Source organism: Pomacea canaliculata, linkage group LG12, assembly GCF_003073045.1.
Source record: "Pomacea canaliculata isolate SZHN2017 linkage group LG12, ASM307304v1, whole genome shotgun sequence".
In the NCBI taxonomy this organism is placed as follows: Eukaryota; Metazoa; Mollusca; class Gastropoda; order Architaenioglossa; family Ampullariidae; genus Pomacea; species Pomacea canaliculata.
The window spans coordinates 3,548,915-3,621,003 of NC_037601.1; the positions used below are offsets into that span (position 1 = coordinate 3,548,915).

A 72,089-nucleotide genomic window follows, 5' to 3' on the forward strand; every position below is an offset into this window, starting at 1 on the left:
ACAATTGATAACTGATGCAGCCCATTGTCCTACAAAAGCCAACTATTGGAGGCTCTGTAATTGAATTTTCACATGCTATTGATGACGATAGTCCAGTCAGGGCTTCCTGCAGAAGGGGTCAGACTGCCCTACAAGTGTCCAAAATCACCCTTAATGGGGATTTCAAAGCATGCGGAAATGAAAAAAGCTTCCAGCTGGTAAAAAATTTTTTTTGGGTTTATGAATTTTTGTTAGTGCGAATAATTATGATATAGATGGAGTGGTGATTTGAGAAGCGCAGTGCCAGGCAGGCGCTGAACTCGAACACAATCGCAAAAGTGTTAACATACTGTAGCTAAACTACAGTTTGACCAAATAAACACGGATAATTATGCATGGCTGGCAATGAAGTTATAAATTTCAAAATGGCTCTTAAAGGAAAATAAGATTAACGCACTCAGGTTATATATGAACATAATGCTGTTTACAATTTTATTTTCCTTCCTGCAATGCATACCAACACAATAGATTATATGCAGACAAATATACTGTTGTAAATGCAATATCTTTAAACACTTGGAACTTTTTTATTTAAATTCAAGCATATTAAGTGTAAACATATTATGTAACCAGAAGTTCTTCTCCGTCCTTCAGAAATAAACAAAGAAAGTTCTTTTCTAGTCTTCAGAAATGAAAATGCGCAGATGGCATTGCCAATCAACAATCACTGGTTTTGGTGTTTGGGTTAAAAGGATCAAATCTTTTCTTTATGGTCACGCTCTGTCGAGAGTATTTGTCATCTGGCGAGAATCGAGCAGGATGAGCCGAGTTGGGCTGGCAGCCTGTTGGGTCAGTTTTCTGGAAAAGAAAATTCTCTGTGTAGATCTTGGCATCTTGCACACGATACCACTCTTTTACATAACAAATCATTATTATGTCTGACTTCTGCAGAGTACCTATACTAGAATTCTCTGGTTATAGTTAAGCTACCCTAAGTCTTGTCAGCTATTTCTATATATCACTCACATACTATGAACCCGTCCAGGCAAAAGGACTCTGAACTCCACATGTCAGCACAAGGAACAAGCAGCTTGATTCAAATCATTTAGCAGACAAAGGTGTTCTCTAGAAATCAAGCTGTGTGTATCTTGTTAAACTTCAAACTTTTGTTTATGGTGTCATACCATTGCCGTAGTGAATATATCCCAACATACATGATCGAGTTAATCAGATAAAAGTAAAAGCATTGTATATTTTATCCCTATTTATAACACTTTACAAATTAAATGAGCTGCCACTCATTCTTTCTCTGGTCCAATAATTTCCCTGGCACTTTTACGCTTTAGTTCTATGACTAAAAACTCATAGCTTTCGAATATACTATGTGTAAATTAAAATTAATTTCTTTCACCACTTTATTTTTTTTTTATTCTTTCAATTTCCTGACGATGTTTACAGTCCATGTGTACGCTTAACTGACCGTAATGTCCGCTGTCATTTGCGTCCTGTCATTATACTGGGTTTTGAATATAATCTTATAATATTAAACAAGCTAAAATAGCAATCACTGAGGCAAAACAGTAAATATTCAAAACAAACCTTTAAGTGTAAATGCGGTTTCCGGCTCGTCGAGGAAATAAATTAAATACATGCTTCAAAATTTGTGAGATTCCCAGCACAAAACAAACGACAGGCGTTTGTGGACGGAAGCAAGTGCACATTGATGTCGCAATAAGCTCCTGCACATTACAATGAAATAAGACCAGATAGATTTATAGCATCTAACAATATGATGATGACGTACATAATATTTATGTTTTTAATAATCTTATTTGTTTATGTCTTTATAACAGGATTATTTGCGACTTCCGTATAATTTTTTCGAGCAGGTCGGTGAACGGTCAGTTTTAGGTCTGTTTCACAACTTTCGGTCTTCAAAATGCTTTAGTTTTTTTTAAGAATATACAGATAATATTACTTTCCATCAGCAATAACTTTCTTATTTTTGTAAACAATTAGTTGACAATTATTCTTATTAGCATTTTTACAAAGTAGGTTGTTAAAGCAGGAAATATACCATTTCAGCGTGTCATGTTTATTGTTTGTATATCAACGTTTCAGTGTCACCTGTCCATATTATATGATGCTGTCAGCGGGTTTCGCACGCTAGAGATAGTCTAGGTCAGGTAGTTAAACCCACCGCTGCTTATTAACACGCTAGCTCACAAAAGACAGTGCAGGTAACCTAATTATTTCAGCAGGCATTTTAAGAAAGAACGGTAGTAGAGTTTAGAAGTGCGTACTTTTTCAAAAAAAAAAATCGGGGCATGATAGTATGGTGTTGCATCAGATGGAATATTTGTGTTTATTGTGTAGTCGGTAAGAACCGTGATTTCTTCTGAGCAAGCTGTTCCTTGTAACTGTAGTTTGTCACGTTTGTAGTGACAATCAGAACACAAGAATATAAAGCTCAAAAATGAGAGATTTAGGAGACTTGAACTGTTGACAGACTTTAATGTACAATACAGGAGAAAAAGTTATGTTTATATTATTAAACCATAAGGACTGTTTAGTACAAATCATCACTGAAAATTTTTGCTTGTTTCTGTTAAGCCTATTTTTTGTGTGTGTGTTGAGCTTTTTCAGGCACAGACATTACAATAATAGTATGTATGCCAAACAGTTTTGAACTTTTTAAGACCCATGCAGAATATTTGTGTGAAACTGAAATAAAATGGAAAACTTATAAATTGCTTTGAACTGAAATTATGTTGCAGTTTAATAGACAGCTGAGTTAAATCAGAGATCATAATCCATCATGGCGGCTGCTATGACTGGAAATGAATTCGAAAGAATTCATTAATTTTTTCAAGGAGAAGGAGCATATCTATGTTCATTCTTCACTACCATTCCTTTGGATGATCAACTCTCCTTTTTGCAAATGCTGGAATGAACAGGTAAGTCTCTAAATAGTTTGTCATCATCACCATAGATGTTTCATTGACTAGTTGCATTTTTTTTAAAACTTCAATATGCAAAAACAGTAATTAAATAGTGAGTGTTGCTTTTTTTCTTCAAAAAGTAGTATCTATGGTTATCATGCATTTGTGATGCTTGTTAAGATTCATGTAAATTTCATCGTCACAAGATCCACAATTTTTTTTTATCATTAAATAGGATGGGTGTTAGAAGACTTGACTGTAAATGTTTTCTTGCTATATATAATTTTGGTTTTAAAATATCATGTTGTGTATATTTTCTTGTCCAACAGTTCAAATGCCTGTTTTCTGGGTTCAGTAGATCTAACAGTGATATGGCAAAGTATGTGCGAGTTGTAAACACTCAGAAATGTATTCGTGCTGGAGGTAAGCACAATGATCTAGAGATGATTTGGAAAAGATGTCTATCATCAACTTTTTTGAGATGCTGGGCAATTGGTCTTTTGGAAATTATATAAGGTAGGTAACAAAGTTTGATTTTCTGCTGGATAGAAAAAAAAAATTAATGACTTGTTTTAAAATATTTTTTAAAGAAAAAGCAGGTAAAACATATCAGAACATTTAATGCTAAGAGATGCCCTAAAAGAAAAGAGAGAGATAATAAAAATAATGAAGATTTATGATGTGCACTTTACAGTAGGTGCAAATGTTTACACAAGACAAAAAACAAATACTGATAGATTCAGACACACAAAGTGCACATATTCGTCCATACACAAACATATCTGCAAATATATAGATTTATCACAGCTATAAATATGAGACAAAAGCATGCAGAACACCAGTATCATTAGGCACCATTAAAGAAAATATTAGAAAAAAGTTTAGTCTAAATCATCAGGGCCAGCATTTGCTCATAGCAAGAGAAATGTTTTCCTTTACTTGCTGCACTCAAGATTTAAAACATGGCTATCTTGGTTTTTTTTTTAAATAACAGAAGGAGATGTGCACTTGGGCATGGGAATTGCTTACAGAGCGACTGAAGCTTGAACCAGATCGGTGTATGTCAGCTACTTTGGTGGAAGTGCTGCTGCAGGTTGGAGCCGACAATGAGATCGCGAGACATCTGGATAGTCTTGGGTCAGCAACATTGCTTAAGACTTACTGTATACAGTGTCACAGAGTCTGCTAGAAAACATAATTGAAAATATTTTAGGGCTGGTGTAAGGGGATGAGCCTGTGGATTTTATGCTATTTTTATTTGTTTCCCTCCTTTCCCTGTTTATTTATTGCCAAAGTTTGCCAGTCAAGTATAAAGATATTGTGCATCAAAGTAAATTCACAGTCTGACTCTTCAATGCTTATTTTCAGATTGCCGCAGAGCGAGTGATGCCATTTAGCATGAAGGACATTACTTCTGGAAATGGGAGAAACGGCCTTTGTGGACCCTGCTCTTGAAATCCATTATGACCGCATTGGAGGAGTGATGCAGGAAACTTTGTCACATGGATATCAGATGTGTTGGAGATCTGGAATTTGGTGTTCTATCCGTTCAACAGTAAATGTTAAGCAGTCACATTTCATATTCTGTATGTTTGTTTAAATAAAATGTTTTAGTTTTGTTATAGCTTTTTTTGTGCAGGAGGCTCTGTATGTCTGTAATAAGGCTTTGTGGTTTAATAATTATGTTCAATTTGCCTAGCAGCTTGATGGGACAGCATCCACTCATTTTTCATTTTCTCTTGGATTTGTTGTGGCTTGTAGATGCTGTACGTGAGCTGCACTTTTTCTGATGTCATCAGCATTGCGTTTGACTGTTTGCTGCTCCTATTTGGGTTTTTCTGTGGGGGGGGGGTGGGGGTACTTTATTTGTGCTTATTTTGTGCAGAGAACTGATGGATCGTTGCGACTCTTTCTGCCAAGAAACATGTTGATTGTGGTATGGGACTTGAGCGTCTTGGTGTCAGTCATCCAGCGTAAGCGATCTAACTATGAAGCAGATTCTTTAACAAGCTATCTTTGATGCATCCAAAAGGTAAGGATTTTTTTTTTAATTGGTAGAAAATGGTATACGTCTTCTCACTCATATTTTGACATTTTACCACTTGAGAGCAAAGTCATTCTTCTGAGAAACAGATATACATCTTCACATCAAGCACGGAGTTCGCGATTCCAGACTCCAAGGGTACATCAAATGGTCTCTGAAAACAGATCTGTTCAAAAGTTCTATCCCTGATTACTATTCTTAACTCCTGGCAATACTGTTGTCATGTTACCATCGTGTAACGATTTTTTTTTCTCCATCTTAAAACTGTTTGTAGTATTGTATTTTCACACTCATTGTTTTTTTCTATATTGCTTTACATTCTACTCTTGTACTCATCTATCTTTATGTTATTAAATACAGTGTGCTTTAGTACTCATGCGTTGGTGTTAATCTTTTGTTTATCATTCTAGTCACTGCGCAGAAGAGTGGATCTATCTTGGTTGTGAATGCTGCACGTTATAGTTCATTATTTAATTAAATTGTGAACAATTTTTAGCCAGAATAGAAAAAAGGAAAGTTTGTTGAGCCATTATTGCATTAAAGACTGGACTTAAACTAGATGCAAAAAAAGAAATAGACATAAAAAGGGGATGGAAAAATGGCTGACAAGATCAAGCGTTTTCGCGTATTGTTTCTTATATAGGAACCGTTTGATGCGAATGGCGGATTGTTTCATGAGATATGCCTGTGGTTATGTCAATGGCTATAGCTTTGGACTGCTGCTTTTACCTGTGGCTTTAGTGTTGCTGTGAGGAAGGGAATTGTATTTTTATACAGCATAAAGTAATTTAATTCAAATGTTTTATACCTTGACTTACATATTGCACGCTAAAAAAATTTCCAATTGTTAAGTTCTTACTATAGCATATAAAGTTTGAACTGCATTACTGACAGAAAGGCAAAGCCTAGAGTGTGGCTTGTGTTCTGTCAGATTCATGGAAACTTTCTGTTATTCTCATTTGTTTAAGGGATGTAGAGAAAAAAGTTAGAGAAATCCATTCTGGAAAGTTGTGCAGTGTAAAACTAGATCACGAAGACACTGTAGAAGTAGAGAGAATAGTAAAATGCTGTTGTGTAACATTTGGTTAGACTATCTTTGGATGGAATCTGTTTCTTTCCTGTTAACCCGAGTTTCATGAGTTATACGTTGTAAATTTCTATCTCTGTTAAGTCAGTGTAGTTATCATGTCTGTTATCATGGTGGTAACAAATGGATTTTGTCAGTGTAATTTTCATGTTTAAATTCTGTGATCTCAGTGGTGTGTTGTCTCATGTGGTCATACATGACATTATTCATCCAGTCATAATTTTGGTTTTGGTTGTGAACATTTCATAAAAAACTATCCAAATATTAATTAGAGAAAGAGTAGAACCTAGATTTCTGTAAGTGGATGAGCTAGAAAATCTTTGGATACCCCCACAGATGTTCAGAGGGAAATTTTAAAGCACTGTCAAAAGGAATAGGTCAATGGGGGAGATGCAATACGCTTAAGAGTGGGGGTGGGAATATGCAACATTTTTTTAATGAATTACAAGAAAATTTCTTACCATTATGTGAAATGCTGGTCAATCGGGAAGAATATTTACTTTAAAGTCATTGATATGTCAGTTATGAAAAAACCAGTCTGTAGCTGAACAACAAGCATGCTGCCAAAAATGACCATAATTTTGTTATAAGTATCTGACGATGTGCAGACTTCATAGATCTGTTACTTGATGCAGACTCACAACTTCAGTGATTTTTTAAAACTGAATAGCCATCTATGGAAGAAAAGTTATGGTTTTAAGCATTTGTTTAGTTTCACGGAAATAGATTAAGATGTGGAGAGAAGCATAGAATAATAAAGAAATATTTTGTTTAATTCATGAGAGCTGTTATAATAACGTGTAGGCTACAGACTGCCGCAATACAAGGTCGAGTGGGAAAGGAGGATGTGGACGGCGTTGACATGGCTTACAGAGTGATAGTGATCATGCCAGGACTTTGACTGTAGCATTAGCAGATGGAGGCCGCCCAGATAACACTGGCAGAGGGTATGGATAGGCTTTTGGTGTGTTGGAGGTTTTTAACTTAAAATGTGCAAATGAGATGCAAGCTTTATAGGAATCAGCTTTCAAGTTAGAAAGTGGCTTACAGACCTTAAAACATTTGGCTGAATTTTTGATAGGGAAAATGAAACTTTTGTAAATACTGCTTACACATGAATGTGTGCATGCATGTATAACACAGATATACCAAGATCTGCGAAAGCAGATGAGACCTGGAGCAACAGTGGCATTTGTCAGCCAGGATGGTCTGACTTTGTATAATCTTTGCAAATGACAGAATGTCTGATCAGTCTTTTATCAAATATCATATAGGTATGTGCTGAGAAGAATTCTTCGTCGTGCAGTCCGGTATGCTACGAGAAAAACTCAGTGCGAAGCCAGGAATGTTGCATCTCTTGTGGACATTGTTATTGAACTCCTGGTAAGATCTGCCTATTGATGGTGGTCATTATTGTTATATTTTTGTGATGTGTTGCACTTTATGTTGTTTGCAAATATATATTTAGTAATTAGTTTCTTGGCTGTGATGCTAATAGGTACTAGTTTTTTGTTTGGGGTTTTGAGGCAATTGAGGGATTTAAAATAATTGTGACTATGCAGATGATAATGAGGAGAAACTGTTTTGTCTGTGGTTAGTGCATGTGACTGTGGAGCAAATGATGATTCAGGAGAAATTTGTTTTGAGGTTGGTGCATTTGACTGTGGAGTAGAAAGTCACTGGTTTGAGGGTCACAAGGGCAGTGAAACTCTTGCTGTCTACCCAGTGGTGGCTGCCTGATTTTTCAAGGAAAACAATAATGGAAAAGAGGGTTTGGGTTCTGATCACATTTAGTGTCACAGGCATGCAGTTCACTGCCTCTGTGGCTTGTAGACTGGAATCCTTACTGTTTATCATGAATACTCATAATTTGTTGATGTATTCCTATTGTTTGTAGGGTGATGCATTCCCAGAAGTCAGAAAAGATCCTGAAACGGTAAGCATGATTGCTTTATTTGTGATTGGGGCTGAGCTGGGCCAGTGTGCTGGTCACAAGTTACTTTCTACAGTCAATTCTGATCCCTATGTGTTTCGCCATTTTGATTGTTCACAAGGTTTAGGAAGATTAAGTCCTAGTGCAGGTGATCTCTATAGCCTTCAGGCAGTCAGTTAGTGCCTGTCACCAATATCGGTGAGAAATGGTTGGTCCTGGGTTCAGTTCTCATCTTAGGCATTTTGTTATGTAATGGCTTCTTTGCTATGATATAGCCTTAGTTGCTGGCTTATTTAAACTCCATTCCTTCTTCCCTTTGCCCCTTCCCCGGAGTCTTCACCTCTCTACTTATGCAAAGAGAAATGTCATAGTGAAAGTATCATGGAGAATTACAGAGAACCTTCGTTTACTATGGGCAGATGTTTGCACTATTTCATTTGATGCATTGCAAACTTTTATTATCAGTGCTTAGGATGATGATGCTAGCTAGTTTATATGTGTCGATATGTTCATTGTGTGTCTATCACATTCCTTCTTTCTAATCTTTATTCTGGTTTTACTTAACAGGTTAAAGAGATCATCAACGAGGAGGAGGCACAGTTTTTGAAGACACTCTCACGAGGCCATAGGTTGCTGGAACGCAGCATAAACAAACTTGGAAGCTCAACTGTTCTTCCAGGTAATCAGTTGTTTTAATATCTCCTGTCTGTGTGCGTGTTTGTGTCTTGTATCAACAATACATCATATATTACTAACCTAGCCCAGATATCTTAACCTCTGTTTTAAACGACATAAAACTGTCAGTAGCTAAACGAAGAAAGATGTGTCCATATTGTTACTGTCACTTTTTTTGGATGTAATTGTTTGTGCCAATTTATATGATGATGTACCTCTTAAATTGTAATATTTTATCCTAAAATTGTGTGAGCTGTGTTCACTTCCCACATTATTGAGGCCACATGGCCTAAGCAATAAATTTTGTTTGTTCGTTCATTCTGTGTCTTGTATTAATGTTGACTTGAACAAGCCACTAATCATCCCTACCTGTCATCATTAGAGGAAAAGTAACTTTGCTTGCTGCCTACTTTCATGCTGTTGCCTATTTTCTCATCAACAAAAGTGTCTGCGTAAGCATTGCATTGTGTATTATTTTCTTTTTGCAACACAGGTGATATAGCGTGGCGCTTGTATGACACTTATGGCTTTCCTGTTGATCTGACACTTCTAATGTCTGAAGAAAAGGGGCTGAGCATTGACATGGAGGCATTTGAAAAGGCCAAGCTTCACTCTCTGGTAGGATTGTTAAACACCAATGATCTCTTTTGTGTAATAAGTCTCACCAATATTAGACGTCTTTCATGGCTAAGGATCATTTTAAAGAAAAAGAAAAATCTTCAAATTATCTTCCAGTTTGTGCTCTGCAAATCCTAAGGGTGATCTTTTGAGAACGATGTATAAAATTATAAACTTGTTTTGTGATTCTGATTTTACATAAAGATGTCTTTCCAGAAGAGTTATCCAACTATTAATAATATTGGCAACATTTACTAACACGTAGAATGCAAGAATAATGTTATTGTGGGTAGCATTTGTGTCTGTCTTGTTTGTAGCTATATTTAGTTTTTGCAGCTTTTATTATGATGAGTTTCCCAGCAGACTCATGGGCTACAAAACTGTCCAATTTCCAGCAGTTGTGATAAGACTGTCGCAAAGCTATACAGTCTGTTGCAAACTCGAGTGTTGTATTGCAGGAAATGTCACAGGCAGGGGGAGCCACTGTGGATGATCAGATCAACCTGGATGTCCATGCAATCAATGAACTGCAAAACCGTGGAGTGACACCCACAGATGACTTGCCAAAATATAGTTACACTGCAGACATTGAAGGAAATTACAGTAAGAATATTTTTGAGATGTTCATTCTTTGTGACGTGCATAAATTGGATTTTGTTTTTAACAATTCTATTTTAACTACAGTATTTTCTCTGATTTTACATAGATAATGATAATCGCAAATTTCAGATAAGTGTGGTGGAGTGTCAGTTATGATCTGATATGGTTATATTCAGGAATACAGTTAGGAATGGTTGTCCTGGGTTCAGATCTCATCTCAGGCATGCTGTTATGTAATGGCTTCTTTGCCGTGATATAGCCTTAGTTGCTGGGTCCTTCTAAAACTACATTCCCTCTCCCCCTTTGCATATCTTATAGATGAGCATGCCAAAATCTTGGCTTATAATATGTGACTGTCACCACAAAATGAGTCATAACTCAGAAATTTGAGATTTTAAAAATTTTATGCAATCAAAGTTGACAAGTTTTGAGCTTTTTTTTTTTAAATACCAAAATTATCTTTCTAGTCCAAAAACTGAATTAGTTATGTAGGTTTGAATCGTGTTCTGACAAAAGTGGGTAAAAAATACTGAAAAAATTCATGTCGCTTCTTCTTCACTCAAAAGATCAATTAAGCAAGCGGTACATTAATATCTTTGTCAATGTGTTCACTGTTTTCTGAAAAATGTTTCCCCCACACTCAGATTTATCAAAGTCACTTCCTAAGTCGTCTGCAGTATCATCTTTCCTGTTACCATTTTGAGGTGTCAGCTATAGAGGTTTTGTAGAGTGGTATGGTGAATGCAACATATATGGAGCAAATATGTATGTATGTGACATCAGCTATTGATGATAAGCCTGGGAGGTATTACATAACATTAAAGCTGATCATTGACTGGTGTCCATAGACTGCTAAGGGTTCTTTTTGTGTTTAGATGTCATACATGTTCCAAGTTTTGGAAAGCTGTGTTTCGTGTCCATCAGCATTTGAGGCTACCAAAGGCAAAGTGATCGCTTTGAGATGCAACAAGCAGTTTGTGGAGGAAGTGACCACAGGACAGGAATGTGGAGTGCTGCTCGACCGAACATGCTTCTATGCAGAGCAGGGAGGGCAGATCTACGATGAGGGCTTCATGGTCAAAGATGGAGAAGAGGTATTTGACCTTACACCAATGTGGGTCAAGTCTTCCAGTTTTGCAAGCTCTTTGCCTATGGGTTTTAGAAGATGGAGAGGTGCAAAATATTTATTTTGAAACTAAGCAAACTTTTTGGTGGCTTTTCTTTTTAATGTATTTTATTTATTCTGAGGTGGGGTTCACATGGTGCTATAAACCATTGATTTAGTGTCAGCCTCTTTGGTAAAGGTCAATTTCCCTTCCCCCTCCACCCCGCAAAGATCACAAAACTTGGAGGGTATCTTTTGATTCAGGGAATTTAGCTTACAGTAAAAATATATTGAACTAGCATATGGCTTCCAAAGATAATCAGGATCTGGAAAGTACATTGTTGTTTAGTCAGGAATAACTTTCATGTGGCACTTAAATAATGTAATGTTCACAAAGGTTTGTAAAGCTTTCTGATCTGTTCTTATTGATTTTATTTATAGCTGGCTTTTGGTTGTTTTCAATAGGATGTGGAGTTCAAGGTCAAGAATGTTCAGGTGCGAGGAGGCTATGTCTTGCACATTGGCATAATTGAGGGCACACTCCGAGTTGGGGATGTCATGAACCTTTCTGTTGATGAAGTGAGTCACTCCACCTTTCAACTGTTTTAAAAGATTAACTCTCTGCATCCTAATTTTTCTGAAGTTGCTGCAATAGTTGCAGCTGGCTTGAACTTACCTTTGGTCCATTGTAGGTGCTTTTCATGTGTTAATGTGTGAGTTGTGACTTTTGGGTGACATGGGATGTGCAGGCTAGAGACTAGGAAAATTATACAGCTGGGTGGTAAGAAACAATTTTAAATGAACTTTCATAACTGAATTAGAAGTACAGATTATACCAAAATATTTTATGCTGTTGTACTCCCACTATTTTTTAGATGATGCGAAGAGCAGTGATGAAAATATCACATTATGTATATTCCAGAATATTGACTTTCCTTATCTTTTTCCCAGAGTATTAAACTTTTCTCATTAGATGCAAATAAACAGACTTACCCTGCTACTCAATGACAAACAGTTTTAGCATTTTTGCATGTAACACAAATTATTCAGCAGGTGTTGTTTATTGGCAAGTACATAACTGGTTTCAGCCCAGAAGATGTTCCATCATGAAGAACCACACAGGCACTCATATTCTGAACTTTGCCCTGAGGGAGGTGTTAAAAGAAGCAGACCAGAGGGGCTCTCTCGTTGCGCCTGACCGCCTGCGATTTGACTTCACAGCAAAGGTTGGTGTCCTCCATGACCAGAGCAGATCTCTCAATCCTACCCACCCAATCACCAGTCTTATAGCAGATATGGCTGTTATATCAAGTATTACTTAAGTATATAACACCCTCGTGATGAGACTCAGCCGAATACAAGTCTACTCTTGCAAACCAACAGCAGGATCTGTCAACAGCCCCCCGCTGCAATAGTAACAACACAAATGGGGATCTGAAGTGGTCAGAAGAGATCATCAGAAATCCAAAGAGTACCTGCAGGAATAAAACAATACAATCAGCATAACCCCCATCTCCCTTGTTACTGCTTTGCTAGCCCTTCCAGCACCTCTCTTACAGTGATTCACTAATTAAAAACGTTGTCTACTATGACTGATGCAAACTTTCACACTAACAACAACAAAAATCAACACATTCATATTTAAGTACTGAAAAACTGGCACCGAACCTGCCCACAGGAATTTTCTCGCAGCCAAATTCATCTGCGCATCACACGCATTTGCATACTGGCCAGAGCAGGTACAAACTGAATTAATTGCGGCAGGAGTTATTCTTCTCATTCACACAGCAGCTCGTGATGTATGTTCTATTGCTCACAGAAGGTACATGAAGAAGCACCGATTGCCAGCAATCCGTCCCACATAGCCTGGCTGCGGAACTGCACTATTGCTATGCTTGACGCATGCTGGTATCCGCCAGTGTTCAGCAGGTTCCCCCAGCACTCTCTACAGACTGATATGGACCTCTCTAGCAGCAAACAAAGACTTCTAGTCTGGTTCCCATCCTCCCTCGCTATTTATGCAGATGAGGAAAGCTTCCTGAAGCTTCCATAATCTGCGAGGCTCGGCATCCGTGCGGTTTCATATGTCTGATAGATGCACAGCTCACTATACTTCCGAGCTCAAGGTCCACTCATTGAGGGAATAGCCTTAGCTCAATTCTTCAGAAAGAAAGGCATGAAAATGGAAAGAAAAGACAATAAGGGCCACCCAATAATTAAGCACCGTAAATTGGCCCCATCTACTTTTGATCAGAGGACTAAACTGGGTCAGGAGTGGCTGAAAGACCCATCCCCCATACCCTGACCTGTGTCAAAGCAGCTGGCAATATATGACAGTGTGTGTGTATATATACATAAAATGGTTATTGATGTTAGAAGCAGTTATAGGATGTGTATAGACATGAACGTGAAAGACTGCAAGCTTGAAGTGTCATTCCCATGGATTCTGTTCCTTGTACTCAGCTTTGAAATTTTGTGTCCTTTGGTCTTAAACACTCCTCTCTAAGTTTAAAATTTCTTAGTTCAAAATGTACTTTATGTAAGGTATCATTTGTTTGACCATGAACTAATTTTCTAGCCTGCAAGGTGGGATGTTATTTGTGTTGTATGAATGGTGTGCAGGACTGAATGAATGTGCTTAGTACTTGTAGAGTTGGTCATTATAATTGTGTTTTTATTTTTATGTCTAGGGAGCCATGTCAGTGAAAGAAGTGCAGACTGCAGAGGAAATTGTAAATAAAATAACTAGCAAGAATGAGGAGGTGTATGCAAAGGAAACTGCCTTGTCTGTCGCCAAGAGTATCCAAGGTCTGCGTGCAGTCTTTGATGAAGTGAGTCTGAGGTTGATGAAGTCTGTATAAGAACATGTTTGTATACTCAAAATCACTGGCTTGGCATTAAGTAGTTGCTGTATTATATCATGATCATATGCATGCATAAAATACCTCTGGATAATTTCTTTATGTCTATTAATGGTAGGTATCGTTTTCTGAAATGCAGATCCACTGTTTTGTCTTCATAGCACAGAGGAAAAAAAATGTAGACTAAGAAATGAGTAAATGGATAAAATGTTTTGCTGTTCTTGTAGAATGCTTTTTTGCCCATGTTTTGGGATTAAATGCATTGTAGGGTGGGATTGAAAGGTATCAGTGGTTTGTATTCTAGTGTTTGGATCTTATTCTGCACTTGATAGGTGTACCCTGACCCTGTTCGAGTAGTTTCTGTTGGTATTCCGGTGGAACAGTTAGAATCTGACCCCATGGGACCTGGTGGCTCCTTAACTACAGTAGAGTTTTGTGGAGGAACGTGAGTATTGTAACTAGATGCTGTGACTAAGGTTACAAGTGCAGTGTCTTTAAGTTGTTAACTGATTCTCTAAGGTTAAAAGTGGAGTGTGTTTGATTTGTTCTCAAGAGAATTCTCTACAAGTCCTTCACTATATACCTAGTCAAAGGCAAAAGTTGAGGACAGAGGTTCACACTTTGCTAAATATTTCCAGGCATCTTCGAAGAGCAGGTCATATTGGACAGTTCTACATTGTGTCAGAAGAAGCCATTTCTAAGGGCATTCGTCGCATCATAGCTGTCACAGGAACTGAAGCTGCTAAGGTACGACATGATAGTGCATGAATGTGCATATGGTGCTTAGCATAGTACGAGAGTGTGAAGTTGATAACTTTGCTGTATAATGCAGAAGCATGCAATAGTCAATATTCTCTATTCCCTCCCATGTTCTGTTCCCAACCTAACAGTGGACAATGTTGATATTACTGCTCAGCATTCTAAATCAATATATATATACACTCAATCACTAAATCAATATATATACACTTCAACAAAGATGAGAGATTGACTGAGAGACTTGACACTAGTTCAGTGTAGAGGTAACCATGACAGATGGGGCTTAATTCCCTGTTCCATTGTCGCAGGCACAACATCGTCTGGAAGTTCTGGAGAAAGCTGTAGCAGAACTGAAAGAAAAGGTGGAGAAAAACTCAACAACAAGGGAGTGTTTGGACAAAAAGCTAAACAGGGAGATTGTGTCTTTGGATGATGTAAGTTAAAATGAATCTGAGTTCAAAGGTGGGTAGTATGGTGCCACAACAGTTACACAAGAATTGGGTGACTTATGTTCAGATCTTCTTGTACACTTCTTTGCATTTATCATCTGTTTACAAGGCAAGCTTCCTTGTCATATAGTCAAAGGTGCTGGCTCCATTTAAAACCTCAGTTTCCCATTGGGTTCAAGGGGACAAAATGATGTTTTAAATAGTGATAATTAAGCTGCTGTTTGTTTCTTTAGGAAGTTGCACAGAGTACAATCTGTTACTGGAAGAAGGATGCAATCCGTGCTCAACTGAAGGGACTGAAGACTATTCTTGACAATTTGGATAAAGCCAGGAAGGCAGCAGTCCTCACTGAGGTTTGTGTGATTCTTCTGTGTATGTGTAACCACCATTTTAGAAAAAATACATCTTTAGGTAGTAATATTTCCGAAAAACTTATAAAAACTTCAAAACAACACTTTGGTTATCTTTTTAGGTTGTTGAGCAAAGCAAGCAGCTTATTGATGCGTCTCCTAACCAGAAGTATGTGGTTCATGAGTTCAAGGCTGGCTCTAATGCAAAGGTAAGCTATCTGATTTATTTCCCCGCCCTACCCAACCACCTTGGGTTTTTTTTCCCTCTGAACTGTGTTTCTGATTCTTGAATTTTTATTATTCCTCATTGCACGAACAAACCTCTGAGAAAGTGCCTTTTCTTTTATCTTGGTCCCTTGGTTTCAAATGGTCTCCATTTCTTTCTGACACATTTTTCATTTTATTGCCTATAAGCCTAGAGGGCAATTTTTGCCATAGCTTCAGATAAGACACATCACACTATAACAGTCTCATATGTACAACAAATGGCAACAATATGGCAAAAGATATAGATGAATACACGATGCCAAAAAAAAAAAAAGATTACTTTGGGATAATGCAGTTCGAATAAAATTTGTTTAAATAAGGAACTGTAAATCACTTGAAAACATAACTTTTCCTACCTGTGCAGCAGCCCTGACAGTGACATGCTTTTATAATTTGTCTGTATTTTGGATCAGTTGGTCTGACATATATGGTGTCCGAGTGTGGTGAGTGCATGTGGTTGTAAATGCTATGCATTATTAACGCCATGAGCATTCCTGTCAGGGAGAAGTGAGTATATTTTAATAAATTGATGATGATTATATTATAGTGTTTGCATGTTAATGCGTATCTGCTTTCCATGCGCAGGCACTAGATGCAGCCATGAAGCAATACAAGACTCTCAGCCCCAGTACTTCAGCCATGTTCTTCTCAGTAGACGATGAGGCTGGCAAGATCTTGTGTATGGCCATGGTACCTAAGGTAGGCCACTCTTCCTGCTTATTTCCCCTTTCCCAACTGTCTAGAGTTGCTTTTCATTGCCTTATGAGATTTTGTTTGTTGCTTTTTTCTTGGTAACTACATTCTTTTCCTTTGTACAGGATGTTGCTGACAATGGACTGACAGCAAAAGAATGGGTTGACAAGGTTGTGGGGCTCATTTCTGGAAAAGGTGGAGGCTCAAACGTCTCAGCACAAGCTACAGGATCCAACATTGCTGCACTGTCACAGGCCATGGATGTTGCCACCAAATTTGCCCAGTTAAAACTATGAACTCTTTTAATTAACGGTGAAGAACTTTCTGGAGATTCTCAAGAATAAAAAAAACATCTTTTCTTTCTTCGAAGTTACTTTATGCCAACAAATACAACAATACAACATTGGAATGCATCATTTGCCTTTGTCATTTTATCCAGGGCATTCAACCTTGCTTAAGAATCTTACAAGGCTAATGATAAAATGGAAAAATACTTAAGGCATATGCTGCCAAAGATTTAAAAAGGTTATCACAAAGTTTACTGCAGGTTTCATGCTGTTCACATTTATAGGCTGTTTCAGCGGAAATCCCACAGTTAAAATAAGTCCATTTTCTATTGCATAACAAGAGACCTCGCCTTAACTCATTAAGGTATTCACTCTGTATCCTTTATCAGTGTGCCGAATGGATAGTCCCACAGTTTTGAAGATATTCCAAATCCTGAAAGGAGAAAAGAAAGAAAATAGTTTTTTTACAAATGCTGTTAAAATGCAAGCAGCATTTACCAACAATAATTTTGAAACTATACTTGCCTAATTGCTGTTTTTCAAAGTGATGTTTGACATGATAACGCTTCAAGCTGCTGAAATAGGCAGAGTGGGGTGTTGCATGATGGATGTAGTAGTGGATCAGGTCATAAGCCATGTAGCCAAGGATGGTGCCTGCAAAAATTGCTTGGGCCACAGACACAGGCAGCACCAGGAGGTATGTGCCAAAGATGGCCGCTGCAAACATTGAAGCAGGAACTGGCGGGAACACAAGTCGCATGTTGTCCATGGGAGACTGGAAAACATTTCACATAAAATTTGACATTTACATTCTCTCTCTTGCTTCACCTTGTATGCGAGTTTTCAGGGGGAAGCCTGGAAGGCAATCCCTGATAATGATCGATTGATAGTGACCCTGACCATAACATCAGCAACCTTGTGGCTAGCTTTTAATTAATTCACAATAACTAAATGATCATATAGGCAATATTGGTGAGTAATATGTACCTTGTGGTGTTGTCCGTGAAGAACAAAGTGCATCTTAATAAGCAACGGCGATTTAGGAGGTGGGTTGAGATGAAAAATCCAGCGGTGAATGGAGTACTCAAAAAATGTCCATAGAAAGATGCCAAGTGCAACCAATGCAGGTATAATGAGTGGTGTCACAATGATCTCTATCAAGAAAAAAAATTTGCAAATCAGTAAAAAAAAAAAAAAGATGTTTATGTAAGTCGCTGAAATGGATTTGCGTGCACTTTCTTGTCAGCATCTGCTTGAATGAACCCCAAACAATCATCTTGAAGCAAGAAAATCATTTCAAAAAGTTGTTTACACAGTAAACCAAATTTTCAACTGTAGAAGGCAACCACTATGCTCTGGTAATTTCAATTGAATTCAGTGACAGACTACAAAAATCAGTGATAATACATGTGTTAAAGAACTTGCCTGTTGCCAGTAAGTTCCACCTTACAGTGTTGGAGCTGAGGCCCAGGTAAGACCTTTGAAGCAGGTACAACGATACAGGTATCCATGTCAGGGGGACAAGCCACCACGGACATTTTGACAGTAGCTCCAACAAGTCGGACTTGAAGAGGCGAATAGGCTGATCAACAGGCTGATGTGTCCAGGTGAAGTAGTGTTTGCCCAGACCTGCCACCTGCCCTAGAATGGGCTTACTCCAGTCAATCAATTCATCATCCTGAAAATACATCATGTTTAAACAAACCTGTCAACAAATGTAGCCATAAAATTAAGTCAACATTTGGATGTATTAGTAATTTTAGTTCAGACACTAAATTAGACTTAATTTTCACAAACTCGCATATCTCATGGAAACAAAATTATACCGTCATTTTGGAAAAAAATATTGGGAGCAAATGTTTACCTTGTAATATCACTTTATATTTCCCACAACTAAATATGTCAGTGTTCTTAATCTATCTGTTTTTAATCATTATTTTCTTTTCCTGCTCTAGTACAGTATGTACACTTCTAGAATGAAGTAAAAAAAAAAACCAACCCCAATCTTATTACCTATGTATGAAGTCTTTTAAGAACATCCACTTGAAACGACACCTATTATGACAAATGATGCCTGAAATATGTTGCTGACATACTTAAAGAATGATAGGTTATGTGATGAGGTCACACCAACCCACCTCTGTGCTGAAGTAGGAATTGCTTGTTGGCTTGGCGACACCATTCTGAAACACGCATTAACAATATTATCATGAGAAGTAGGGGACTTATGCCACAGAAATAAATAACAACACATTAAGGTCTGTATTTTAAGGCAGATGGACTAGAAGTAGATGCAATATCAGGAGCGGAGTACTGGGCCGGGGAAAAAAACACCAACGTGTACTCTTCCTATGTTTTTTGTGTCTACTCCTGGTTAGCAAAACCTTCTTTGAAATATATTACAGCTTGTGCTTACACCGACATCACCCGCCCACTGCCTCCAGACAGAAATAGTTTGAGCACCTTTATACCTGTTTACGGTGACGTTCATAGAGATGATAGACACAGTCGATACCCGACCTTTTACAGCTAACCGCCTGCCAACAGCTGTTTCGCTCTCTTTCTCCACTGCTGGTCGCCATCCCTTCACTTTTTTGAGGATTTTTTTACCTGTCTTGTAGCATCTACCTTGTCACCAAGACAATCGCAGCCCCGGGCCGTGTCCTATGGTGGACCCGCAGTTCTTTGTAAACACAGACATCCCTCCATTGTTCAGCAGGCGATGTTTACTTTCATGGGTTAACCGGTGTACCAGACAGTGACAGTTGTTGTTGTTCTCGTCCACCTATTTTTTTACATTTTTAATCACTCTTGGGAGGCCAGTTTCGAGATAAAACTGTTAGTCATCTGCAAAGCATCCACAACTTAATTGGTGTCGAGGGGCTTCGATGACAGCCAGCCACCTTCGAGGCAACACACGCTTGAGCTCATTTCAATGTTAAATTATAACAACAAGAATAATAAAAAAAATATTGATTGGATCTGCGTGCCTGCATGTACTCAAGTAGCTCCGTTTGTCACGTGCAGGTACGCTACCTGGGTGGTTTGTGATGATGCAGTAGAGTGAGTAGACTGTTCGCTCACAGGTGTGTTACTAAACAGTCTGTGGTTACCGACTTTTTATGACTTGTGACGGTTATGAAATATCCTCTCAGCTGAACAGAGTTAAGTTTAACAACAACAACAACAACCCAACAAACACTATGTGTACTTAATTATTGCGTCACCTCTTAAAGCAGACCCAGTAAAACCTAAGATTAAGTAGACGAACCGTGTCTAGCTAGCTTTTTATTTTGTAGATGTTGCAACCTGGCTCACAGGCAGTTAGGTTTTTGAATTATTATTTTTCACCGTTGATTATTAAGCTTTTACAAATGCAGAAAACCGTGATGTACGATTATGACGATCGCTCCTTCGGTGGAGATCAAAGCGAACACGTACACGAAATGACAGGTGAGCTCACCACGAAACACACTCCCAGCCCTAGAGGATGATACACTTTGCTTGAAATAACAGCTTCTATACGGCGTTTGTATCTTAGACATAAAACATGTGTAACGATTGAAAAACTACAGCAACTCCCTGTCCTTCATCTTCACTAAGGACACGTCAGCTCCTCTCCTTACAAACAGAAATGCCGTGAAAAGATTATCATCACAGCCTAAAGGCACATCTAGGAATTTTTTTTTTAATGCAACAGAGAGTTCGGCACAACGATCAGACATTTGCATTAACAACTCCATTAGTTATTACCTCTAGCAAAAGAAAAAAAAATACAACAACAAAAACCTCGCAACAAATCCGCGATGAATTGGTTGCGACACGAACACAACTCGACCTTTTCACCGAAGCTCCACTATCATTTTGAAGCTCAGCATATCGCAATTGATCGCAAACCACTCACAGGCGAGTACACAACCATTCACACCTGCCTAGCCTCCCATCCACCCCGCCCCTCAACACACAATGTAGCTGCCAGCAGACACGTACGATAGGAGACTGTACTGGTGACAGGTGCTATCCGCTGCGCCACCAGGCCTCCCTTGCTAGCGGGATCGCGCGAACCTACCTGTTCCTCCTACACGAGCGCAGGTGCACCTGTCATCAGTGCAGGTGTACCTACAGTCGGTGCACTCGTATCCTAACCCACTTTCAGGTCTAGAACGCAAGTTAAAGGTCGGATTTTTTTTTAAGTTCGTTGTGTGTGTGTGGGTGTTAGCCAAGTTATTTGTTTTTTGTTTGGTGAAGGCGGTGCCCGTGTAGTCTACCTCGCTGTCTCACCTGACCATATATGCAAATCAGGTGACGTAATGCCACCAAGCAGGAGGTTAAGAAACAAAACTCAGCCTGATACCGTCCTATCCGTAGACCAGTCACCTGTCAACCCATGCGTGACCATGGGGTTCTTGGCTCGCTCCGAGCGAGGGCGGGTGCACGTGCGATATGCAACCACCGTTGGCGCATGCTTGACCACGCATATGAGGGGCAACTGCATCGGTCTGCAGGGTCACGTGATGCAGTTGCCCCTCGATAAGGCGTGGGCGGGTGAACTGCGGCTGACATTTGACTGGTACACAGGAGGTTGTGTCTGTAGTTCGATTTCTTTTTTACATCCCCCGTCAGCGTGGCAGACCGCATACGTACGATGTCAGATATGTCGACCTTTTTCTGAGCTCCCCCTAATTCCCCCTTCCTCACCTGACATTTCACGAGGTCGGCGATGATGAGTAGACAGTTTCCGAGGCCGGGTACATCATGAGCTTGAGTGGATTGCGTCATACATAATATCGAGAAGGTCACCAAGCAAGTCTGAGCACGTGGTTGGGTAACCGTTAGGTACAGACGTGTTGGCTTATATCTTATAATAATGTACGTTTGTTGAAGTAGTCTTGGATGTTTGTACAAAAGATGGATAATATACAGGTGCATTCAGTAGACCGACATTTACTGTAAACATTTGCCAAACGTATTTAGTGACTTTGCGATGTGACAAGCCACGAGAACAAGTCACGTGGTTACATCCTGCCTGCAAGACAACAAGACTGTGAGAGACAAACGCAAGACTGCAGTTCCCATGACTGGAGGACTTCTACCCGACTTAAACCCTTCGTGCTCCTGCCTCCAGATTTACGATCTTCTCTTCAAACTCGCGTGGATCCCGATTTACGATATTCTCTACCAGCACGTGCAACTCGACATACGATCTTCACTTCATCTGCCAGCAGGCCGACTAAAACTCGTGACTACAACTCAGTTTGCCTCTCACCACCATCTCACCCTACCCCCACCTCACGACGTCACGACGTCACGCGTACCAGATGGTAGATAAAGAAAATCGGGTGGTGCGATCTCAGGCATGTACCGGGTCCACCGCACGTGCAGTCGTTCCTACAGAATCGTGACACCTTCTACTTGTCGTCGTCAACCCTGAAGCTCACGACACACCAGTTTCAGGGTGGCTATCTCCCAACACTTATCAACCATCTCACATCACTTTTAATACTCGTTTACTCAGGTAATACTCATTGTCGGGTGATCTCACGAGTTACTGTTTTTTTTTAATTACCGATCAGGTTCAGTCAAGTATTATCAATATCTTCACAGCTGTCCACACCTTCTCTTGTCTTTGTCTCCTTTGTCTTTCTCTCCTTCTCTTGTGTGTGGACGAAAAACCCTGTGCTTAGGTCTTGCACCTGTATGTTTTTTTTAAAGTGCTTGAGCCAGGATGTTGTTGGAGAAAGACAGTAAATAAATAAGTTCATTGTTGTTATTACTGTTGTCTGTCGGCAGGCTCTTGTTTTCTCTCTTTCCTACGGGCTATCCAGCGGCGCAACGGTTAGTGCCTGTCACAACAGAGTGAGGGTTGGCTGTCCTGGGTTCAGCTCTCGTATCGGGTAGGCTGTTCTTTTTCTGCAAGTGGCATCCGTTTACAGGGCTGGGTGCCTTGTGACGTAGCTTAGTTGAGGGCTCTAAACACCAATCCCCCGGCAGCCACGTAAATCTGTCTTGCGCAGGTACCCGACCCCAATATCCACTCAAGCCAAACTACCCCAGTCTCTTACACAACCACCACCACCCAGCATTGACCCCAAACGGAGCAGGTCACGTGTACTGTTGGCAAGCCATTACCAAGTCCCTGTACTCTAGCACGCCACTAACTACGTCATGTTGGGGTTATCTCCTCTCCTGTCAAACGCCTCCTCCTGAACTAATTTACTGGTACTGGTTAATTAATTAACCAAAAACCAACTTACCCAAACCACTTCCTATTGTAATTCTAAGTTAGAGAGAGAGAACTCGAACGTTTGCCGAGCGTTTCATGAGGAAAATCATTATCATTATCATCATCCATCCTTCATCAATCATCAATAATCATCATCATCATCGTCGACCTAAGTGTTGAATGTGAAAGGTAAACCACTCGCGATGATGCAATCATGTAAAATATATAAGAGCAACAAACAATAAACATATTACATTAGATCATCAACAGTAGCTGAGAAATCGTACTAAAGTTTTTAGCATCGTTTACAAACCATTGATTTACGCACACACGAAGTGAAAACTGCAGATTTGAATTCTAACAAATCACTATTTAAAAAGTCAGATTCCTTAAGGTGCGTGCGTATATATCTGTTGGCAAAGTCGCCGGAACTTGGACAGCCAGCCAGGGAAGGAATATTGAAACCGTGAACCTTATCCAGGACAACAAGACAACACAGTTACTTCAACACACACACACCCAACACTCACCCACCCAATACCCCCAGTGGTCCCCCATCCTCTCCCCCATCCATCCTGTCTGGGAGGGATTGCAGGACTTGTTTGTTGGGCGGTGTTGTGTGACGAGGGCTCTGTCCTTGACAGTCTTGCCAGCTGCACAACAGACTCTGAGCTCTCGTCAACCACGAGTACAACAGACGACGTCACAATAGCTTGTCGTTCAGTTCCCACCCAGGCACCGAGGACCCACCCAGGCACTGAGGACCCACCCAGGCACCGAGGAGAGAAAAAAGAGCTGCGGAGGGGCCACCTGCCTGCTGTATACTGCCGTGTAGACGCATGCGCACAACTCTTGCGCGACCACGAGTCGGCACTTCCGGTGCAGCTGCCAGCTGTGGTCGTCCGCACTTTTCTCTTTTCTCTGACACGCTCGCCACATGTTGCACTTCACAGGCAGTACACACTGTAAATAATTAACTGGTTTGTTATCATCGTTTCTTCTCGTTTCAGTACACGAGAGATCGGTGATGTTTAAGTGGCATTTTAGTAATGACAAGTCTTGGTGGCGTGCAATTTCCGCAAGGATCAATAAAATATTGTCATGACGATTGTTTACTATCGTTGTCAAGGAGATGTAATGAGGTTTGCACCAAGAATTCATTGCGGCCAAAGAGGATTTGTGTGTAAAATCGAAGGCCATTACGATTGAAGATTTGAACAGCGGGGGAAGTTTTTTTAAAATCAATGAATATGGAAATTTATTTATCCGTGAGCATTAGGAATTATTGTCGAATAAAAACTGATTTACCTTTAATCTAACTTTTAAAAAGTCTGCATAACAACTCATGTAAACTAATATATAAAAATAATTTTAAAATGTACTTCTAGAACACGCAAAATAACGAATTTACACGTTTAGTGATCTGTAAATCGTAAGATCATAAAACAGCTTCTTTCAAAATAAAAATAAGTGATAAAACATATTGAACATCGAAAGGGTGGATACAATATAATTAACTGCGAAAAAAATCATGAAATTCATTTTTTGTCCAAATTTACTTATTTAAGCAAATATATTAAAATTGTATTATCACTGTTTAAATGATTTTTTCTCTATAATTTCATTTTTTAGTATCATTTGTTCATCTATATCTTTTGTCATATTGTCACCATTTGTTGTACATGAGATTGTAATTGTGATGTATGTTTTATCTGATGTTATGACTAAAAATGTCCGCCTGGCCTTACAGCCAATACAATAAAATAAAAATGAAATTCACACTCACGACCTCAGGACAGGAGAGAACTGATACAACATGACTCACGGACCTTGCTATTGAAGACAACATCTCTAAAGCCTGAACTGTTTGTAAACAGACTCAAAGGCCAGCTGGCGCACTCGGTGTTTATTTCATTTATTTTGAGGATATTGATATTGTCGGTATATATTCTATTTCAGCGCACATGCATTTAGAACATGAAACTTATTATTTCTGCCTGTTTGGTGCTGTTTATAGTTTCCCCCACCAACACCCCACCCCTCCCGCTGACAGCGAAGTACAAGCTTTGCCACGAATAACTACTTCGCTTGAAACCATCCTGAACTCTCCTGCTCATTCACATATGGAAGAATTAAAAAATACACACTATGGAACATTCAAATTTGATTATATGTTATCAACATATCTCTTGTTGTGGAAGTTATGGCTTTTATTTGCATCAGTTAATATTTCTAACCCTATACCCAACAGTAAATTACATCGATTCCCCGAGCTCTTCAATCATCGAATTGTATTAAATGAATTTTAAGAGCTAGCCTCTTGGGATGTCTGGTGAGCACTGCTCTCCGCGCGCAATGATGTTCCTGGGAACATTGTTCCAGCTGCCACACTTGAGGCAAAACACCACAACAGGAACAAAATTGAAAGTTGACAAATCCGCATCCTGTTAACATGTGCATTTTTTATGCTTAGAAACTGCAATAATATCCAACCTGTGTGCAATCAATGCATTTAAACTGCTCGTGGTTCGATAAATTTGTTTTTTTTTTTTCTCGTTTGCTGCGCTCACCATCTCTTGGACTTGTTGTGTTGCCGGATGATCTGTCCATGGGAAACACAACCGCTAGCACGATTAGGAATGAAATAGCCAGTCCCATCAATTCACCATCCACCAACACCCAGGTGACCACACTGATTTGTTTGGCGATTTTCTGAACATTTCTAACTCGGAAAAAAGTCGGCTGCAGGGTTTCAAAGTCATCGTGAAGGAGCGTGGAGACTAATCCCAGAAGGTTGATGAACGATCGCTTTTGCCAGAATTATTTTTGCTTCTGACCAGCTCAGGTCACCAAAGCAGCTATCGGACAGGATGATAGGGAATTAAACTTGAAATTTATCGAGGACAGCGACTGTTGCCGCGCGCAGATGAAGAAGATGTCTGATGCCAGGAAGCCTGGGTAGCTAATGGACGCCGCGCAGAAATCCGTTAAACGTTTGACATTTTATGACCACCTGACCTGATTGCTGTGAGTACCCGAGCTGTGCACCCCCCACACCCCAGAGTAACCAGCCGCTGACGTCACAGCCTCCCAAAGCATTCTGGGAAGAAGATGGCTTCGTTGCTGAATCGACTGAGAATAAACGATGTAGGGAAAGAACCTAACCTTTTTATTTGTGTCGTGGTGCATGTCGACTTCTATATTAGTAAATAAAAAGAAAATAAAGGCCACACACACACACTGCCATCAGCCGAGTCACTCTCATCCAGCTTGTTGTTTCTATTTGCTGAGCACAAGCTCAGGTCGTGAGATTCTGCAAAATCCACGAAAAGTGTGGGGCAACACATGTTTTAATTTCAAATCACATCCGTGAAACCAGGACTGATATTTCGTAACGAAAACACTGCTCATACAGACTGAGGTCAGGGTGACTGAGATGTTGCCTGCCTGTCGCCAGATGTCGCCATCTCGCGGGTTATCTCGACAATCAACGATATCAACAGGACTTACACTCCAGCACGTGCATGCATTTCTCTCAAAGGCTTCAAACAGATGATGACATCGGACGACTCTATTGATCCTTCTTTGTCTCTTTCATCTTTTTCTTGTTTTTGTTTTTACTCATCTGTCATAAATCTGGTACACGTCATCGTCAGCCTCTCTCTCAGACACACGCAAGAGTTCAGGTGGCGAGATTCTACAGGTGACTGCATGAAACTTTCACGAGAATGTTCACTAACACTGAACACTGTTCACACTCGCGAATTTCAGGTACGCGGGACCTGGTGCCGCCTCCTGGCGGCCCTCAAAGCTCCAGACTAGGGACCGTAACTTGCTGCATCAGGATGAGGACGGACGGAAGTAAAGACGACTGCTGCGCACATTGTCGCTCATTTCCATTGGCTGCAATAACTGTAATGTCCGTTTGCACGCAACCTTTCCCTCCCTCCTCCCTTCATCGAGTGTATGCGTTTCCTGTTTTGTTAGGCAGGCAGCATATTCACTAGAAAATGTATGTGAAGTTAAAGAAAAAAAAAAAGGTATTCACATTTGCTTAAGGAAACCATTTTGGAATGAAAGTGTTGCCACGAAAACATTCATCCGACCTATCGACACTTTCACGAAACCACACACACAGACTATGATCTTCACGGAACTAGTTATATATAACAAGAGGATTTACAGCTTGTTTCGGGTGTGATGAGAACAAACGTAAAGGGGAAAAATCCCCCTTCCCCACATACAAAAGAAAAGAAAACTGGCAAAAAAGGAGAGGGGAAGAATGGAGGACAAGGTAACACCAATAAAGAACGAGCTAAAATAATACTGAGTGTCGAGGACTCGCATACCTTCCTCTCCCCTGATGTCATGGCGATGGGGAAAGGGCAATAAAACATTTACACTCCGTTATAAACAAATCACACTTTGTTTTACAAGGCGATAACACAGTGTACATGTCTCCCACACCATCCACATCTGAACACCCCATTAGTCATCTCACGCAGGAATACAATAGTCAATGCGCGGGACTGTCCAGGCTGATCTGAAAGAAAGAATTTGAAAAATTTGAGAAAAATTCTGAGGAACAGAATGTTAAACAGAGAAAAGGATGAAATTTTATTCTTAAAGGTTCCGAATACGACGAGATGATCGCTTTCTCTTTTTGTTTGCTTTGTTTTTATTTTTTGAGTTTTTATTTTTTGTTTTTGTTTTGTTTTTGTTTTGTTTTGTTTTGTTTTGTTTTTTTTTTTTTTTTTTTTTTTTTTGCTACAAGGAATCATGCAGGTTGGAGGATCAGGCAATGAGCAGAAAGCACAGGGTGGAACATCAAAGACCGCTAAGATACAAAAGCAAGACAAAAACACATGGCAGCCGATATGTAGTTTGTTCTTCACAGGAGCTAGCAGAACCTGACAGACAGAAAGGTCTCAGACAGGGACCGTCTTTGGTACAGAAAGATGAATAATAGCAATATCGTGTTGCACTCTCTGGAGAGCTGGGCGGTTATCGCCTGTCACCAACACAGTGAGGGTTTGCTGTCCTGGGTTCAGCTCTCATCTCGGGTAGACTGTTCTTTCTCTGCATGTAGCATGTTTACAGGGCTGGGTGCCTTGTCGTGATGTAGCCTTAGTTGCTGTTCAGGGGTGACCCTTACCGATGTAAGAAGTCTTGAACTGACAAAGGTCCCCCTGACCATTCAATTTCTGTGTTTGCACAACAGTTCACACGAGTGTGAAAGCAGAATCAGTTTCCTAATGAGCAGCGGTAGCATTTTGCTAAGGCAGGGTCTCCAATTTTCGTCTAAAGTTGCTAGGGGATGGGTATGGGGCAAGAGCTGTGTGGGTCTGGGGTATGGACCTCATTCACACGCGGCTCTCCCGACTTTCCGAAACGAGGCGCCGCAGGCTTCATAGCTACGAGAGAGCTCCACAAAAACAAATCACACAAACACTGCTATGAACCCTTCTGTACAATGATGACGTCAGATGGCAAATGTGAGTAGCCGGTCTTGCAAGCGGATGCCGCATGATGAGAAAGTTTGTCCAAGACGAGATGTGACCTCAAGACACCCGATATTTAGTACATGGGTTACAATTGTTTGAAGAAGGCTTCATCGCGGTTTTCTCGTTTCTCGCACATCAGCAACAGGGAAAACCCAACTGACATCATATTTCTCATCAGTCACGAGTCATGTTTCGTCTAGTTCCGGACTTTGGCCATTGTCCATTGACTATTGTCATGATTTGTACATCAGGGCCTGGGTTTGTACACGGGTAGTATTTTTGAACACTCATTTCATCTATTCTCCCGATTATGGGAGGGGGCTGTTAGGGCTGAAAATACACACTCACATGCACACACACACACACACAATTAGGACAGTCACAAAACACAGAATGGCATTTACAAATGCACAACCACACACAGGTCGTACTGGAAAACGCTTATGAAGACAGAAAAAATGTAACAATATCTCAAAAACGGAGAAGGAAGTCGCGGCATGTGAAAGGCGAGGGAGGCATGCCTGCATTCAAGACGACAGTGTGTGCAACACGATGACTTCACATTAAGGATCATCATACGTTCAGGTCTGCTGCTCGCTAGGGTGGGGATTGTAGGGTAGGATCGGGGTATTGATTCAAGTACACGTACAGGTGCACCACACATCAGCGAGCACGCGGTATGGCATTGTGAATGGTGTCCCTGTCTAGCGGGGTAGCTACCCGGGGTAGAGTCTATCGCTAACCTCAGCACTGTAGTTAACTATGTCGGCCAGTCACGGTCTACTCGGTCCTCATTGAAGCGCCCCGCCTGTCAGCAGTAACACTACTCCTATTATGACTATAAGCACGAAACATTACTACTTTCTGCCCTTCCTTTCTCCATCCCCTCTCCCCCTAAACAAATAATAAAACCCTTGGAACTCTAACGCTAAGTCACAACCATTAAATTGTTGCTGTTGCTGTTTTTTGGGTTGTTGTTATTGTTGTTGTTAAAAAGATAAGCAATGTGTATCAGGAAGGTATTCCAACCAACACCTTGTCTTTTTACAAAAGTAGGAAAAAGAGAGAGAGAAGGTAAAGGGAGAAAAAGCAAACAAAACAATTTCGAGCAGGGGGAGAGAGGGGAAGAGAGGAGGGTTAATGTTTTTAAGTCAACACAGCAAGCAAGACCATAGTAAGACTGGAGCTGGCCTTGTAAACAGACACCACATGTTTACCCGAGAAAAGATGTTAACCACGATACCCGAGCTTCCATCATTGGATTAGTGCGAAGGGATGCTGTTTCATCGGACTGCGTTATGGGAAGGAAAAATGGACAGGGGGACAGAAAAAATAAATAAGAACCAGAGAGCGAATAAAAGTAAGACAGAAAAAAATGAATAAAAAAGAAACATGACAGAAGGAATAAGAGAAAGGACGGATAAGGCGTTTGAAGGAGTTGAAGATAGTACAGACCTTAGTCATTAGAAGCATTCAGGACATTCGTCATCAGCCGGCAGTTATAACTTGTCATCTTTCATCTAAAAAACTTAATTTTTGTATTTGTCCAATGGACCCTCGACTAGCTGAAGCGTCTTCCCCGAACACGTGACTACACGTGTCAGCTTGTCGCAGGGCTGTGAGCACCGCCAGAAGTCCTCCCACTATACAGCCTGTGGTTGTTATTTGTTGTTATTTACATGTTTACATTCCTTTCTAACTTCCTCCTTGTTCTCATTGCGCGTTCGTACATGCGCGAGCGTCGGTGTTAGTGTGTGTGTGTGTTCACTCGATCGTTTTCCTTCGATCTTAGACTACAAGATCCAGAGCTCAGCAAGCACACAAGCACTCGATACATCTCCCGGGTTTTTGTGATAGTCTCCCCACCCTTTCTGCAGTCCCTCTGATGAGTGTTGTGATGCCTTTGCCAGCCTCGCCACACCCTTCCTACGCCAACACAGCAAATGGCGGAGTTTGAAGATAATTACCACACCTGCAGCGACACCTGGCTGTTGTCTGTACAGACCTCACCCCTCCTTCACATCCATAGTTCCACCCTTAATGCTTTATTCTTCGCTCTCCCCTGATGTTTAACAAGACATCTTACCCAAGAAAGCTGAAATTAAAACATGGAGAATTGATGTTTAACATTGCCAGTCTCTCTAGTCGTCAAGTCGTTTATATCTACCCCATGTTGTGTCAGGTAGTTCATACCCACACCCAGGGCCACCCACAGCCAGCATGGGCCCCTGGGCAGAGACCTCTCCGGCCCTATTTTCCCAGTACATGTATATAATGATATGCTCACAATTAGATTGACTAAGGCGGGGTCCCACTCACAGCCGTGGACCCGGGTACAGTATCACCCATTGCCTCCACCCTTATGTTACACCTGTCTATAGCTGACATACTGTTTTGTTTTTTGCTGTCCTAATACACTGAATCTGATGTAATGTAAGGAAACTATGTGAATATATAGTATACGCCCTACTAAACCCATAAATAAGTGATACATCCAAAAAAATAAATTACAATAATGCTTTGTGGGGGATGAGTCAGCAACATACCCAAGCTTTAAAAAAACCCTAACAAAGTCTCCGTGTTTAAATATAAATATATACTTATGGTAATCGATGCAGATCATTAATTTGTAGTATAATTATGACACTATTTGCGGTGCCCAGTAATTATATAAACTGTTGCCCTTGCGAGTATTTAACTGACGTTGTCTCCCTTGACATTTAATTGACGTTGTCTCCCTTGACACACCCGGACATAATAAGTGAGAAGAGGCACATAATAAGTGAAGAAGATGATGGCAGGTGACAAAAGCGACAAAATGCTTACCTGGAGATACTAGTTACAGATGCTAATGAAATCATTATCAGCTCGATCTGGCAAGAGGCCGCGCTTTTTAACTTTTGCTGAAGTCTGTCCCAGTCTAGGAATGAAAATTAATAAAATTATTCGCTGTTCCCCTAAGGGAAGACCATTTGGAAACTGTTTCCTTAAAGAATATCGCACACTTCTGGACCTTCTGCTGTCTTGGATGTCACTTTGTGACCTCAACAAGTTGAACCTTAACATCTTATTATGCATGCACAAAGAATACTGTTACGATGATTATTTGACACTCTTAATTAAGTCAAAATGAAACCCTTTAAAACAAGAATATCAACAACGAGGTTGACATTTGGATGACAACGAAATGCAGATGTGCTACTCATTGTTTGGCACATGTAAAACTAATAATAATAATAATAATGGGTAATTATAATGCGCAGCATCACGACCAAAATAGTATGACGATCACATCCTTCAGAGTTGTTTAGTCGGTTTGACCAAAAAAAAAAAAAAAGCCCAAAAACGCCTCGTTCATCAAAAACAGATTTCTTTTGGAGGGAGGGTGGGAGGAAATAAGATGACGAAGGGGAAAGGAATCCTGAGGACCCGGAGACAACTCTCGACCGCTAGTCATGTAAGCAAATGTCATGAAAATACAAGACATGTACTCAACCTCTGACTAATTATCGTAACAAACGTTTGACACGTGCACCACCCTGAGCCCCGGTGGTGTTCACACCTGTTCACTGTGACCTTCAGGTACAGACGCATTTGCAGGTGCTTGTCGCTAGGTTTCATCGTTAGTTCAAACTTTTACGAAATTCAATAAACCCAGACATTCTTTCTTATTCCATGTTCAAAAAAACAAAACAAAACAAAAAAGCCCCAAAAAACAAAGAAACAAACAAACAAAACACAAAACAAAAGGGCAAAACAAAGCCAACACCTTAGTTATATCTTATCAGGTATGACTCGTCTTCTGATCTTCCTAAAACAAAGCGCTGTCCGTTATCTTTTGTCAAACAGACGCCAGGCGAGGTTGTCTTTCAACTAATTGTTTACTTTTCAAACATTTGTTTACATTCAAATTCATACTCTACTTCATATGGAACAGGTTCGTCCACTTTATTTTTATGGAAATTGCGCAAACATACATACTAAATGTTCCCAGTTCAGGAAATTGTTGACCCGGTTAGCAAATATACCCGCCACCCGTTCACTGCACACACGTCTGGGTAGACACGCGTTCGCGCACGTACACACTCCCACACATAAACAAACACACACGCATGCTCCCTCTCTCACATTCACACATGCACACTCTCTCACACACTCATACAAACCCCATCACAAAGCTCGTTGTGAAGTCCACTACTCATTAGTTTTCTCTCACTACCACCCTCCCCTTGCTAGGTCCCTCCCCTCTGATGCGCACAACGTGTGAAGGATTTGAGGAAAACAGACTCAAGTGCAGGTACTGACCCCTATCCCCCACACCTCACACAAACAGAAAACAAGACCGAGAACAATGGTAACGAGCAGCGCGCGCCTGTTGCACGCGTCACAAGGCCACGCGCCGTCCGAGATGCGGAGTTTGACGACGCCGACTGCGGCTGCGCAGTGGAGGGGAGGAGGTGTAGGTGTGCAGCAGGCGGGAGGATGAGGGGGAAGCGTACACAGCCTCTCAAACACTGCCACGTGCACTGAGTTTACTGGCACGAGGTCCGAGGCTGGTCGATGAAGTCAGTCAGACCAGCGATGCGGATGTTTGTGGTTTAGAATGGGGGAAGGTAGAGGTGGTCATGTGACCAGCGTTGGACAAATTCCCCCCCCCCCACACACACACCTCCCTTTCGAATGTTATCGTCGTAGTATTTTACACCAGACATTCATAAACAGTAACACTCGGCCAACACATTTTAAAAACTGATGATAACATTTCATAGTCTCGGGTATGGGGTGGGATGAGGGATACAGCCATGTTGACGGCGAGATCACGTAAAAGTGACGGAAGTAGGGGTGTAGGCTGGGGAAGGGGAAAGAGAGGAGGAGAAAGGTTGTGAGTGAAATTGCAGGGAAAGGAGAACACAACGGTCAGTCTTACCTGCTGCTCCTCTGAATCTCCAATTCGGTATTTCCGAAGCATGGCGTAGGCGGCGCTGCTGTGCTTGTGTGGCGACATCTGCATGATTTGCGTGACATCTTGACCCGCATGCTTGACGAGGACCTCGCGGCCACCCGGGTGCCGATCTACAAACTTCGTCACGTCGTACGTGAGGCCAGAGTTGACGATGCACACCCTCTCGGCAGTTGGCGGTCTCTGCCTCAGCAGTGCAGGCTCCTCCGCACCCCCCATCGTCTGCTTCCTACCTTCTTCCCTCTCTCCACCGCCGCTTGTCTACCTGGCGCGTGCTCAGGTGTGCAGAGCTCACCCCCCGCGCGTGCGCGCACGACAACACTCACAAGGCTTATAAACAGAAGGTACTCGGACAACATTCGTGGGGGAGTCCTCTTCGCCAAGAATCCGTGTCAAGGTTACGCTTCATTCGTCTAATCAAATCCCTCGGTGCAGGTCGCGGCGAGGTCAGGCCAAGCAAGCGCTGACGTGATTGGTCGTTTCGTGGCGTCTGCGGCGTGACCAAGCGTTGCCGAGGTTATGAGATGGCGCTAACAGTCGCGGCACGCTAACCGGCTTGTCGCAACTCATCGATTTGTCTTTTATAACTTTTTCGGTTGCCGCGAATATAGCTTCTGTCACCGCGATAAAGCTGCTCACCCCCCAACTTGGAGGGGCCGCGACATTTAGCCTCATAGTCTCTCCACTGTCGTAGTCCGCCGCTGATCCATGTAATCGCGAATATCTTGATGTCATAGTCGGCAGACTGGAAGATAGACACTCGGCGGACTGTCAACAGTCTTAAGCTATTACAGCAGAGATAACCTGGGGTTAAGGTCAGGTGACTCAGGAAAAAAAAATAAAGCCTACCTGCATTCTTCGTAGCTCCCGCTAAGTTACCTGCACTGAAGACAGGTGAGGACGAGCACCGTGTTTTTAGGGAGGGGTTGCACTCTTTCAAACTACTGTCTGCTCTCAGGACTGTTGTGTCAAACCTGTCATTTTCTGACTATGGAGGTGGAGCTATCTTTATCACAGTTTTTACATACACTGCCAAGCATGTTCACCCCCTTACCGGCTTGAACACCCAGCCCCTCCCCACCAGCCGACTTCTAACCGCGTGTTGTGTAAACTACTCCTCGTTTTATTTATTTCCTCTCGAGTGGAGAGACAGCACTTGGCAGCAAGTAAGGAAAAGTTTGTCTAAGAGAAAAATGTATTTGATCTGTCGATGGTGTAAACCTGTCATCGCAGACATTTCTATTTTGACATCAGACAGACAAGCTGAGTTATCATCATCTCTTACAACAAAGCAATTAAATTCGAAGCCTCTCTCTTCTCTTTATCAAGCTGCTGCTATTATTATTCTTTGTTTTTTGGTTCCTCATTCAAATCTCTCAGCCAAGTCAATAAAGAGTTTTAATTGTTTCTCTGTCTTATTCAAGACGATGACGAGGCGACGGACAAGTGTTGACAAGTAATACACATGCGCATTCATGACACAGATGGCGATAACGACCATCAGTCTGCATACCATCCTTCATCTATCCTTGAGGAGGGCGGGCGATGGCGAGGGGTGGAAAATCCACGACAGTTTGCGGAAAGGGAGGGGAGGAGGATTTGCCAGTCACTGTTTATAGTTTTACAAGAGGCACTCGCAGCTACAGGGTCACCACCACCACCACAACAACAACAGGCCGATATTATCTGGCGACGACCGCGCGTGACTTCAGCTTCCGTCGCAAAGCATGTGATCCTATGTTGTGGTGGATTTTCAAGTAGTACACGTGTACAACAGCCAGCAAAGCAGGTGTGATGCGTAGTTCAGTAAAAAAAAAAAACAACAACCAAAAAAACAAAAAAAACAAAACAAAAAAAAACACAAAACAAAACAAAACCCCATAATAAGAAAAACAATTTACGACTAGTCAAGTTGGAGATGAAGCCAGGCGAGGGTCTACCATCCGGTGAGGAGGCAGTTGCCGGGAGCGAAAGCACACACGGCGCCACAGGGATGATGTGCATGATGTCTGGGTATGGTGTGCATGACTGGCCATGATTCATTTAAATTACAGAGTAATAAATTATGTTGATAATTATATCTACTCTATGCACACAGCATAACCACTGGCACTGTAGGCTGTGTTCACAAACATTTCTCTCACTCTTCTCTACAGGCTAAACTACTTCACACAAAACATTCAAACCTTTCTTTTAAATGTGGAACTCCCGATTTCTTGTATACATCTGTATAAAGAGGTACATGTATATTAAATATGCATTTCGAAGAATTATTATTGCGATGTGTAAGCTCCGCTCAAACATTCAACGAACTGGGCAATTGCTTGTATAGGCCCCACACACCGAGTGGATGGCAGTGATGTTCTCCCATGGTATTAATGGACGAATGACATTAGGGAAATAATTATTATTCTGGTCAATCATGGGTATATCTGCTACCTCTTAGTCTCCAAAACTGAAAAATACTACTAATAGTCATCATCTTAGCTAATTTTTTTTTCAGCTGAGAATTCACACAATTCATCTAGGCTGCCATATTCGTGGTAGTTGTTCTGTGTTGTTTAGCAAACAGTGGAGGCAGCAGCGGAAGACTTCCCAAACCTAAAACGAACCTCGATCTTCATCGTTTAAGAGGATTTGTTAGATGATATACCACATGCTGCAGTGTTAGAATTTTACGGAGCCTGCCATATTCTGTAATCAACGGAGAACGAAGTTCCTTACAGTTTGAACAAAAATTATCTGAGGTGAAGAATACTGTAAAGATTGGTTGGGCCAGCCACCTTCTCCGTTGAACGTGACATCTTCTTTAGGTCGGGAGGAATAACTCGTTGCACAACAAAAAGAAAGGAAAAGGTTTGAATACTTATTTTGATGACCAGAAAATATAAATTAATCGGTAATGTTATAATTATTTGACTCTCTTGGATTGGTTGGGTTTATGGTGTGTGGCTGGCGGTCTGGGGGGGGTTGGGTGACTTGTCTTTTGCCGTCAGCGCAATGAAGCGTAGCACCGCCCTGGGTAAAGTTCGTTTGTGTGTGTAGTGTGAGTAGAAAGGATACCTCAATATAACAAAGTAAAGAAGACTATAGACTTCCACTGCTCGATCTTCCGTTGGCTGAATGTGTTTTGCGAAAATGTCAAGTATGGTGTATCAGTTCTAACATATGTCGTGAGCTCCATGTAACACCATAGACGATGCCTCCTTCCAGAAATAAGAATGTGGTTGTGGACAACATTATTCATCTGCAACATTTTTAAAGAGCTGAGAGATGGAATTCGTTATATTCCAAATGGGCATGAGAGAAATTGGATCTCAGGAGGGCGGTAGTGACGCTGATGGTGAACTGTACCCTCCGAGTGTGTTCGACTGCGCATGCCCGCAGGCCTAGTTCCAGTGGCTTTCGCAAAGAACTCTGAGCATTTCGGTAAAGCTTCGTGCAAACCTGACCAGATTTTTTATAAAACATAAGAAAAATACGGGTGTCGAGGTCCTGTGTAATGGGTGGCTGCGTTTCTCATGGCACGTACTCCAGCCCCAAGCCCAGACGTTGTTGTTGTGTTGTTGTTCACTGTTGCCAGGGGCAACGCTAACAGCCAGGAAACGCTCAGGCGAGCCAAACTGCTCGGCTGCTGAAACTCGGGTCACAGGAGTCAGGCAACAGCGTGTGTGCGTGCGTGGTAGGGGAGGCGGTGTGGTAGGTGAGAGGGTCAACGGTTTCGTGAAGCGTGATCAGTGAGGGGGGACCACAGATCGTTATACCCGAGAACTGCCGTCACCAAGGACGCTGTCGTGTTCGCCATTTCTGAGTCAGAAGACCTGATGAGGAGAGCAATCCATTCCCCCTTTCATCTTTTCACATGGGAGGAGGTGGCTCTAGCATTCATCACACGAGTGAGGAAGAAATATTGAGGTTCATTGAAAGAAAGCGGGTATTTATATCAAGAAATTAATTGCAGGTGCAGATGCTCAGGTGACCAACCTCTAACGTGTGTGTTCGCTGTAATCACGTGTTGCATCCACTTATAAAACAGCATCACTGCAAACGGAGACAGGCTGTCAGCTCTCAGGGTGGACAATCCCCTAGTGGGCAGGTCATCAGTCCTCACTAGCAGTCCTGACTGCAGCCGTACATACAGTACCCCCCACCCAAAAAAAAAACACAAAAACAACAAACAAACAAAAACCAAACAAAAAACCCAAAACCAAAACAACAAAAAAAAAAACAACCCAAAACCCAACAAGAACCACCACCACCACACCACCACCACACACACACACAACAACAAACAACAACAAAACGTAGTAAACAATCTCGTCCATAGCGAATGCAACATTTCTTTTTCGCGTCGTGGGGTGTAGGGGGAGGATGTGAGATTCTACCCGAACAACCCACGTGTTCAGGAGGTGGTGCATTCAACAGACAGTGTGCGGAGTGCCGCTCTCATGCCGATTTAAAGAAATGTATTAAAAATTTAGTGTTGACGGCACTTAGAAGAAGCCTCATCTCCGGCTTTCTCATTAACCCTGACCCTTCACAATGACCTTAGCAATCGCAGGATCCAATCCATGTCTCTACAGAATGTCGGTAAAACTTGACTATACTGTCTAAACTTCTAAAGAGATTTCGTTTCCGACAAACACGCTGATAAACATATAATGGTGAAAAGGTCGTTGGCCTTTGTTTTTCTCGACAGCGAGCGGTTTTTATTCTTTGTATTGGCACTTGTGAGATAATGGCATTAATTGTAAACGAGACCAATAGCTGAGAATTTAAAGCGACTATGACTCAGAAGCAATATGTGCAAACTGGTATAACTGCTGTAAGAAGTTGAAAGTAACTACAACTCTTAACTTATTACTATATACTGTCAGTTGCCTCAAGTTCAGTATATGTGTCTGCGAACATAGAAAAAATTATTACCCACCCACCCACCGAAAAAAAAAAATCAGACATACACGGATTGGGAATGAAAAACACTGACTTCAAAGTCTGGGAGTTAGCCTTTCTTCAAGCACTTGCTCGATCCTCATAGAAAGATTATAAGAGAAACATAATTTTGTCTGATATTGCCGTACTGGAGAAGTTGCATATAAGGCTGTAGAGAAGAAAGAATCAGTGTAAACATTCTGTTGTCACTGGTGTGAGACGGACAGACAAGTATGGGCAGTGAGGCGCGCGCACGCACGCTTCTCTAACGAGGCAAAGGCACACTACCCAGCCTGAGGCCCGTCAACTAGAAGCGTACGCAGATTTAAGGGAGGCAACTGCATATTTCATATTCTAATAAGATTTCACGAGTCGCCGCCCATTTATTGTCAGCTAGTCAAGGAATGTGATGACTTTACCTTAGCGACAGTTGCTTGCTGGAGAGTTGACCTTCGATCTTTTCTGTCATTGGACTCACGTTGTAACAGGATTGATTAGAAGGTGATTTAGCAACCGGCAGGTGACATTCCTGATCCACCCGAGTGGTCACGTTGGGGCTAAGTAAAGTACAGGTAGTCAGCGCTTATGATCGCAGCAAAGAGACAACTGGGTACATTTAACTGGCAAAAAGTGATGAGCCCGCAGGTACGTTGGGTCAACCGTTTAATAGTGCTTCATGCTTGATCATACTGGACCCTTGACACCAAAATGTTAAACGATATTTTCATTTTCCTGAAGTAGAAATTTCCTTACTACCAGGATCTAGACATTATTACTACTGCTGCTCTGTGTTGATCATTGGTGTGCGTTTTCTAAGTTTTTCTCGTCATAAGCTAAATAATAATACACACACACATACACGCGGTGGTGGTGGACGGGAAAACGCCGTGCTGCATTTTGAAAACTTACCAGTTCTCACTGTAGCTATGGCAACTTCAACGAGTTATATAAATATCTATACCACGGTTTTCTGCGTCATAGTATAAGCTCGGACTGTCAGTCTTTACGCAACCCACTCGGGTAGAGAAAAAGTGCCACCTAGTGGTCATGATGATAAACTCAACTGAAGCCATCATCCTATTTTTTTTTTTTTTTTTTTTTTTTGCACTTCGTTAAAAGTGAGTTCTGGTCAGTGCTGCTTAGACACTGCCATCACGTGAATGTCAAGGATATAAAAAAGGCGGCTACACTAGGTCCATGTTTAACTGCCGCTAAGATCCTGTGGTCATACTCTCTTTCCTCACGAAAAATCAACGGGCGGCGACTCGTATTGTTTTACTTGAAAAACGTACATACAGTTGTCTCCCTTAAATCCCTGACTACCCCTCCCCTTTTTTGCGACTTGATTGCAAAAGTTTGCAAAGCTTGGGTAGAACAGACTAAGTGGTGCTGTGCGTACTCGTTGGATCTTAAATATATTTTACTGTACTGAAGAGATTTAATGATTACATTTTCAACTATTTACAGCAACAAAATTATACAACTAAACTATGACCAAAATCTTCACCCACTTTGCATGAGCAAGAGGAATCTATAAATGTTGTTATGGGGAAGTGGCCTGGTTATTCTACCCCCGGCTAACCCCAAACCCCTTCGAAAAAGCTTGACGTCCGGAACAACTATGTAACCTTAGTACAACTGTCCCTACCATGACAGGCGGACCCTCTTAGTAAGATCTTTACTACACTCTCAACTACTCCGCCATCCACTCCGACATCATCATGTGCGCGATACACTTTCACTAAATTCCTCATTAACGCTAATTACCGACTTGAGCCCCCAGCGCACATCCCAACCCAACAAACAACATGGCAGGTGGTCAGGATATTGTATACATCCTGGCTAACAGTTCTAGAATTTTCTTTGTTTGTTTTTTTTTTTTTTTTTTTTTTTTTAAAAAACACATGCTTGACACGCATTCTTTCACATTCTTCGTGTAGCACGTGCGGCCTGAACTGTCCGCGTGTTGACAGCCGCACACGTTCGCACTAAAAATAGTTGCACGAGAGAAAAATTGGTCACAGCTTCAAAAGAAAGTCCGGTGTTGGTGGGAAGGGAGTAAGCATAAATAATGATAACAACACTGAAACTTATTGTTTATGAGACCAGCATTTATTATCCTTCATGTTTCTGTGTTTTTGTTGTTAGTAAAGCACTTTGACCCCGCCTTTAATGGTAGGGAAAAGCGCTAAACAAGTCAATTATGATATCAGTGCAAACGGCGGTGAGCTAAGGGAGACAACATACATTTTAAGTATTGATGAGTAACACGAGTCACCGCCCTCTAACCTTAATGAAAATGAAATGTGATGTCAGTTACCAACTGTTATAATTATTCCCGGAATAGAAGTTGACATTCAAAAGCCTTTTTCTCTTTGTCTTTGACCCTCATATCTTTAGAGGACTAACTACGTGACTACGTGATGACAGTCGCACCAACCTAACCCTGAGTTAACGAAGTGCACAACTGGCAGGTAGAGACCGTAGAGGGGTTCGCCGGGAAGCGGTAACGACCAACAGGTGACTCTACCATTTACCTGGGCGGTTATGTAATGGCTCAGCGGGGTGCAGGTAGTCAGCGCCGCTAACATCAAAGAGATCTCGGGTACGTTGAACTGAGAGAAAGGGACGATCCCATGGGGACCCTGCCAGTGAGGGTCAAAGGATTAATGGTGTTTAAGTCTCGGCAAATAATTTTCCCCTCGCTTGCTAAGCAGTTACCTACCACTGCTAGGTACACCATGGGTGGCTTCCAGTCATTGACCCCTGTGGGCCTTCAGCTTGCTGTAAAGTAAACACATTAATGTTAAAATACACGCCGAAACTAAAAGTAAAATACAATAAACGGAAAATACATCAACGCTCAATCTGTCTATCCCCAGGAGCTTAACTATATATCTCCTGCTCTGCTTTTCATTTTCAAATTTGTTATTACTACCCGTGACCTGACTCGACCTGTGGTCCGAACTTCACTGACACAGAGCAGTACCCGCTCCCACCCTCGTGCATCCTCTTTAACGATAGACACACCTGAACCAAGGATGTAACAAGCATGTTTGCTCGTGAGGTAAGAGAAAATCCCAAGATATTCACCTACCCCCCCCCACACACACACACTCACACACTCACTCTCTCACACTCAAACACTGCGTTCATGAAACACTTATAATATCTACATTAGTCTTTTAACATTTTTTGCGTTTCGCTCTGTTATCACAACAGCCAGTAATTTCGAAGTCTAGAAACACTTGGGTTTATGAGAAAAATCAATCAAGGCTTATTTATACTTACCGCTATTTGTGTGTGTATATATATATATAAAGTGATATTCGTGTGAGGTATTTTGAGAATGTGGTAGTTGCAGCCTGTCGTGTAGTAGAACAAATAAATTTTAGTTACATAAGATCTCGAGTACTGTGAGATTTGTGATGTGTGAATGATGTAAAATAAGCATTCGATTGACAGGTCGAGAGGTTCTGTTCCATCCACCCACCTACTGTCACCCCCGCCCCAGAATTTCTAACGGCATCAGCAAAGTCAAATGTGATCACGTGACATGCTGTAATACAAGCACAAGGTTCATTCGTCAGGACTCTCAGGATACCAATGTGCCTGGCAAAAGACCATCGCAGACATACATCAACTGAAAACTTTTATAATTATTAGTAGTTCAATCTTGCAGTTTGCAAGTAAATCATTCACCAGTTTTTTTTATTATAACACATTTATAAAAAAAGAATCTTTAAATTTTTATTTATACAGCGACCTAAGTTAATGCATATCATGGGCAGTGCATAATCCACCAACAAATTGGTATAAAAGACTCAAGGGTAAACTACAATATCCACATTAAAGGGAAATAATAAGTAAAGAAATGTCATAGCGATCTTTGTTATTTCCCTTCCCATATTTACAATCAGAGCTCGATTTCGAAGAAGAGATCGCAAGTTCGAAACTGAGTAGTTACGAAAAGGGAATGTTCACTCAGCGGGGATGGTTCCCCAAAATAAAGAAAATAATTAAGGGAGTGTGCTGCTCTTTTGATCAATTGATTAAAATTAACATCCCAAAGTCTTTCAATTTACAGTGAATTTATAATCAGCTAAATCTGTAAAGTAAACATGTTTTACATAAATTCTTAAAAATACTTCGCTGCTGCTGCTAAAACGGGTATTTCTTATATCGTGATGGCGTGGCAATTGCAGGTATTAACAAAAATAACTGAAATCCCTCAGCATGCCTTTTGGAGAAGACGGACAACACTGTGTGAGCAAAGGTGAATCCCTTCAACCGACGAAGGGCGATTGATTCATTTGAACAGGAGAACGCAATGGGCAAGCGACCAAGCGATGATTGTGTGTGTGTGTGTGAGTGTGTGCTCTGTGTGTGAGAGAGAGAGAGACGGAGGCTGAAAAGGGAAGTAGCCTAAGACTGTTTTATCTCAGATGTTTGCTTGTTTCGTCCTACTTTGCATTCTCCCTTGTGAGCAGATGGAAACCAAGTGAAGGCCAAAAACTTCAACTACTTCCAGCGACCTCAAGTCCGTTACGTCCATTGGTTTGTTTCTGTCCAGTTTTAAGAGCAGTCCTTGATGTAAGACAGTCCAGGACACAAGTTTACCATGATATATTTTAAAGACACGGCGTAGAAAATTTTCTCGTGTTCTACTCTATTCCCCGCGATGTTAATGTACAGACTGTACATCTGGCAGTAAGCAGACAAAGCCTGAGGAAGAATTTGCTGCACATGTGGTGATAATATAATTATTTGAGCTTTTTTCTGGCATATCGAAATACTTTCTAAGCAACTCCACAAGTTTTTGTAATCGTTTAAATGGAATGGGAAGGCATATTTTACTATATCTGAAAACATATTAGCTATAAAATAGGTCTAGAAAAGTATCTCTAACCAACACAAGGGAAAACGAAGATTATTAAGAAAAAACCATCAAAGCTAAAGATGTCATTAGTTAATAACCTGACAAATAAAAGACAAAAGAAATATAAAAATAGGAATTGGCAGTTGAACTGTTCCAACATTTGGGTCCACGACCAATAGTTTGTAGAGAATTCTGTTTCGGTGTTTGACCATTTGGTGGCCATGGTGCTAAAACCTACATGAGATGTCACACTTAACCCTGACATTTGGGGTGAAACAAAGGGGAAAGTGTGACTGTGCCTCGATCTCAAGCAGAAGAAACCTGACCTAGTGCTGTACTTTCATCTCGTGGTATATATATATATGCTACGGTTATCATGGCACTCGCAAATCTGTTCTAGTTTAAAAGAAAAGCGAAAACAGCATGAACAACAACTGAATTTAAAAAAAACCTTATCGCCAGGTATGAGAGTAGCATTTGTGTGCCATTCAGTGTGGCATGGAAGAAAGTCTCCCTCGAACCATTGACAAGCTGTACAAGGACTACACTATCTCAGTCCTCTTTAAAAATCAGATGGGAGAAATCTTCCCGACGGCGATGGGAGTTTGCCAAGGCTGAAATCTGTCTCCGGTGCTGTTTAACATGTATCTGGTTAATGTACGCTATTCCCTCCCCATGTCCATCGGCGGGAGGCAACTCTGTAAACTACACTAAGCAGACGATAGTGATCTGATGGCAGGCAGCAATAGAGTTACAGGCCCTCACAAACTCTCAGGCAGTGCCAGTGCATACGGGATGGAGATCAGCACGGACAAAACAAACATCATGGCGACACCATCAGCATGGCAGGGCGGAGATCTTCATAAACAAAGCACCGCTTGAAGAAGTGCAAAGCTTGATGTACCTGGGCGCTATCTCCAGAGGCGGCGGATGTTCACCTTAGAATACCAGCTGCGACAACAGCGACTACCAGACTGGATGGACTATGGGACGGAAGTGACGTCAGCTTTAGCACAAACTACCAGCTGCACAAGTCCCTCATTGTCCCTATCCTTCTGTATGGGCTGTCAACGTGGACATTGCTCAATGATGGAGAGACGAATACAGACATTCGTTTCGATGCCCGAGGAGACTGCTCCGTATTTGTTACAAAGACCACCAAACGAATGATGCCAGGTGGTCCCCGAGTAACAAAGCTGACCACGGCAAAAGTGTGAAACTCGTTTGGTTCGGCCACGTGCCAGACATGACATCCTCCTGAAGGCGATCCTCCAGGGTTACCCAGAGGGAGGGCGACACCAAGTTAATAAGAAAAAAAAATGTCTGACAAACTTTAATGGGTGGATTTGTCTCTATAAGAACGATTTGCGAGGTTTGCTCAACTAGAGATCAGAGAGATGTTGCTCAACTTGGTTCAAGATCGGCTTCAGTGGCGAGATCTCACCAGAACGGACTGTGGTCAAGCTGCGAGAAAACATTGTCTCAACTCCCTGATTACTATGTCTTCCAAGACCTTTCAAGTCTGGAAAAAAAAAACAAACAAACAACCAGAACACATATTTTTTTTCCGCTCAAGGTTTTGTAATAAAAGGGAGCTGAAGGTCAGGAGGTGTTAATTAGTTTAATGGCAGACGGCATCCGTCCAGGCGCAGACTCAAGCGGCGCTGTGAGCGATGGCGCTCATTTATCTCCCCTTGTCGCTGCGAGTAACTTTCCCTGCGTCGTGTGACGTGCATGAATCTTCAGCTTGGAAAGCGGGCTTTAACCTGTTCACCGACCCCATGACCAGCCTGTCCACCTGATGAGCTAATAGGAATGACACTGGACACACGAAAATAACTTGACTGATGATGTTTAAAGAAAACAACCTACAGTGAGATGGAGGCTGACATCTGCTCCGTGGTTTGTGAACGGTGTTCACAGTCATCACCACCACGGCTCTCTACATTATTTTGTTATTGTCTGAAAACCAGCACAACAACATCACAAATCTTCTGTACAGAGAGTTTTGTTTCAAATAAAAAGAAAATGATAAGACTTACCTGTCTACACGGCAAAGACCATCAAGTGTTTTTCTTTGATGTTTTTCTAGTTTGTGCAGAATAGCAACAATGGCGAAAAGCGGTTGGTTGTTCAAATAAACAGGTTGTAGAGATTCACTGAGGTGTGTCAGAAAGCTTTAGAAAACTCTTATTTTTCCAAGATGACTCGGAAAACAAGACATACTATGTAAGACAGAGAAGCAAGACATACTATGTAAGATGTCAGCCTGCGACTACAAATAATGTTGATGTCTTGACGAACATTGCGATTCTCACCTGCATTCCAGGCCGTGCTTTCATGTCTGCAGGCTCGTTGTCATGGCAACACCTAATAAGCACCTGCTCACAGCTCTTGTGCTGGTTACGGCCTTCAAAAATGTCAGGTCAATATCTATAATTTTATTCAGAATTATTAATTAAGGTAAAGATAGCGGTTCGTTTTAGCAACTTATTGACAAATTCGAGCTTAATTTCATGTTTCCACTCAATGAACTCACACTGTGTGTGAAATGCTGCTGATAACCAGAGCTCTCCCCACCCATCCATACAAGTACTTGAATGCTATACACACCTACATCTCCCATCTCGCCACAGTCCTCAACTGCCTCTGTAAAAAAAAGAAAACTCGGGAATCCTCTGGTTTATCTTCACATCAACTAACAAGTACAGACAAGAAAAACAAACACTGATCCTCTTCACGAAGCGAAAAAGTCATAAAAAGAGCAAAAAATATTTTTACTTTTTAATTTTGTTTTTATGGAAGTCCATCTTCACCAGAACCTCGTCCTAAAGTTAACGTCTGCACACGATCTTGATAACATCTCGATAATTCATTACCGGACTGCAGCCAGCCAATCAGCGAGTGAAAAAGAAAATGAGTAAGAGAGGGAGACATATATAGGAAGAAAAAGGGGGTGAGGCACATACAGGATGTAGGGAATAGAAGGAGAAAACAAAAACCTCAGGATGTAGGGAATAGAAGGAGAAAACAAAAACTCAAGCTCTCAAGCACAAAAAGAAGTGGTCTCATCACATCCCACAGCCCCCGAGTTCCTGCCATGAATCAAGTGATGTCCTGCAGTAGCATTAATGGCTCGGTGCAAAAACAACTTCCCTAACTTGAAAATATGCCGACATCAGCAAGTGAAGACACCAGCTTGAAGGGCAGAAATAATACAAAATATTCTGCTAAAAAGATGATAGCCTCCATTTGGTGACGCACTATGGGGCATACACCAGGAGGAAACATGTTTCTTTAGTCATGTCTTCAATGACAGTTAGGGCAGACAATAAAGTCAGTCCTCTTGCTGATGGCAATAGCGAGTTGTCTCCGCTACGTAAGTGGCGCCTCCTACAGAGAAGAGCAGAAACATCCGGGTACTCGTATAGTCAGATCACACATACACTATTCACTAACAGTCTACTTGCTACGTCAAGACACAAAGAAACAAATGAAACAAAACAATTCGAAAGCCACCAAAAAAAAAAAAAAAAAAAAAAAAAAACACGCTAAGAACTTAAAAAAAAAAAAAACAACAAACAAAATGAAATCAGAAAGTTGCAAATAAAATAAACAAATAAAAACCGCGGAGCTCCGCAGCATCATCGCCATCTCCCCGACACATGCTCACCACCCCCATCGTACTCACCATCGTTACCTCCACCTGGCCCAACGCCAGCGGCGGCAGCGACGACAGCTTTGATGTCTTTTTAATCCTCTCGCTCGATCTCGTGCCGACGAGGTAACAGAGCAGGTCGAAGCACCCCCTGTTGCCATAGCAACGGCAGGAGTTCGCTCCGCGGTCAGTAGGAAGAGGTTCACAAGCTCGCCGGGTCTGGCACAATAGGCTAATTCTCCCACTCCACGATCTCCCTCCCACCGCCCTCCGTGTTCCCCATCTCACACCTGTCAAAAAAACAAACACAACTGATGAAGGCACGATCACAAACATCAGCAGGATGGGAACAACTTTGCGTGGGCTTTGAATCCGGATTGAGAAGAGCTACATTCAGTGACAGAAGTTACCATCCTCCCAACAAGAAAAATCGCCCCTCGCCCCCCGATGCACTGATGGTTTTCGAACCCTCCAGCTCGCTGGAATTTTTTCCAAGGTTTCCATGTAGTATTATATTTCCACAGCACCCTCTGTTTAAGTCGTTATCTGTGCTTCCACAAAACCGCTTTGCCAATGCTGGTGTACCGTTAATGGGGGCAGGGGAGGAGGGGTGTTTGAGTGGGGGGAGAGGGGGAGACAAGTGCAAAAAAGTCAGCCTCTAACCCACCAGGTAGGTATTTTCATGAAACAGTTTTTAATCTGAAGTGTATTCGCTTGAAGACTTGCAACAAGTATTTTCATTCAGACTACTCTCTGGTTATGATGGCAGGTCGTTCAATTAACTTCATTACATAACGGAGAAAACGTTCACTGATTTTTTCCAAAAGTCATTTGAAGATTCATTTGTGAAGAGGCAATACAACGACGGTAATCTTTGCCAAGAACATTTCCGAAACAGTTATTTTTAAATATTTATTCGTCCGCGGCAAGATTCCATGACCATGACAGAGTTTCTCCTCCCTGATGGCAGACGACTGTAGGAAGCATGTGCCAATGTCATCATCCTACACTAGTTGTCATCATCACTAGTCAGCTGAGTCTAACATTGTGTGGAGGGAAACATGACATTGTCGAGTGATGAGAACATCGGCTTGCGAAACAAAAGCTCATTAAAAACTTACGGTTTCTCTGTTCCTGTGTCTTTACTCAGAAGGATGCGGATTTCATGACACTCACGACTGTAAAAAATCTTTGGGAAATAATCAAAGCTTGTAAATATCAGAAATGTTATAGGCTTTTAATCCGTTTTATTTATAATTACTTCGTGGTCGTCATCGTCGTCATTATCATCACAACATTTGTAAAGAATGTTTTCTCGGGTGGCAATTGAGCCCAATGCACTGTGGTCACAGTACACAACGAACAAAATACAATAAACACAATTAAAACAAACACTAGTATCTAGGTTACACTGTCCTGAAAAACGACAGACCCTCCACAACATCCCCCTCCCTCCCCAGCCCCAAATTGCAAAATGAGGAACTGAACATTTCTGAATAGGTTTTTCTCACACACATATGTGGTGTGTGGGGTGTGTACGGGGTGTGTGTGGGGTGTGTGTGACACATAAACTGTAACCGTTATCACAAATAACCGTTGAGCAGGTCGCTGATGTCAAAACACCAGTTGTAAGCACTTCAAGGACACAACGTGTTTACAAAAAAGTGTCGAGTGTCCATCAGAAGGTCGGAAGTTCACGTGTTGTTACTAGGAAACGAAGCGAGTTAAATGGACAAAAAATTCCATCCGCCTTGCTGCTGCCGCCGTTGCCGCTGTCGCTGCTGTTGATGCTACTGATGCTGTTGTTGCTGCTGTCCTGTTTATCAGTGTTCACCAGCAGCACAGCTTGCAGCAATTTTCATATCTTGATATAACAAAGGAGGAGGGATGCTGTGCTGACAATGTCTGCCGAGACCTGTCCGTGTAATCAGGTGAAGACGACGAGAGCGAGGAGCCCCGGCAATCATCGCTCCTGTCCTCAGCAGACGACTCTCAAGGGAAGCAAACCTCAAGCAGTGAACAACATCAAGTCGAGCAGGGTTGGAGATGTTCTAAATGAAGCCGACAAAGGGAGACCTAGTTCCGGCAAATCAAATTAAGTGAAGCCAAGACTCACTGTGAGTGGTTGCACATGTCCAGTGAAGTTGTCCCACACCTTGTAGTCCAGCAGACCGAGAGAAGAACTGTCTCCATACACTCCATCTGACAATCAAAGTGTCTTCACCAGCCTGCAATAATTAGTTGAGGTAGACAAGATAGCACAGTGGCTACAATGTCCACTATAGTCACGTGACCTTTGTACTTAACACAACTGATGTTAGGGTCAAGTCATACATACTCTGGGTACAGGGCTGTCAACAAAGAGTCCTGGTCTCAAAGAAGTTTTGGTTGTTTAATTTGGTGAATATGAAATAAATCAGAGCATAAACCACACCAAGGGGGTAGGCCCATGGAGTCTTAACAAAATAAAGTGTGAACAGGTTTCCACGATGGCTTCAAACCTTTTATGGGTGACAATCAGAAGTTTTGAAGTTTCTCTGCAGACCAAGAAAACAGTTTGTTTTCCTTGGCAACAAGAGCAAAGTCAACAGAAGAGCTGTTGCAGCTTTACTGTGCGTTGCTACGAGGCCAAGACGAGCATTCTGTGTGTGTGTGTGTCTGAGTGGGATTTTTTTCTTAAGAAACAACTGTTTCCTTCTAAACTTTCGGGAAGACGGAACCTAACAAGTATTTATTTTTGCTTCTTGATTTTTTTTAACTTACATTCAGAACAGAGGTAAAACGAAAAGGAAAAGAAAAAAAAAAAAAAGAAGGAACAAAATGGAGAGACATTTTACTGCACTTTTAGCTGGAGTTCGGTTAATAAATGTTCTTGAAATTCTATTAATTAAGATCACAATAGTTTAAAAAATGCCAACAAAGTAGCGAATAAAAGTCCTTTTTGTTTGTTTTTTGTTAAGAACACACCACACCAAGAATACATGTCTACGGTTGTACAGCTCGACAGACGCGGTAGTGAACTAGGAGTATGTTTACAACACACGTGTAACTTATTAATGAAATTAAAAAAGTGAAACAAAAGCTAGCTCTGTATTTCGCTGACCTTTTGTTGGACATTGTGCTTGTAACCATCTAACTGCCGTAGACAACAAGAGGTTGTTTGTTGGTTGATATTTACACCAACTCAGAATTGAGGTTGAGAAATGATGAGAACAGTCCACTGTCTTGTAAACACGTGCAAGACGTAAAGAAAAATTACAGCCGAAGACGAGATCCGAACCCAAACCGACGACCCGCATGGTCTTGGAGTTCGTTGCATCACGGGATAACTGATCGAAAAGGACAGAACAACCTACAAACCTTGTTTTCATCAGTCGATAAGGGAAGCTTGATTATAAAGACTGTCGGACAAGATTTTAGAAAGGTGTTAACAAGTAATTTTATCCTCTCAACAGCAACCAGGCCACAGAGCAGGTAACGGTTGCACCAGACTGTGATGGTGTGGGTGGAAAGGTCACTGGAAATCAGGTAATGTCTTAACGAGACACATTTCCTCCGTGAACTCATGTAATGAACTGTTCCACTCCTCTCCCGCCCATCTCTCTTATTTCTTTTTGTGTCTCCTGAATATCATGAGGTCGTGTACCGTTAGACTTTCACTAATTTCTCTTCGGTCTTTGCCTTCTTGTGGGCGCGCGCATGTGTGTGTATATGCTTAACTTTGTATTCTTCCTCGTTATTATTGTCTCTTTTATCCTTACTACCTTTCTAAAATTGTGTACTAGGAGTGTCAGTTAACAGTGTACCAACATTTGAACAGGAAAAACTCAGTCTTTCAGATACCCGGAATCCTTTAAGATACCCGGAGAAGTTGGTGCTGCAAGACACAAACATCCAGCGGCACTAACGACCAAAATACCAGACATGTGGCACTGAGTCCTCCACAAAGCCCTCAGCATCTGTGTGTGTGGTGCTGCAGTCACCAGCCTGGTGCTGGACCTGCTGACGGCGTCCACCGGACGTCAGCGACCCAACACCGACTACCAGCGCCATCCCTCGCAAGATGGAGAAATAAAAGGGGCGGCAATCCTTGGCGGACAAGTGCGTTCCACCTCCTGCACTTGCTGACAGGTGCGCACGTGCCGCTGACACCAACAGCATTATCTCCCTTTCACGCACGTGGGCCGGCAGATGGCGCAGCTGCACATGTACAAGCACAGAGCCGTGGGTCGAGTTTTTCAAGCAACAGGTCAAAGCTTATTTAACCGACAATTTTAAACCCGAGAAAACATCTTTTTTTAATCACATTCGCAGTGGATATTCTTCCTTAAGGAAGGGAGATAACAAACTTGTTTTCACTTGAGAAAAAGCTTTATTAAGGAAACTTGACTCAAACGGCAATGAAAGTTTCAGCAATGAGATGTCTTAACAAATGGGTTAATGAAGTTTGAGAGGAGAGCTCAGTGGTTCTGCTGTCTCCTGCACTGAGTTAACAAGTTTCAGTACAACATTCATTAGACATCATTTGCGCGAGAAGTTTGCTGTGAGTTTGTTGTTGCTGACTATTCCGAGCTTCTCAGACGCGAGAGCTAAATTCATCATGGACGACTTCCAACATGTCTGAAGGTCCAGACGCGGTGTTTGTCGGGTGTCAGCAGCTGGCTGGCAATCACGAGCAGATGGCTTTGGTTTACTGAACGTATTGAAATTACGCCACCCACAGCACTCACACACACACACGCATGCGCAGACCACACACACACGCGCATGCGCAGACCACACACACACTTATTTACCAGGTTACACAGAAGGGTATTCACACGATACACTGAAATGTTTTATTCCATCGCTGTTTACCCAAAGTTGAGAAGTTCTGTGCATCCAGTCACATTCGCCAGCTCGCTGGTTGTGGGGTGTCACGGGTGGGTGTTGCTAGTTTATCCTCAGGTTAACAAGTTCATTAAAAATATATTGCAAACCGACCCTGTCGCTCTCAGAGCACTTTGACCAGGTCGGGTACCTGTGAATACTTGCCAGAGCTGTCTGAGCTATCTGCTTACAATCTTATCAGTATTTCTGGTTTGCTGGCCAGACTCTGGCAACTCTGCCTCTGAACGAATTTTGATGATAAATACAGGCCGCTGACATACAGGCCAAGCACGCACGCACACACATACACGTGTAATCATGTGGTGCGAGAAGAGAAAAGACAAAATGAGGTATAGAAGAAGAAAAAAGTGTTTGTGAGAGAGAGAGAAGGGTGTGGAGGGGAGGCAAGGGCTAAGGGAGGTAATATTCTAATCATAAATACAAAACAAGGCCGAGAGGAAGCGTGCACAAGGACGTGACCTATTTTCAAATCTGGGTCACGCTGTGCACTTTATCACAAGCCGAGGAGGGCAACCGCAGAGCTCGGTCTCAGAGAAGAAGGTTGTCGGCGTGGTGTTGGGTTGAACGAGTTGTGTCCCTTGAGTTGTAGTGGTCGCTGTCCGGACAGGGAGGGGCCGGTAGGGGGCATCCAGCTCTGAATGTGTTCCGGGTGACTTGTGCTCGTCATTCTAGGCTTGGAGGGTGGATGTGGGCAGAGATGACACAGCTCGCCCAAGTCGCCCCAGTCGCCCAAATCACAAATAGTTTCCCCGGACATTTAGTCTCCAATGTCTGGATTCGTTTTTAATTTTTCCTCTGTGTAATCCGGATGTGAGTTTTAAGTATCATTACAATCGTTACTTGACAGCAAGTCTAATGTTTGGCTTGGCTAAATCCTGTTTATCCGGGTAACCGCGGCTATCTTTGGACAGCAGGGTGGCGCCCGGGTATCTGAGGCTGTCTCCGTCTTCCAGTTGCTGAGCTTTGCTGCATCTCTCTGTTTCCTCATCTTGATTTTACTCTTATCAGCGCTGGTCTCCATCCAATACCCACCTGCTGTCTCTTGGTGATGTCCGAGCTCAATAGATGCTAGCAAGAGATGAATGTCGTCTGCTGATACATGGCCGCTATTTTAATCGCTGAAGGACATTTCTTTTCTCGAAAGATCTTTGCCTCCATGGAACCTGCAACTGATAAGAGTAGCACCTGTTGGACACGCTAACAAAAGGTATCCACATCACACTCTATAGTGCTTAGTGGGGATACTAGCCTCACACCTGGGGCTAGACAACTTTTACCTTTCAAAGACATAGAGGTTGTCGGTGTTGTCTTTAATCTGCAACTTCAGCAGATGATCAAAACATCTTTTGCATGCGATGACACCAGACTAGAGGGCGCTAGCACATGGGATGCCATTGTATAGACAAGTTTCTACTTATGGAACGCCACAGTTGTTAGCGTGTCTCGGGTCAAGGGTCACCTGAGGCATGACACGGGGTGTGGTTGAATGACACATGGAAGTACTAGCACGAGAGTGATGCTGACCTTTTCAACCTTTGGTTAGGACGAGAAGATAATATCCTCGATAACTACTGCGATATCGTGATCAGCCGGCACGGCAGGGCAAGACGAGAAGGCGGTAAATAAAGTCTGCGGCACGCATTGCAATAAATCCTTTCATAGTTTTTAAATAAGTAACCATGACTGTCAGACATAACTACGGCATTTTTTAACAGCAGAACATCGCATAAAGATCGGCATGAAATATTTCCATCGCTAGACAAGTCCCCCCAACCCTAGCTCCTTCCCCACCCCATCCCTCCGACCCGACCTTGTAAAATAACGGGACTGACTGACGTCGCCAAGATATTTTTATCTCAGGAATTCTATATTTTGCAGGGTCAAGGCCGGCAGATTCATCAGGCGCCATGTCCAAGTTTCCGTTGTGTTTGCTTATTACCGCGCGCCACCGTGTTTCCACTTTATCTCTTTGCAATTAATTTATCGACTCTGGCATTTAGGTTTCTGGAATGTTCTCTTCATTGCTCTCAGAGTCCCACAGACGAGCCTCGGCAAAGAAAAGTGACCTAATCGCCTAATCGCGATGCTTCTCAAGTAGAAGTGCACACTCAGCCTCTCCCATCATTTTCACTTACCGATGAGCAGTTTGTGTGTTTGTGTGTGCGTTTGTGTTTGTGCGTGTATGTGTTTGTGTGTGTGTGCGTGTTCGAGGGTCGGTGCACCTTTAAGACAGATCTTAGCCATTATCGGGTATGACCGAGACAAACGATTACCCACCTCCACCCTCTCCGCTCCCCCTACCTTTCCTTTTATCCTCTGTCCCAGAGACCTTTTCGTGAACCTTCTCCGTTTTTCTGGAATCCCATTTCGGAATCTACAAACCGCCCAAACACAGCAGATGGTAAAGATGGACGCTTCTCTCAATGCAGGAAGTCAAAACCTTACATCCAAATTTTGGAATAAGCATCGACTACTCTCATTCCACAATATCAAAATATCTGTGAATCATAACTTGGAAAATTTAATTATTTGCGACCTCACCAAAGCCTGACAAGATCATTGTGGTTGTGTCTTGTCACATGACAGATCATCTGAGAGTAAAGATGTCTTTCCCAATAATTACTCCCTGTCCAACAGCTCCGTAAGTTCCGTGTGCAAAGTATCCGGACTTGTCAATCATCCATAAATGTTAAAAAAACAACAGCTACAGGAATCTAAAAGTCTTTTTGTCAAGAGTCACGCGTCACGTGCTCGTGTATGGCGGGTGTTGTGCACGTGACTTTGTCCAAAATCAACGATCTAACGGCTTTTATTTTGCAACAACAATAGGCACGGCGCGCTCTGTACTCACCAGGGAACATTTACAACAATCTCAAACTTGCCAACATCAACAAAAAGCTGTTAAAGATGCCGAAATTGTCACGCGCCGCCACGGAGATCGCCGAAGTTGTCCGATCGCTACAGACGCTCAGCCCAGATGCTCCGAACTTTGTCCTTGGTGATTTTAATAACTGTGATTTACGATCTGCTCTGCCTGCTTTCAAACAATATGTAACTTGTAGTACCCGTCTTGACTGTCAACCCGATCGTTGCTATGGCAACATACCCAATGCATTCAAATCCATCCGGCTCCCTAAAATCGGTCAGTCTGATCACAACGCTGTACATCTTATTCCTGCTACAAACCGATAGTTCAAACTAACCCCATTGTTACGCGTACTGTTCAAATCTGGTCTCACGATTCTGTTGAGCGGTTGCAGGGTTGCTTTGAATGCACGACTGGAATGTTTTTCTGGATTCTGCTGATGATGTCCATACTGCCACCGATGTTATTTCTGATTATATTGGTTTTTGTAAAGACATGATTATCCAAGGAAAGTAGTGAAAATTTACCCAAACAACAAACCCTGGATTACTAGGCAACTGAAAAACACTATAACGCTAAGAAGGTTGCATTTCAGACAGGCGATAGAATAGAAAGAAAGCGGGTACAGAAAAAGCTGAGGGGAGAAATTAGAAAAGCCAAGTTAGATTATAAAGGAAAGGTAGAGAAGCAGTTTGAGAGTGGGAACATGAGGGATGCATGGAAAGGCCTGAAATATTGACGGGTCAAAATCACCCGCTGACCAGTGTTTCTCCATGTCCTTGGAAGAAAGAGTAGATTATGCAAACAAACTGAATGAATTTTATTGTCGCTTTGAGAGGGATGATGTTGGGGAGGAGTTATTTAATGTGATTTCTGAATTGGAGAAGAGAGTAGGGGAGGAGCAGCATGGGAGCGAATTAGATGACTTTGTGATTGAGGAAAATGCTGTTTTATCCCTTTTTAGACGGGTGAATGTGTGGAAGGCATGTGGCCCTGATAATATTTGTGGAAGAGTGTTGAAAAACTGTGCGACTCAGCTGTCTAGTGTTTTTACTCAGTTGTTCTCTTGGTCGGTAAAAGTGAGTACTGTACCACATATCTGGAAAAAATCCATCATTTGTCCTGTTCCTAAAACCAGAAACCCGATTGCACTAAATGATTACAGGCCCGTGGCATTGACTTCCATTGTTATGAAATGCTTCGAACGCATCATCCTTCGCACACTTCTCTCACAGACACAACAACACCTCGATCCCTTTCAATTTGCATACAAACAGTACAGATCCACTGACGATGCCACACTCACTCTTCTGCACAATGCATACTCTCACTTAGACAGGTCTGGCTCCTATGTACATATTCTTTTTATTGATTTTTCTTCTGCATTTAATACTATACAGCCTCATCTGTTAGCTCTGAAACTTCTTAAACTTGATGTAAGCCCCAAACTCATCCTATGGATTGTTAACTTTCTGGTAAATCGTTCCCAGACAGTCTGTTTCCAGCATGCACTCTCCTCTTCCAGAAATACATCTGTTGGGAGCCCTCAGGGTACATGTCTCTCGCCTGTAATCTTCACCCTCTATACCAATGACTGTCGTGGCACTGATTCGTCTCTCTTGATTAAATACTCTGATGATACTGCTCTCCTAGACCTCTCCAACTCACACTCTGCCTATGTTGATGCAGTAGATAAATTTCATAACTGGTGCAAAGAAAACTATCTTGATCTAAATGTAAAGAAACAAAAGAGCTGGTGATTGATTTCAGACGCAAGAGCACTGTTATCCCTGACCTCTATATTGATGGTGCCAAGGTTGAACGTGTTGAACAGTACAAATATTTAGGAACTGTGATTGACGACAAACTCACTTTTAACACCAATACTGAGGTTATTCATAAGAAATGTCAATCTCGATTGTACTGTTTACAAAAACTCCGTTCCCTGGATGTCAACAAAAAGGTTTTAAGTGCTTTTTATAGATGTTTTCTTGAGTCTGTGTTGACATTTGGATTTTTATGTTGGTATGGAGGATTGAGAGCTAGTAATAGGAATGTGTTAGATAGAGTTGTGCATGTGAGTGGGAAGGTGATTGGGGAGAAGCAGGAGTGTCTGAGTGAGTTGTATGCGAGGCGAGTAGTACGGAAAGCGAGAGCGATAGTGAAAGATAGTACACATGTTTTAGCTCAATATTATAACCTTCTTCCGTCCAAGAGACGTTTTATTGTACCCAGAGCTTCCACTGCCCGTTCTCGGAATAGTTTTATACACCAGTCTGTTGTATTACTGAATAAGTGTTGGAAGGATTTGTGAGTGTGAGGGTGTGGGTGTGTGGTTTTGGGAATATAGTTTTAGTGTTGTTTCTTATTTAGTCGGGTATTTACATGGACTGTAGGTGTTTGTGTGAGATGATAGTTTGAGTGGAATTAAGTTGTTATTAAGTTTTTATTATAAGTTTTATTATCAGCCAGTTGTTTTACCACGTCTTTTAATTTCTCCTAGTGAGATAATAAAGTTAAATTGAATTGAATTGAATTGAATTGATTGAAAATAGCTTTACTTTAATTGGTGGGAAAACCTCGGTGACTTGCTATTAATAGCTTCATATATGACGTCACCCGCGGTATCTAAATAGAAATCGGATATTCCCGTTTCTTTTCTTTCTTTCTCGCTTCTTTTTTCTGCTCACACACATGTCGACCTTTTCTTAACTTGTGCAATTACTCAATTTCTCCCTTGTTCAGATGATAGTCAACAAACACAGCTTTCGACCCTCTAATTGAATATTATTAACGAGCCATTTTCAAGTCCAGCTGGCGTAAAGATAAATGATAGCCAGTGTTCCATCTTTATAAACATTATTTTATTAGAAGAATTTAAAGAACTTATCTTTTGGTTTCAGAAATTATTTTATTATAAATTAAATTACAGTTTCGGCATTATCATTTCTCCATCCATACGCACCTGTTCAGGATTTGTAACTTGCCTGAAATCAACTACATCTGACACAAGTGTAGCGCGAGGCCGGTAGCACGTGCAAGCCACGTGACCCAGTGCAACGGAGGTTAATGCCTTCCATGGTCTAGACTAGAAAACATTTGTCATTTCCGTTCTTCCTCACTTATCTGTTTCTTCTTCCTTCATCACTCATCCTTCCTTTCTTTGTTTCTCTCCTACTCTGTGTGCATGTGTATTCATGTCTCTCTCTCTCTGAATATAGAAATACATTATTTTCACCTCGTCGTTGTAAAAACATAATCCACTCCATCGTGAAAGTAAATTTCCTGGCTATATGGCGCTGTTGCAATAAAGGAGAGCAAGATATAGCCTAAAAAGTGGGCACATGAGAGAAAGAGAGAAAGAAAGAGCATTTCACAAACTTCCCTTCAGCTGCACTGCTCTACTTTCTGTTCACCTCGCCTCCCGACAATAATTGTTTTGGACGATCACAAATGGCGGTCGCTGGGCTTCAGACAGTTAGAACTTCCATCCCATCTTCTCTCATTCCACGAAATTCTAACTCGATTTCTCACGTCTGCTCTCCCCTGAGGCTGGGGGGTTCCCTCAGTTTCCTTCTTCCGGTTCTTAAAACAAAAGCACTTACCCACGATCAACTAAGGTTTCTACTAGATAAACGTGTGCACGCACGCGCAAGGAGAGTAATAATCATGGTGTGCACGATAAACCTACATGTGTTTATTTCTGGTACCATTGCTTCTTCATGAAAACCTTTGCTACCCACGATAAACAGGTGTTGGCCAACTATAAACCTCTGTCTACCAATGGTTAATGTTTATTACACGCTAGAAAGAATGATAAACCAACGTTTACTGACGAGGAGAATGTGTGTTTACCTATGATAAACCTATGTTCACAGTGCCTCAGTCTGGGTTCACGAGTTCCACACTTTGCTGACCTCTGTAGCTTCACATCGACTCACATCCTATAAAGTCCATCACTGGGACTAGAGTGCAAAAAGGTGTTTAACCGAAACATGCAAATCCTCCCCCCGTCTCTCAGTGCTGTTACAGCCCGGGGAATAAATTGAATCCTCACCCTGGCGGTCTGGCTGAAGGCAAGACAATAAATGGAACTCTCGTTTTTGGCCCATCTTCCGCATCGGCGAATGAAAATGGAGGAAATGTGTCATCACCCCCACCCACCACCACCTTCACCCCTCCTCCCCTCACATTCCCCGACACCCAGCGGGTGAGGCTGTAGAATACCCGACTTCGATTTCACATTAAATGATGGCGCTGTTGACGGTTGTTAGCGTCTGAAGTTTCCAAGAAAAAATATTTTAAATTAAGTTTTAATCGAATGTAGGATCGAGAATTCCGTTATGGTGTCATGTTGTGTGAGGAGGCAAAATTCGAGATTCAAATTTGAGCGTTTGAGCAAAATAAACCTTTCAGAGATGAGGAGTTAACTCGTGGTGACGGTACACTAGATTGTCGTTCCTGCTTCTCGCACTGGGGATAGCGACTGCCAAAATGGCGGCACTTCCAAAATGGCTGCGCCAAGAACTAATCCAGCGAAATCATGTTTTATCAACAGAGGCCAAACAGCTGTCATTGTCATGAATACAAACAAACACAAAGTCCACATCTTGTGCTTTGTGGACGAGGACATGACACTCGGCGGGACAAGCTTCTCTCGTGCAGTCCTTAGAAAGTCCACAGACAGTTTGTGACTATGCCAACCTGCTAAGGAAAGGGAATGGAATTTAGAGATATTTGAGTTATGGACAAGAACTTCATCAGCATCGTAAAGAACTTCGGAGAAAATTACTCTTCAGTGACATTAACAATGCCCGAAGAAGGAGGAGACGAGATAACATGTCCCCCACTCTATTGCCAGCAGTCATCGAGGTCAGACACATTGCCAAGGGGTTAAAAACTAAGGACCTGTGATCGGCTGAAGAGAAGAAGGATAGAAATGGAAATAGCAGCAGATGTTGCTTCAGACATCTTGAAAAATGTGTGTTGACTCACTCAAAATAGGAAAACATGGCGAGAACACGGTGAGAGCAGATGCTATGCTGGGCTATACCCCTGACCCTGCTATCCACTCGTCTAGCCCCTGCAGGCCATGACCCCACTGCCCTATAAACCACTTACACAAACCACGTTTATCGTATGTAAACCTGAGGTTTATCATGTGCAAACAGCACGTTTATTATGCATAAAACCAGGTTTGTCCTGAGCAAACCTTCATCAACAGAAGAAGCTACAAAATCAGAAGCTCGAATGTTGCTTTGCCGGGAGGAGAAGATGGAGTCGGGAGGAAACAACACCGTTTCTTATCGCATCGTAAGTCTTCGCAGGGTATTTTTCTGGAAGTTTCCAACGAGCACAAATCTCCTGATGGTTCCGGCACGAGATAAAGAAGACGAAAAAAAAAAAAAAGGAGCGCGTACATCCCAGAACCTGTTTGAAATCAATTCCGGGGTGGCCTCAGCCCCGCAGATGGCGCTGCTGCCCACAATGGCGGCTCCATGTTGGTATCGATACTCCCTGCCTGCTGTCAGTCTGTGTGCACAGAATCGATCTGTCCGAAATCGGTTGCTGCTGCTTCCAGAATTCTGTTAGGATGGACGCGCTGCCATTACCCCGCCATTACCCCGCCATTACCCGCCGTAGCAGCTGCCCACCCTAACTCATTTCAACATGGCGTTCGCAAGTCTGTGCAAATAGCATCCTGGCTCTTTTGACCGTTTCCCTACCACCACATGCTCAGTCCTGAAACTACTCACATCATGTTTGTTGTGCACATTGTTTACACTCCACATGTTTGTGTTGTATTTTTCACACAACTCACCAACATGAACCCCTGGCTGTCCTCCGTGCGGCAGGTAAACTGCTACATTTTGCTGATATTACAGCTTTGCTATGAATACGTAATGAGGCAAGCAGTCATGCTGAACACACCCGAAGATGATTCATTGCTTTATCATGTGTTCTTGCCTTTCTTATTCATCCTTCTATGCACACTCATTCCAAGACAGTTTCTTAAAAAATCGCACAGCATCAGGATACAAGAAGCTTGGTCCTTTCATCCTGTCTTTAACAGCATGTACCTATAGTTTTTGTCTGACAGTATGTATGAGAGATGCTTTTCTTCCCGAATATTTAGTTCCTGGACGCTTGCACCTGTAATGTTTTTCTACCATACATAATGTCTGTCTTTATAGTAACATCACATTAATCTGTCTTTAGGTAATGCCATGTGAAGTACTCGTCTATGTATGTGACAAAAATGTTTGTAATAGCTGTACCTGTAACATCCGGGTACCGATATGTGTCTGTGCTCCATCTCCGTGTTCAGTTTAATAAATTTCCCTGGAATCTTTCTCTCCTCGTACCCTCCACGTGGAGCATCGGTCAAGACGAGATGCAGGGTCATGTGACTTGTGTCGAGCTGACTGTCGATGTGGTTCAGGGAAGTGAGCGATGTTCAATGTGTCCTCCGCTCGACATTCACACAAAGCTCGTTCACTCTGGCAGCCACGGGCCGTAACCCTCCGTGGCTAGCAGCGCCCCCATCCCGCACCTCCAGTGATCCATCCTCATCTTGCACTTCCGGTGCTGGGTGGCCGCTGCACGCCAGGAACAAGGGATCTACTCCATTCCCTTAAGGGATTCGTATACAAAGGAAATTAATTTACTGAGATGATTTTCAAAACAAACAAAAGTATTCCCAGAAACAAAGATCTTGATGATGAAACTAGAGATGAGGGGGGTAAAGGAAAGACAAAATAATGGGACGAAAAAAAGAGAGGAGAGAAAATGGAGAAACAGAGGAAGCGATGACTTAACAAACGAAACACATTCATATTTGTTTGCTATAATCATGTTTGTTGTTTAACATCGCGAGGTAAGAAAACTTTGTTTGAGAACAAAATTCGAGTGCTATAAATAGTTAATGTTCACACTCAGCCCAACCCCATAAAAAGATAAACCTATGATAAACAAAACAAAAAATCATTCAAGCCAAGCAAGCAATATCACAATCATAAAGTTAAACCAAAGGAAGCCTTTATTCTGGAACTTTCTCCCCAAACCTGAGACACACACCTGTACACATGGCGGTAGACTAACTGTAGAACTGACGGACAAGTTCAGCAACCTGGAGGAGTCATTAACAGACAACAACTCATTCATTAGAAGATCACCCCGACCCTGACCGCGTTTAGGGAGAATGTTTTCGATGTTCTCTGTTGTCACTTATTCTGGACATTTCTAAATGTTCCCCATCCCTAGACAGCGGCAGTGCGTGTGGCGGTTAGTGGATAAAATGAGGAAAATAAAGGAAAATAGAAAAAAGGAATGTCTTGTGTCCGTTAGTTACGCAACTCCATCCTAACCCGAGGATATTGTTTGATGTTACTTTATCCAATGGGATCTTTGTCGTGGATTTATGACAACGGTTGCAGGGGCAGAGCAACATGGCGGAGTCTGGACGGAGACAAGCGCGTGCTCCTGGTGTCCCGGCCATGGCGACCGCTTCATGAACACGGCCCCAGGCTGATAAAGTGCTGATAGCGAGGCTGGTCACAGTAAGCTGATAAAGACAGATTTGTAATAGCAAGTTAATAAAATTCTGTTCTTAGCCACTAAGCTAGAAAGAAAGAAAGAGAAAGAAAGAAAGAAAGAAAGAAAGAAAGAAAGAAAGAAAGAAAGAAAAAAAAAGAAAGAAATAGAAGGACTGTGAATGAAGAAACATGTAATTGGAGGGTTTAGCATACGAAATACTCCCTGTAAACATCCCACGTGCTATGATTACCCAAAGCTTGTATTCGTTAGTTCTATGGAGGTCGATAGGTCACGGAGAGTGATGTCCCCTTGCTAAACGGTTGAGGATGACATCATTTGTATCCTCTTCATTTATGTTTTATCGTCAACATCGATCAATTCTTTCATTGCGATGGATTTTATCTAGTGTTTAATTTTTCTATAATTCTACTGAATTTTTTTACAGGTAAATTAGTTTATTTGTTTATGTTTTTGTTTAGCGTATAGGCACATCGCGCACTAATGGTTTAGCGTGTAAACATGATTAAACATTTTGTTACTTTTGTTATTGTGACATCTCTGTGTAATTCACACACACATCGTCGGTCACAAAGTGATGCTTGAGCTGATGGAGCTGTTTGTTTTTGTAGTGTTCGTCATGCAAGTGTCAGACACTTGTGTCTTGTGAGAGACAAGATCATGTGTTGTCGGCAAGTGCGGTACTTGAGAATTTTTTCAAGAAACACTTAGTTTGAGAACACTTCCTCTCCCCCATCCCTTAGTCAGAGTAGATAATCAACTATTGTTTGCTGAGCAAAGTTGTCAGTACGATAGATATATCTGTAATATACTCTCTGGTCGTACCTCGAGGGTCATCATTACATCGGGTACACCTCATCGGTCATGGTACCGCCACTGCGCGATGTTTATTACGATCATCGTCACCAGCCACAACTTCAAAACTTGTTCTGTAACATTGCCGGTGTGTTTGTTTCTCACAACATTTCTTTTTATTCCTTTTTTTCTAAATTTTACTGTCAATAAAAATTAGTCAACTCATTAGTTAATTAAATTAAATTAATTAAATTAGTACAAATATTACTTTACAGTAACTTTATTTATTTTTTTTGTTCATTATTTGAAAGATCAACTGTTGCAGAAGGAAGGGAAGGCAATCTGAAAGAATAAGGGTAGTTGATTCAAAAGTTTATGTCAAAAGATAAGTGAATCTCAATATTATCTTTTATCTTTAAAAAGTAGATTAGAAATAAAACGGCTAAAATATTTATTACAATAAAAAAATAAAATAAATAATAGTGAGCACGAAAAGCATATTCGGACACGAGCCTCCGATTTTAGCTCGTGTTACACTTAAATCATAATTCTTTAGAGAAATGTACTCTTTCAAATTAATCAGTAACACTTGGAAGTAGTTTTGTGAATTTAAAAAATTTAAGAACAATAATGGGAATGTGTAATAAGGGAGGGTGCGATCTGGATGAGGAACGATGAGTATTGTTTGCGTCGACCCCAAGTTTAGTTGATTGATTTAGTAGGAATGTGTTTCCACCTTGGGGTGATTTCGCACTATGGATAGTGGGAAGAAACCAGAGTTACCACAGAAAAATTAACCTCTCCTACTCTCAGCCCTACAAACAGGTGTCACATCCAGTGTCCTGAGACGAGACCTGAACCCAGAGCCTCTCACCTAAGGGTCAGCAGCGAGTGCTTTATCCACTACATCGCTTTTGCACTCAGACGATAACACAGAGATGATAGTCGGTGCTCGCCTGCCTCACGGGGGCCAACGCAGCCAAACACCGCAATCATGTGATAAGAGTGATGTCCCTTCGCTTAAGTGGCCAGCGGCTGTTTGTTTACCAGTTACATTGCTATTTTTTTGTTTCTTTGTAGTGGATCTGCGTCCCGCTTTGTGTCTACTGTTGAGCTGTGCTACTGTAACATGATTTACTGTCTTCTGGATTGTTTCTACTGCCTGCGCCACGTTTTATCTTTGTTGGACCACGTGGTTGACTGGCCGCCATTTTGTCGCCAGTCCCAGCATGCTCCTCGCGAGTTGCGTGGGTGGTGGTGGGAAGTGGGGGAGGTATGGGTAGAGACATTATCTGTCCTCAACCCCCTTTCGCCAGTCCCAATCCTTTCTGACGACTTGACAAAGGAAATGACGGCGAAGGAAGAGCTAGAAATCCGGTCGACGACGACGACGATGACGATGGCGATAAAGATTGTTAATGAAGAGACAGATACACGATGATAAAACTTGGAAATACCAGCCAGTTATCGCTCGTTATCTTGTCATGACTAGTGTTTGTTACACCACCAGACCTGGCACAACACCAGACTGCCCCTTGACCCGCCATCGTCCTTCCCCAGAATAGGAGAAATAAAGAGATCTTTGTATCTCTTCCATCTGTCGTCGCCCTGCGGTCGGGGGCCACAACAACCTCCTCGGGCATCTACTGCGCATCTCTCGTCGAGGACGAGGCCTCCAGTCACGTGATGCGGTTGCGGATAATGCGTTTGTCGGCTCGAGCATGGGACCGCATCAAACGACTTTTTAAGTGGTTGATGTAACCTCAGAAGACAAATATACACGAAGAGAAAAAAAAAATATATTTATCATTATAATTTGCGAGATTTTTGTTTTCATTGCGCAGTTTTTTTTCCTCGAGCGCTCGCGACTCCCGTCTTCGCTTTTTATTTAAAGTTCCAAGTCGTTATTTTCCACCCATCACATGTTGAGTGAGAGGCAAGGGTGGCAACCTATACAGGGAGGCTGTGGTATAGAGTCTGTAACCACGGGTACCTGTGAGGGGAACAAAGTACCGCGAGATGCGGGTGTGGAGAGATGACGGGTGGCGAGATAACGAGTTACCCCTAAACATGTTTATTTGAGATTAGGACACATGTGTCCCAGTCTGTGGTTACAGTCTTTTCATCCATGGGTGCAAATGAGGGTACGAGCGTTAAAGAGACGAGATTTCGCGAGAATTCTAACGACCTCGTTGAATCAGCGGAAGTCAGGAGAGTTGCGGCGCCTGTTCTTGCACGTCCACACAGCTTTGCTCCTGTCTTCTTGAGCCCAAACCACGATCTCCACTTTCTGGAGGAATGGTTGACATCGATGTTTGACATACAAACAACAACAAAATCAAGATGTTATCCAAACAAAACATGGAAGCTGTGAGTCGGCTGCTGGCGTCTTTGCCGGAGAGAAATTCCACAACCTTCTGTGACAGCCAGGCAGCCAACCAGGCAACACAAACATCTTGTGTAGTATTGTTAGTAGTCTGACTTGTAAGTGGTCCAGTGGGGAAGCTGGGGAAGAAGAAGCCAGTCATTTGTAGACAGGGGCAACTACCTGGGGGATAAAACAAGGAACGAGGCGCCATTACAACACAGACCTTATGTTTAATCACTCAGTTTCGTTTACCTCGCGTTGACCCTCAGAGAAAACACTTTTCATCACATGTTTACCTTGCGGGGAGCACATTTAACCTATGTTTACAGTCAAAGGAAGGAAGAAAGGTGTATTATAGCCTCCCCTTAGAGAAAACAGGTGATTTTCATGTGTAAATAGTTTCAGGCGGAATCCGCGGTATTTGGTTGAAGCGGATCTTGAAAGTCGTTTCCCGTTTATTTTCATTTTCTTGTAGACATCGCTGATGATCGTCATCACAACTTGTAGACATCGCTGATGATCGTCATCACAACTTGTAGACATCGCTGATGATCGTCGTCACAACTTGTAGACATCACAGTCGGTATATAAATGATGCTGTGAGGACTGTCCGACGATGATAAGGATTGTGAAAGTTGTTGAAGACCATCCCGCTTGTCCATGGACATCTTTTCGCCATGGAGCGGATGGTGCTCGGGAGGCTGACAACTTGACAACGATAATGACAATGATCAACTTTATTAGTCCATGTGGGCTGTTATACTCGAAAATAATGCTCAGTTACAAGACTTAAGACAGAACAAGTACTGGTTACAAACTAAGAAAACTAAGAAAGACTATTTGAGCACGCAGTCTCTGCTTATGTCTTCCACAAACTCTTGTTGCTGCTACTGATGATCTTCTGGGAAATTCTAAGTCCACTTTCTTCCCAGCAGATGCCCTCCCAGACCTGAGCTGCCTGACAAATTGTGAGACTTGTTTACTCAGAAAGTAAGGTAATTCATGGCAATTCTTGACCACGTGGGGTCTGCAAGATGTGGAGGGATGTGATCTTGTGCAACCACCAGCCGAACCTTGACCTATTGCTTGCACTTCTCATGAAACATTGTTTGAACTTTCTTGTGTCAATAGTTACTAGAACCGGGAATCGATCACTCTGCGCAGAACCTTTCCCCTCAGTTCAAACAGATGTTGTGAAACTACTTTTCAAGAAACCTGGGCTTGACCATAATGAATTTCAGAATGTCCGCCATGTTTTGAATTTTCCGTTTTTGTCTAAGATGTTAGAGAGAGTCGTTCTCACAACAATCACTTGTCTCAAAACAATCTTTGTGAAGTTTATCAATTTTACTACTGTCAAAACCACAGTACAGAGACGGATGAACTGTCTGTTTTCAATGGACTGCTTGAGAAGACTGATGAGTGATTGGTGTCTGTGGTGGCGGAGCTTGATGTGAGTACAGAGTACAGACCATAATATCTTGAGAGACTCATTGTAGTAGTTGGTGCTGATGGTTCGGTTCTTGCTTGGTCTCGCTCTTATTTAAATGATGGTTTAGTGTGTTTGTGGATAGCATTCAGTCAAGATGGTCTGGAGGTCTCTCAGTGCGCACTACTCATCTTCTTGCTCTTCACACTTCATGTTCAGCTCCTGTCTGATGTTATCAGCCTTCATCGCTGCTCCCTTCATAAGTACGCTGATGATGAATGTCCGCAAGTGCCTACCCGACACATTTCCTCAGTGCTCTGACTGGAACTCAGAATTATAGTTGATGTTCTTGCTTGGATGAGTAATATTAAAAACTGAAACAAAACTGAAGTTGTATACTTTGGCTCTCTGTCTTTCAGACGAAGCTCGTTGACTTTGGAGGAGTCGAGTACCTTTCCGGACATTAAACAACTTGGTGTCCATCTTGATCAAGCACTTTCCAGAATTCTAGTTCTATCTGACAACTCTGAAAAAGTATTCCTTTAGTACTACCAGTCTACTTCTTTAATAAACATCCCCTGCACAGATAGAAATAATTGTTCTGTAATGAAAACCGCCATTTCCATGAAGAACAACCACGTGCGAGCGACACAGACAACATTCTCATATCCACTACTATTCTACACAACTCGCAGCAGACGACACTTTCTTCCAGTCTATTGCCCACTCCATGGCACGTAATTCTCACGTTGACCTTTCACCTCACCTCTTCTTCCCCAGTGAACTGCATTTCAAAACGAGGTCTGCGGCCCGGTTCCAGTTCCGGTTTCTTTGTCGAGGTCTTCCTCCTCGTCTTCCTCCTCCACTTTCTTATTGACGTCATTGCCCTCTCAGGCTGTTATCTTCATTAAGTGATGAAAACTACGGCGGTTAGGGGTCTGCGTGTCACCACACCACTGATTCCGACTTTCAGATAATGTTCATTAAATGTTTTCATTTGTTACATCCTTCTAACCATCAGCAGATTCTTGTTTCATGCGTTTAGTAAATGAAGATGACTTGGACATGGTCAGACCTTGTCGTCTTGTCGATGCTGCAGCAGAAGCTTGTCGGCCGAGTTTTTTGTCATCGTTAAACCGCCGCGATGTCGGTTAACAGAGCGGGTGTGGATGGGGAGGAGGGGGACGTCTGCGCAGGACCAAAAAGTTTCACTCTGCTCTCCAAGGGCTTCTCGGCTTTTTGCGAGCTTTGCGCGTGTCTGGGTTCGTTTCTTTCAGGGGAGGGTAGCGTGGGGATGGGGAGTGTGCGGGGTGTGTGGGGTGGAGCACGTTGATCAGGGTAGGACGGATTGAGGGAGGGGGTGGGGATGGGTTGGAGGAAAGTAAGAAGAAATGTCTAGCGGTGGTGAGAGGTGCACGGAGATGATGGATGCGACGAGACGTCATCGCCGGAAACTGGTGTAAACAGGGGCGGTAACTCTTCCTTCCTCCCGTCCATCCCATTCCCGTCCTTCTGCCCGCTCCGCTGCGACCTTGAAGTGATGGGAACATGCACGCGATGCGAATCTCCAGCACACGCCTGGATACCTCCAGACACACGCACATGCGCACAAAATAGTGCGCGACATCACCGTCCTCTACCCCTCCCCTCCATCCTCTACCCCTCCCCTCCATCCTCTACCCCTCCCCCACACCACCATCACTCCCCTCGTTGTCAGCGGGGTTTTCTAGGGATCACAAGCGTGGATGGCGGCCAAGGGTCCCTTGTGCACTGCTCCACTTTCCTTTTATGGCAGTGAAGTGCTGGGCGTGTCCACAGACCGGAAGCACCTCTGTCATCGTCGGACGACGAGCAAAGATGGCGTAACAGACTCTCTCTCTCTCCTTCAGGGTACAAGAAGTATTAGATACACGCGTGTATAAAAGTATATAAAAATATAATTGTGTGTAAGTGTTTTAATTATGTATGTGCATTGTACTTTGGTTGGGTATATGTGTGTGAGAGAGAGAGTGGAAGAGAGTTGAAAAAGAAACTATAAAGTATGTGCAACATAAATCACAAGATGGCTCGGGGTTATCGAGACTGCTTCCGGCCAGACATGCGCATAACTCTTTCTCTCTCTCTGCAGCCAGAAGGACCAGGCCGGGTGCCAAGCCACCCCTCACTTGTTGCTGGCAGTGGATGCGGGATTAAATCAGGGTCTACCTGGGCCGACACCATCACTTAATTTCGCACTCACACGCGCCCTGGCTTATCACACTGATGTGTAATGGCAATAACTCACACAGTAACACACTGGGCCATGTGCTGAGTACTGGCTGAGCAGGCAAGAACCAGCTTCATAGTCACCATGGAAACGGAATTCGAATGGAAATATAACGAAAAAAATATTATGGAAGTTTAATAAGAATTTTTTATTGCTACTTTTATAAGACCATCTCCACCACCTTCAAACCCACTAAACCTACAATCTTGCCCACACAACCACCACTTCATAAATACGGATTAGGATTATAAGATGAAGATTCCTTCCTTCGATCTCGATGTAATCGATTTGACCTGTTGACCCCCAGCCGACGTGTCCTCCCATCCAACCTTCTCATTTAGCCTCGGCAGCTGTTCACACAGCCTGACACGTGTTCACAGTTTTACAATCTTCACAGGGTGAGCACCAGAGTGAGGCAGGGAGCAGCCTTGCAGCAAGCAATGCGATATAAAGCACTCAGAGTTCAAGCATCGCCATTCCGCCAGGCGGCGCCCCAGGGAGGGGAGTACACGCGCAGGTCGATAAGGAATCAGCTTCCAGGGTTGGGGTCCACCATGGTGGCAAGACCGCCCAGCAAGCAGTGCAGCAGAGTGCATCTTCTCCCACAGAATTCAAAAAAATTAAGTTAGATAATAATTGCAAGAACTGCCTGCCGTATGCGACGTGCTTCAGATTGGTGTGTGTGTGTGTTTGTGTGTGTGTGTGAGTGTGTGTGTGTGTGTTTGAGAGTGTGTGTGTGTGTGTGAGTGTGTGTGATTTAACTGGGGAGGAGGCGGTAGAGAGTGCTCTAAGGGGACGCAAGCTGTTGAGGAGCGCAGGGAGGACTCAAGGGGAGGTAAGGTATGAAAAGTAACAGTAAAGGGAGACAACGAGAGAAGTTTGCACGAGCATTTTTTTCTGGAAATTGCTGCACAGCTCTCACTGTTTGCTGCTGCTGCTGTGCTGCTTCATCTTCAAACAGACGAAGGCCGGAGAAAGACTGGACAGTGGAAAGGTTTCGAGACATAATTTCTCTGACTAAAAACAAAACAAAGCCGGTGAAGGTCAGTGGAGTTGTCTGTTGCTGGTGAGGTCGAGCCTTAGAGTGCACTGGAGTTAATAATTAGCATCCAAATATAACAATTGTAAGAATTTATCACAGGTTAACAGTAAGTAGGATAAGGAAATTGTTAGAGAAAATGTTTACATTCTTTTTTCTCGATTTTTGTTGTCTAATTGTAAGAGATGCACAGATGGCGAGTCGAAAATGAATTTAAAGAGAGAGAGAGAACATGGAAAAAAAGGAATCTAGGGAGAACAAAAGTAAAGAGAAAAGACAAACTCGAGGGTGAATCTCACTTGAGCTTGAGAGCCACACAGTGAACACAACTCACGAGCTTCACAGGGAGAAATTAATTGTGTCAGACCTGGTGATGTGGTTAGACATTCACTTACACTGTGTTTCATGTAACAGTCTGGACAGAAGGACAGTCGACTGGTGTGGACCTTCCCTCCAGTGACTGAACTGAGGTTCTCCACCACCACACCCCCGCCATACACAAGGAAAGCTCAAACGATGATAGATAATGTTATTAATGGTTCAGACGATAAGTCAAGAAAGTCTATCACTGGAGCTTACTGATGTCCCGGCCTTGACCTCTCTATATTGGGATGTTTGTAGGCTTTTATTTCCATGGGTGGGTATTTTATTAACTAAGAAAAAAAAAAGAAAGCAGAGGCTTTAGAAATATAGTTGCACCCAGTAATGAAAGAGGACTTAAAAACCAGTGAAGGCCTTGATGAACGCTGATCCTGATAACAGATGATAAATGTAACCGTCTAATACGAACACCAACTATAAAAATGTCCAGAGTACGAGTATTTTTTGTGCACTTTTGTCCTCAGCTGAACTGAAAATTAATTTCACATCAGGTCGGGCAACTTAAAAAAGCTGTCTTGTCATATGTACATGTATTGAATATTTAATTTAAGTTTTAATTTAATTTTACGTATATCATGGAGCATCGCACCCAACACAGCCCGCACCTTCTGCACCGACAGAAAACAATGAAGAACATCAGCCATGAAGTTAAAGCACATGCTGGATACAGAATACATAGACACAGATGAAAGTGAGAAATAATTAAGTACGAAGAATATACTTGACTAATTGAACACTTCGTAAAATAAATTGCATTGCTGCATAATTCAATTACAATGACAAAAAATTAAGCATAGTATTTTATAAACTTTGTCAGCGAGTGTTTAAATATTGCTTTTCATTTAGAAAACAAATTTGACATGGATGAGATTTCTAATGCTCACAAGCACAAAAACAATCCATTGCCCATCTGTACCTGTCTTTGTAGATGGAATGATAGAATACAAGTCAGATGAGGGCCAGAGGTTTGTAGAAGAGTGGAGCCAGAGAAAGTCTAGTGTTTCCTGTAACTCTAAACAAATTGTCACGAAGCACCTAGCAACGCTGACATGTAAACAAAATTACCATCACAATGCTTTTTAAAACTCTAAAAGATTTGCAATCTTACAGCAAAGATAAGAAAGAATTTCAGCGAATGCTAGCCACATCCTGGGCTTTAATAACAGTGTAAAAACAAGGAACTGCAGCAAGAACTGAGGGACAGAGATCAACGGTCTTCGTGCCCTCCGTGTTTCCAAATCGAAGGCCATCAGCCTACTTGCCGTTTCCATCGGTTTTGTATTTAAAATCGTCTCCCGCTGTTTAATTCAATGGACAAACACCTCTGTCCTGAAATCAATTCAGAAAGGTCCCTTCCCATGTCACAGATAATTAAGGCCCATCTCGCCGACAGGAAGAGCGCTGAGACATCGATGATGCAAGTGGTCGAAGCCCGCGCGCCGAGGAAATCGAACCCGTTTCGTTAACTCTGAAGATAGGGTGAAGGATCGGGGAGGTGACAAACAGCATCGTAAATAAAGATTTTTGTCGAGGGGGAAAAATGCTCAGCCCACAGTGTCACAGTTGCGTAAAGGGGAAAAGGGGGGACAACTGTGAATTATCTCCCTTTCAAAGGTCGGGGTCGGAGGAGGTTGGAGGGAAGTCGAGGTGTTAATGACTTGTCACTTGCAGTAAATATTGAGGTTAGGCTACCCTT

General features: G+C 42.2%; 3 protein-coding genes across 4 annotated transcripts; 1 reads left to right on the forward strand and 2 right to left on the reverse strand.

Moving 5' to 3' along the window:
• Positions 1-656: 656 nt before the first annotated feature.
• On the reverse strand, positions 657-1,630 carry LOC112577314 (H/ACA ribonucleoprotein complex subunit 3-like). Its single transcript, XM_025260370.1, is given in 3 exon segments — positions 657-735; positions 737-890; positions 1,579-1,630. Coding segments are annotated over 3 exon segments (285 nt in total).
• A 5,185-nt stretch (positions 1,631-6,815) lies between these two features.
• LOC112577109 (alanine--tRNA ligase, cytoplasmic-like) lies at positions 6,816-16,775 on the forward strand. Its single transcript, XM_025260062.1, is given in 18 exon segments — positions 6,816-6,930; positions 6,933-6,999; positions 7,327-7,435; positions 7,950-7,988; positions 8,553-8,664; positions 9,154-9,278; positions 9,737-9,881; positions 10,803-10,972; positions 11,449-11,562; positions 12,072-12,209; positions 13,674-13,814; positions 14,177-14,289; positions 14,483-14,591; positions 14,912-15,037; positions 15,286-15,405; positions 15,525-15,611; positions 16,255-16,368; positions 16,488-16,775. Coding segments are annotated over 18 exon segments (2,100 nt in total). The 5' UTR covers positions 6,816-6,830; the 3' UTR covers positions 16,659-16,775.
• On the reverse strand, positions 16,717-33,949 carry LOC112577110 (fatty acid 2-hydroxylase-like). 2 transcript variants are annotated; one of them, XM_025260064.1, is made up of 6 exons: positions 33,304-33,949; positions 18,788-18,832; positions 18,075-18,327; positions 17,637-17,803; positions 17,175-17,424; positions 16,717-17,082 (listed from the first exon to the last, which is right to left on the reverse strand). In XM_025260064.1, the coding sequence occupies exons 1-6, from the start codon at positions 33,553-33,555 to the stop codon at positions 17,018-17,020; spliced, it is 1,032 nt and encodes a 343-aa protein (XP_025115849.1). In that variant the 5' UTR covers positions 33,556-33,949; the 3' UTR covers positions 16,717-17,017. The 2 variants fall into 2 exon arrangements, with proteins under 2 accessions (XP_025115849.1, XP_025115850.1); XM_025260065.1 differs by lacking the exon at positions 33,304-33,949 and adding an exon at positions 19,121-19,254.
• Positions 33,950-72,089: the final 38,140 nt, after the last annotated feature.

Excerpts from the sequence above, each read along its gene's own strand:
- LOC112577110 (XM_025260064.1), bottom strand. The coding sequence starts at position 33,555 with ATGGGGGGTGCGGAGGAGCCTGCACTGCTGAGGCAGAGACCGCCAACT. Across the intron at positions 18,833-33,303 it reads GAGATTCAGAGGAGCAGCAG|AATGGTGTCGCCAAGCCAAC; the intron begins GTAAGACTGACC and ends TGCGTGTTTCAG. Across the intron at positions 17,083-17,174 it reads CTTTGAAAAACAGCAATTAG|GATTTGGAATATCTTCAAAA; the intron begins GCAAGTATAGTT and ends TTCTCCTTTCAG.